Source organism: Hyla sarda, chromosome 3 (assembly GCF_029499605.1).
Source record: "Hyla sarda isolate aHylSar1 chromosome 3, aHylSar1.hap1, whole genome shotgun sequence".
Lineage (NCBI taxonomy): Eukaryota > Metazoa > Chordata > Amphibia > Anura > Hylidae > Hyla > Hyla sarda.
The window spans coordinates 409,261,603-409,326,314 of record NC_079191.1 but is presented as its reverse complement, the minus strand read 5'-3'; the positions used below and the strand labels follow the sequence as shown (position 1 = coordinate 409,326,314).

The following is a 64,712-nucleotide window of genomic DNA, read 5'->3' as shown; positions in this document are numbered from 1 at the left end:
AAGGAAATATGCGTTGCCATCTATGTGACGGCGCATTTCCAAGCAGTTCTTTGTGCCTTTAGTCAAAAGTTATGAAATGTCTACATTTGTTTTCCGTGCAAGCATTCCGCACATTTTCAGACCATCTGACCATAGCCATAGAGTCACATAAGCCGAGATTTTTCCACAGAGGGTCACAAAGTCTGTGGTTTAATTAAACCTAGTCCATGGTCTCACACATAGAGTCATATAGTCTGAGGTTTTTTACATAGTCACAAAGTCCATGATTTCTCAAAAAGGAGGAGATTTATCAAAGCCTGTGTAGAGCAAAAGTTAACCAGTTGCCCATAGCAACCAATCAGATTGCTGCTTTCATTTTTGAGAGGACCTTTTAAAAATGAAAGAAGCAATCTGATTGGTTACTATTGGCAACTGCACCATTTTTCCTTTACACAGGTTTTGATAAATGTCCGTGGTTCCTTATAATTATGATGTGATGTGAAACCATGGATATCATATAATACTATAACAAATATAGGATATAGTCCTATAGGTATCAGCTTATATAACGTACTACATCTAAAAGGAAGCTACGAATATGAAACAGTCCTGTGGATAACCATGAATGTGATATGGTCCCTTGGGAAATATAGAAACAGAAACATAGAATGTGTCGGCAGATAAGAACCATTCGGCACATCTAGTCTGCCCAATAATCTGAATCAATAGTCCCTGGTCCTATTTTATATGAAGGATAGCCTTATGCTTATCCCATGCATATTTAAACTCCTTCACTGTATTTGCAGCGACCACTTCTGCAGGAAGGCTATTCCATGCTTCCACTACTCTCTCAGTAAAGTAATACTTCCTCATATTACTTTTAAAACTTTGCTCCTCTAATTTAAAACTATGTCCTCTTGTGGTAGTTTTTCTTCTTTTAAATATACTCTCCTCCTTTACCATGTTGATTCCCTTTATGTATATAAAAGTCTCTATAATATCCCCTCTGTCTCTTCTTTCTTCTATACATGTTAAGGTCCTTTAACCTTTCCTGGTAAGTTTTATCCTGCAATCCATGTACTAGTTTAGTATCTTCTCTGAACTCTCTCTAGAGTATCTATATCCTTCTGGAGATACGGCCTCCAGTACTGCGCACAATACTCCAAGTGAGGTCTCACCAGTGTTCTGTACAGCGGCATGAGCACTTCCCTCTCTACAGCTTATACCTCTCCCCATACATCCAAGCATTCTGCTAGCGTTTCCTGCTGCTCTATTACATTGTCTTCCTACCTTTAAGTCTTCTGAAATAATTACTCCTAAATCCCTCTCCTCAGATACTGAGGTTAGGACTGTGTTAAATATTCTATATTCTGCTCGAGGGTTTTTACGCCCCAGGTGCATTATTTTGCACTTGTCCACATTATATTTCAGTAAATCAAAAAGGCGCGAAGGAGTCATTTAATTTGAAATATAAAATATACATGATTTTATTGGTACATATTAAAAACATACAATTCATAAAACATGAAAAAGGAGGAGAAAAACTACAACCACTGGGGGAGATTAGACAAAAAGGGGCGACACAACCTGCTTGTGCATCAATTCATAACAATAGATAATGTGTATAACTGGTGAGCAAATTTAAGGTGCATAATAGGGGCTTGTAACAGCTTCCATAAAGTGCATTAACATAAGCAGACACCAGCATACATACCAAAGTGCAAATGTAGAGATATAATGGCAGAACCAAGCAGGAGTGACGCCACTGGAGTGACGCTGCTGGTCACGTTTATACTATTTATACTTTTATACTATTATATTTCAGTTGCCAGAGTTCTGACCATCCTTCTAGTTTTCCTAAATCCTTTTCCATTTGGCATATCCCTATAGGAACATCAACCCTGTTACATATCTTTGTGTCATCAGCAAAAAGACCAATACCTTACCATTGAGACCTTTTGCGATATCACTAATGAAGATATTGAACAAAATTGGTTCCAGTACAGATCCCTGTGGTCCCCACTGGTGACAAGACCTTGCTCTGAATATTCTCCATTGACTACAAACCTCTGTTGTCAGTCCCTCAGCCACTGCCTAATCCACTCAACAATATTGGAGTCCAAGCTCAATATATGTGTCACGATGCCGGCTGGCAGGAGGTGGATCCTCTGTGCCAGAGAGGGATTGGCGTGGACCGTGCTAGTGGACCGGTTCTAAGTCACTACTGGTATTCACCAGAGCCCGCCGCAAAGCGGGATGGTCTTGCTGCGGCGGTAGTGACCAGGTCGTATCCACTAGCAACGGCTCAACCTCTCTGACGGCTGAAGATAGGCGCGGTACAAGGGAGTAGACAGAAGCAAGGTCGGACGTAGCAGAAGGTCGGGGCAGGCAGCAAGGATCGTAGTCAGGGGCAACGGCAGGAGGTCTGGAACACAGGCTAGGAACACACAAGGAAACGCTTTCACTAGGCACAAGGGCAACAAGATCCGGCGACGGAGTGCAGGGGAAGTGAGGTATACATAGGGAGTGCACAGGTGAACACACTGATTAGAACCACTTGCGGCAATCAGCTGCGCAGTGGCCCTTTAAATCGCAGAGACCCGGCGCGCGCGCGCCCTAGGGAGCGGGGCCGCGCGCCGGGACAGGACCGACGGAGAGCGAGTCAGGTACGGGAGCCGGGGTGCGCATCGCGAGCGGGCGCCACCCGCAACGCGAATCGCATCCCGGCTGGAGGCGGTACCGCAGCGCACCCGGTCAGTGGATCTGACCGGGGCGCTGCAGCAACGAGGATGAGGCGAGTGCTCCGGGGAGGAACGGGGACCCGGAGCGCTCGGCGTAACAGTACCCCCCCCCCTTGGGTCTCCCCCTCTTCTTGGGGCCAAAGAACCTGAGGACCAAAAACTCAATTTTTTCGTGATGAGGTCCGATGCACATTAGGAGGGGTTCCGTGCGGTAACGCACGGCACAGTCCAATCTTTCATTGTTAACACAATTGATGTAGAGGGGTCTGGCGAGACTGGTCACAGGGACGTTGAACCTGTTGATAAGAGAGGCCAAAAAAAAATTTCCTGCAGATCCGGAATCCAAGAAGGCCATAGTAGAGAAGGAGAAGGTAGAGGAAGATATCCGCACAGGCACAGTAAGAGGTGGAGAAGCAGAGTTGACATCAAGAACTGCGTCACCTTTGTGCGGAGTCAGCGTACGTCTTTCCAGGCGGGGAGGACGGATAGGACAATCCTTCAGGAAGTGTTCGGTACCGGCATAGTACAGGCAAAGATTCTCCATGCGGCGTTGTGTCCTCTCTTGAGGTGTCAAGCGAGACCGGTCAACTTGCATAGCCTCCACGGCGGGAGGCACAGGAACGGATTGCAGAGGACCAGAGGAGAGAGGAGCCGGGGGGAAAAAACGCCTCGTGCGAACAAAGTCCATATCCAGGCGGAGCCCCAGACGCCATCCGGAAGAACGCATGTCAATGCGAGTGGCAAGATGAATGAGTTCATGTAGGTTAGCAGGAGTTTCTCGTGCGGCCAGAACATCTTTAATGTTGCTGGATAGGCCTTTTTTAAAGGTCGCGCAGAGGACCTCACTATTCCAGGACAACTCGGAAGCAAGAGCACGGAACTGAATGGCGTACTCGCCAACGGAAGAAACACCCTGGGCCAGGTTCAGCAGGGCAGTCTCGGCAGAAGAAGCTCGGGCAGGCTCCTCGAAGACACCACGGACCTCAGCGAAGAAGGACTGGACTGTGGCTGTGGCAGGATCATTGCGGTCCCAGAGCGGTGTGGCCCAAGACAAGGCCTTTCCAGAAAGGAGACCACGGCAGAGTCTAGAGTCCCCATCAAATTTGTCCGGCAGGGACAAGCAGGGGTTAGGAGCGGACGGACGCTGGGGAGGAGTTGCAGGAGCCGGCGGAGGAGATGGTTGTTCCAGTTGCAGCTGCTGTGTCTGTGACAGCAGCTGCTGTATCTGTGACTTCAGTTGCTGTGTCACGGTGGTCAAGTATGCCAGCTGGTGATTTCGTTGGGTGATCATCGTGGAAATGTCGGCAAGACTTGACAGCGGCACCTCAGCGGAATCCATGGCCGGATCTACTGTCACGATGCCGGCTGGCAGGAGGTGGATCCTCTGTGCCAGAGAGGGATTGGCGTGGACCGTGCTAGTGGACCGGTTCTAAGTCACTACTGGTATTCACCAGAGCCCGCCGCAAAGCGGGATGGTCTTGCTGCGGCGGTAGTGACCAGGTCGTATCCACTAGCAACGGCTCAACCTCTCTGACTGCTGAAGATAGGCGCGGTACAAGGGAGTAGACAGAAGCAAGGTCGGACGTAGCAGAAGGTCGGGGCAGGCAGCAAGGATCGTAGTCAGGGGCAACGGCAGGAAATCTGGAACACAGGCTAGGAACACACAAGGAAACGCTTTCACTAGGCACAAGGGCAACAAGATCCGGCGACGGAGTGCAGGGGAAGTGAGGTATACATAGGGAGTGCACAGGTGAACACACTGATTAGAACCACTTGCGCCAATCAGCGGCGCAGTGGCCCTTTAAATCGCAGAGACCCGGCGCGCGCGCGCCCTAGGGAGCGGGGCCGCGCGCCGGGACAGGACCGACGGAGAGCGAGTCAGGTACGGGAGCCGGGGTGCGCATCGCGAGCGGGCGCCACCCGCAACGCGAATCGCATCCCGGCTGGAGGCGGTACCGCAGCGCACCCGGTCAGTGGATCTGACCGGGGCGCTGCAGCAACGAGGATGAGGCGAGCGCTCCGGGGAGGAACGGGGACCCGGAGCGCTCGGCGTAACAATATGCAGTTTATTGATAAGTCTTCTATGTGGGACAGTGTCAAAATCCTTACTAAAATCTAGATATGCAATGTCTACTGCCCCTCCGCCATCTATTATTTTAGTCACCCAGTCAAAAAAATCTTGATTTTGTTTGACATGATCTCCCTGAAGTAAACCCATGTTGTTTTTCATCTTGCAATCCATGGGATTTTAGATGTTCCACAATCCTATACTTTAGTAGGGTTTCCATAAATTTCCCCACTACTGATGTCAGACTTACTGGCCTATAGTTGCTTGATTCCTCCCAACTACTCTTCTTGTGAATGGGCACGATATTTGCTCATTTCCAATCTTCCGGGACGACTCCTGTTACCAGTGATTGATTAAATAAATCTGTTAACGGTTTTGCTAGCTCCCCACTAAGCTCTTTTAATACTTTTGGGTGTATCCCATCTGGCCCCTGTGACTTATTTGTCTTCACTTTAGACAGCAAATGAAGAACCTCTTTCTCTGTAAAGACACATGCATCAAACGATTTAGGGCTGTATCACATCGATTTAGGGCTGTATCACAAGAAATATGATATAATACTATGGGAAACCATAGATGTGATACAGCTCTAAAGGAAGCTATAAACTTGATGCTGTCCTACTTGTATGGAAAACAATAAATATGGTATACCTTAAAGAGGCATTCCGACTTTTTACATCTTATCCAAAGGATAGGGCATAAGATGTATGATCACAGGGGTCCCACTGCGATCTCGGTGCAGCCCCCGGCATTTTGTGCTGGGGGCTGCCTCCTAGATGGGGATGTGATGTCACGGCCACGCCCCCTAGTGACGTGTGATGGCCACCACGCCCCCTCCCATAAACATGAATGGAGGGGGCGTGGCGTGATGTCACTAGGGGGTGGGACCGTTATGTCATGTCCCCATGTTGGAGGCAGTGCCCGGCACAGAATGCCGGGGGCTGCACCGAGATCATGGAGGTCCCCAGCAGTGGGACTCCTGTGATCATATTTTCATGTTTCACATTGAAAATCTCTGGTTGGAAAAATTCCAGCCAGAGATTCTGAGTGCAGCCAGCACCGACTGAAATCATTCAGGGCTAGGACCACACGAATATTGACCATTCTTTTGGCGGTGGATTTTTAGTAGCAAAGTATCTTCTGCAAAAATTCTGTAGTGTGCACTGTGCAGCAGAATCCCATTGCCAGCACCGGAATTTCCATGTGGAATTTCAAAACGGAATTCAGCTTTGAAATTCCCTAGTTTTAACCTGGCCTAAACCACTGACGTATTATAGTCTTAAAATTGTCAGAAGTTTCCGTGCTTAATTTTGGGCGTCCTGCAGCAAAATGCAGAAAAAAACAGGTCAGACCAGGTAGTTCTTGTAAACCAAAACTGGACAGATTTATTAAAGCAAAGATATACAGGATAACGTGTTTCGGGGGTCGCCGCCTCTTTCTTCAGATCAGTGATCACTCTCTTCCACTCTGGAAGCTGGCAGCGCCGTCGGACTAAAGAGTTTTTTCTGCATCCACTTCTACTCATCTCTTCCAGGTTGGGCTTGTCCCCTCCTTCCCACCCTTGGCTCAGCAGCTGTTTCCACACATTGAGAAACCCACTTTAGGGTTGATACGCAAGTTTTTGATTTGCTCCGGGTGAGCACCCACCTACGGGCATCTTATCTTTCCCATCTAATTCCAATACCCTTGGATTACTTCGGTAATGCACTAGGCGCCTCATGCCGGTCTTTTTCTTTCTCTTATACCTACACATTGACAAGAGTGGCGCTGTTCCTGGAAAAAAAAAACATTAGATATTAAAACTCTAATTTATTTGCTTTAGACTTTGATGGTCTGCATTTACCATATAGATGTGATATTTCTGGGGTTCACATGCTTTGGCTGATGTAACATATATGCAATATTTAGATCCTTCTCTTGTCATTGCTGTCTTCTTAGACTCAGTGCTCAGTGACATAACATGCACTCTGTATTTTAAGGACATTATTGAACTCATCTTGTGGACATGAGCCCAAGGCAGTGTCATTTATAGAGCAGCGGCATCGTGATGCTACTTGGTGGGCAGCTTGGTCTGTCAGACGGAAGCCTTCAGACAAGTATCTGACCTGACTGATGAGAACTTCCTTCACCTGATCTGTCAGGACTTCTTCCATCATTTGTAATATTTGCGGTAAATGTTCTTGTTTATCCTCTTTTATGTAGCTTGTTTATTAGTTATGTGGTTTGCACAAGGAGTTTTATTTTGTATTTGGGCCAATATTTAGTTCTATGTTATAATATGCCATTGTTTTTCTATACTGATATCATAACAATAGTTGGACTTTACATGTGTACTGCCATATACCCCCTAAGACACAATTCCTTTTCAGTTTTGCATTTTCATTTTTTACTCGTTTATCAGACGGGATCATAAAAATTATATTTTAACATTTTAATTTAATTATTTTCGGACAATTATGCACTGGGTGATAACAAATATGTTTATTATTTTTATGTTTTTTTTTTGGGGGGGGGGGTAAAATGGGAAAAGAAGTGTGATTTTCTTTTTATTAGAGGATGGGTTTTTATACATTTTTTGAAAACAATTTTTATTATTTATTTTACACTTTTTATGTCCCCATAGATGACTTTTATATGTAATAAATAGACTGCATTCACTTTACAATGCTATTCCTACTGCATAGCAATGTGCAGTGTGATCTGTGCTCCACTAAGACACGTATCAAAAATAGAAACTTGGGCGGCACCACTAGATAGCTGGACCATCAGCATACACAGGCGCTATGGACTCAGCTCAGGCTCAGCAGCAGCAGTCTTAGGGTTAATCCACATACAGAGTAGTCCGGATTTGCTAGGAATAACATAGACCATAGACTCAACGAAAGCAGATGCTGAATACCAACATGGATCCTGCACTACCTGCTTAGACCGCAACTCAAAACTCCAAGTGCAGAGAACCCGGAGGAAAGGGCTGTCAAATATGCGTGCTCCTCATTTCTACAGTCATCCCCAGCCTCTATAACTACACAAATCCTTTCATAACACAGTCCTACTACTGCTACCAACTGTCCCAGATGCCCACAATAATGAATGAATACTGTCCGATGCCCCAAATATGATCTTATAGAAATAATAGTGCCTGAGGATGGGAAAACCGAACCATAGCTAAAACACACTGCACCCCAGACCACACCCATTAAATAATTCAGACCACAAACAAGACTCCTAAAATAATTCAGACACCACAACCAAAATGAATCAGACCTTAGACCAGAACCCTAAATGAATCTAGGCCCCAGACTGGAGCCACACATTAGGTTAGACTCCAGACTAGATCCCAACCAAACCCCTAGATGAATCAGTTCCCAGACCTCAACATTAATTAAAACCCAGGACCCCTAAATTATGACAGACCATAGATAAGTCCCCTAAATGAATCCAGGCCTCACACAAGACCCAAACATTAATTCAGACTAGACCAGACTTCAACATTAAAGGGGTACTCAGGTGAAAAACTTTTTTTTTTTTAAATCAACTGGTGCCAGAAAGTTAAACAGATTAGTAAATTACTTCTATTACAAAATCTTAATCCTTCCAGTACTTATCAGCTGCTGAATACTACAGTGGAAATTCTTTTCCGTTTGAAACACAGAGCTCTCTGCTGACATCTCTGTCCATTTTAGGAAGTGTCCAGAGTAAAAGGAAATCCCCATAGCAAATATATGCTGTTCTGGACAGTTCCTAAAATGGACAGAGATGTCAGCAGAGAGCACTGTGCTCGTGATGTCAGCAGAGAGCTCTGTGTTTCAAAAATAAAATAATTTCCGCTGTAGTATTCAGCAGCTAATAAGTACAGGAAGGATTAAGATTTTTTAATAGAAGTAATTTACAAATCTGTTTAACTTTCTGGCACCAGTTGATTTAAAAAAAAAAAGTTTTAACCGGAGTACCCCTTTAAATAAGACTCCAGACTCCTCAATTGACAGACACAGATCAGTCCCCTATATGAATCTAGGCCAGACCAGAACCGAACATTAAATTAGGCCAGAATTGTTTAGGTCTAAGCTTGAAGAAAAACTGTAAAAAGAAACCTTAGATCGCATATAAAGTAGAGCTTGTTATCCTCCGTTAAAGGTGGCTTCCCTGCAAGTCAATGATCAGCCACAATTAAAGTCATTAACAAAAATTTTTATAATGTAAATAATACCATTATATGTATATTTGTAATATCTCGCTGCAGCGCCGTAATGTATGGCTCTGCAGCGAGATACTTAGCACACAGGGCTGTGCATCTACGGCACGGCTGTGAAGCGAGTGCAGGTGCTGCGGGTCCCGGTGGCTGTCAGCAGCTGCAGACCCGCCGGTAACAATCGCGCTGATGTCCGCCATTAACCCCTCAAATGCCGTGATCAATACAGATCACGGCATCTGTGGCAGTGCGGCACTTAAAATGGCTGATCTGATCGCCCGTGGCACTGTCAAGGGTTCAGTCAAGATGGAGGCCGGAGGTTCCCTCACCTGCCTCCGTCCATCTCCCAGAGTCTTCTCTTCTGATCTGCCTTCTAGCAGACTAGAGCAGAAGATCATTGATAATACTGATCAGTGCTATGCCTATGCATAGCACTGAACAGTATTAGCAATCTAATGATATTTTATAAATAGTTCCCTATGGGGACTAAAATAGTGTAAAATAAGTGTAAAAGAAAAGTAAAAAAAGTGAAAAAAGCCCCTCCCTCAATAAGTTTTAAATCTCCCCTTTTCCACATTTTAATAATAAAAAGGCGTAAAAAAATTAATTTATAATAAACATATTTGGTATCGCGTAAATGTCCAGACTATCAAAATATAATGTTAATGATTCCCTACAGTCAACGGTGTAAACATGAAAAAAAGATAATCCAAAAATTTCTGCTTTTTGGTCATATCACATTGCAAAAAATTTTTATAAAAAGCGATCAAAAAGTCACATATACGCAAAAGTGGTAAAAATACAAACATCCCTATATACGGAAAATTTTTAAAGTTAGAGGCGGTCAAAATAGGGCATTTTTAAACTGATTTTGTAAAAAAAAAGTTTGAGATTTTTTAAAAGCAGTACAATAATAGAAATGTATGTAACCATGGGTATCATTTTATTCGTATTGACCCAGAGAATGAAGAAAACATGTCATTTTTACCGTTAAGTGTATAGCGTGATAACGTAACCCCTCCAAATGAGCAAAATTGTGATTTTCATTTAAATTTCCTTACACAAAAAATGGGTTTACCATGCATTTTAGGGTAAAATGAGTGATGTCATTACAAAGTACAACTAGTCACGCAAAAAACACGGTCTCATATGGGTCTGTGAACTGAAATATAAAAGAGTTATGGATTTTAGAAGGTAAGGAGGAAAAAACAAAAACACCAAAATGGGCTGTGTCCTTATGGGGTTAATAATTATTATTATTATGGAAGAGAGCTTGCTCTCTGGTGCCATCTTCTGGAAGTAGCATCCCTGGAAGTCAATGCTTGGACACTCAGACCAGATCCCCGGCTCCTAAAATAGGCTGAAGATATGTTATTACTACAGCACAAGAGATCATTTACCATAACGTCTTCTACTTTCCAGTGATATGGCGGTCGGGTTACTTTGCTGTGTTATATATTTCCTCGGTCAATGTTCATGGTGGTGAAAGTGGTATAACGTAGCATTGACAAGTGGGTGAACCATTTTTCTCAGGACTATACAGTAAATACAGAATGACTTCTGATGCTTCTTAGGTCTCGCGGGGCGGGTGGGTCTTCGAGAACGCTGAGTTATGATGATACGGAGATGACAATACGGAGGCGCAGACTTCACAAGCGATAAACATCACACTGCTACCTGCAGAGGCACGGACATTGTACACGTTCTAGTACATTTCACCAATAATGGTGGAAAAAAACATACAACAAACAAGCAAAAAAGTACTAGTACATATTTTGAAGGAAATTTTTCTGGTTGGTATACACCCCCAAGAAGCACCAACACAGCCAGAGGCGGCTCTAGACTTTTTGAGGCCTTAGGTGAAACTCGATCATGAGGCCCCGGCCCCCCATCCAGTCAATATAAGAGAATGGTGGTGAATACAGTGTATGCATCAACGCTAATATGGGGAGTCCAAATAAGAGAGAAAAGGCGGGGATGGGCACTACAACACGTGTACAGCTGCCTTAAAGGGGTACTCCGTCCCTAGACATCTTATCCCCTATCCAAAGGATAGGGGATAAGATGTCAGATCGCCGGGGTCCCACTGCGGGGATCGCTGCTGCAGCACCCCGCTATCATTACTGCGCAGAGCGAGATCGCTCTGCACATAATGACGGGCAATACAGGGGCCGGAGCATCATTAGGTCACGGCTCTGCCCCTCGTGACGTCACGGCCCGCCCCCGTCAATACAAGTCTATGGGAAGGGGGCGTGGCGGTTGTCACGCTCCCTGCCATAGACTTGCATTAAGGGCACGGGCCGTGATGTCATGAGGGGCGGAGCCATGACATCACGCTGCTCCGGCCCCTGTATCGCCCGTCATTACGCACAGAGCGAACTCGCTCTGTGCAGTAATGATGGCAGGGTGCCGCAGTGGCGATCTCCAGGGTCCCCAGCAGCGGGACCGCGCCGATCTAACATCTTATCCCTAATCCTTTGGATAGGGGATAAGATGTCTAGGGGTGGAGTACCCCTTTAAAGGTCTAATCGCGGGGGTCCCGCCACAGTGATCTTGCATGCAGCACCCCAGTTAAAATCAGTCACCGGAGCATGTTCGCTCCGGGACTGATTACCGGCGACCACGGAGCTGTCACACCCCCTCCCATAGGCTTGCTTGGAGGGGCGGAGCGTGACGTCACACGGGGGCGGAGGCTTGACGTCACACGCCACCTCCCCCATGGTCGCCGGGGACTGATTTTAACTGGGGTGCTGCGTGCAAGATCACGGGGGTCCCCAGTGGCGGGACCCCCGCGATCAGGCATCTTATCCCCTACCCTTTGGATAGGGGTTAAGATGTCTTAGCGCCGGAGTACCCCTTTCATTCAGCACAGGTAATGGGAGACCCGGTGAACAAACTTAAAACATGGGGTGCTAGACCATGGCAGAATCAGCAATTCCACAAAAATATCCATTATAGGGAAAAAGTGTGTTTGCATTCACCATGTTAGACGTATAAAATTCAGACTTTATTATAGCAATGTCCATATACAGAGCCAATTCGGACTTATCAATGCAATATCCAGATACAAAACAAGTTCACCCGGGTGCAGGGAGGGAAGGCAGCTACCAGTCGGTAGCCGGAGCGTATCAGTAGAACGACAGCGCGGTTTCACGTCAATGACGCATCATCCGGTTCCTGATCCATTGGATTACTAACCAGGCATATATGGAGAAAGGGGGAGGAGTGACCCTTCACTAACAGGAATACATAGCATATAGAATATTATATACATACATAGTAAAACCAAGAGGGACCATAACAATTATCCTGCTATTTCATACAAAAGAGCTCAAATCATTTCTTTCATTCAGACCTAAGGGGCCCAGCACTTTTAGTTTCATAATCCACTTTGCTTCACATTGTAACAATTTCGTATGCCTGTCCACACCTTGCGGTTGTTGTGGAATGTGTTGCAGACCTGCATATGGAATCCCTTCAATTTTTCCGTTATGATGGTCGTCTTATGATGTTCGTAAAGATGGTTCGTAAAGAATACAGGTGCCCTCGAAATCTAACATTCAGATTTCTTTTTGTTTTGCCCACATAATATTGACCACAGGTGCAAGTCAGACGGTAAACTACAAAGTTGGATCTACAGGAGCTAAATTGATTGACTTTAACTGTACAACTGCCTAATTGAATGTATCTTTTTTTGAGAATATACCGTATTTTTCGCCGTATTCCCCCCCCCCCCCAACTTCCCCCCCCCCCAAAAAAAAAAGTGTGCCTTATACGGCGAAAAATACGGTATATTCTCATACGGCAAATACACATTAAAACCTGTCCTATCGCAGTGGTCCCTGCGGCCATCAACGGCCGGAACCCGCGGCTAATACAGGACATCACCGATCGCGGTGATGCCCTGTATTAACCCTTCAGACGCGGCGATCAAAGCTGACTGCCGCATCTGAAGCGAAAGTCACACTAACCCGGCTGCTCCGTCGGGCTGTTCAGGACCGCCGCGGTGAAATCGCGGCATCCCGAACAGCTTACAGGACAACGAGAGGGACCTTACCTGCCACCTCGGTGTCTGCTCTGTGCTGGGATCCCCTGCATGGCTGGCGCTCTCCTTCGCCGTCATCACGTCGTCGCGCACGGCGGCGTGCGTAGCGGCGTGATGACGGCGACGGAGAGCGAGGATACCCGGCAGCAGAGACATTCTGGATGGACGGGGACACCCCGGGGACGCAGCGACTGCGATGGAGGGCGACATCCAGGGCAACGGTGACGGGTCCGAAGCGGCAGGGACAGGTGAGAACGGGACAACGGCTGTCCGGGCATGCTGGGAGTTGTAGTTTTGCAACATCTGGAGGTCTGCAGGTTGAAGGTTCAGAATCTTCTTTTTCTAGATTTTCATGCTTTCAAATTGGGTGCGTCTTATATGCCGGAGCGTCTTATATGGCGGAAAATACAGTATTTGAAGTAGTTGCAATGCCCACATGGAAAATTGCCAAGGAGAGTATTTTTTGTGAGCCAGTTAGAATCAGTATTAACATTTGATGTTTTTTTAATTTTAATATAGTCATGAATAGTTTTATTTTTCCAAAACGTTACTATAGGTTTATTTTTCGCTATATCATTGATTAGCCGATCCTGTTCCGACATAAACCACTTAGAAAGGATTGCATTTTTCATTATTCTGTTCATGGGATTATTGTAAAAAATTTCTTTTAAACCTATTTGGAATCAAAAGGTCTTTTCTTTCTCTTTTTTCTGCTCTCAAAAACACTTTTTTAATAAGAGAATCTGGATACCTTCTCTCTTTTAATCGATGCTTTAATTCTTCTGCTTGTATATAGTATTGAGCATTATCACTATTGATTCTTTTTAATCTAATAAATTGTGAATAGGGAATATTGTTCTTTATATAGAAAGGAGGAGAACTTTGTTAGTGTAACAACAATTTTTTAGCTATGTTTTTTCTATAGCCAGTATTTTTTAGATTTAGCTTTTAGATTTAGAAAAAAGTTTTTAGATTTAGTTCATCAATACTAAGTGGGACATCCAAGAAATTTAGAGATTTTCCACCATGTTCATGCGTGAACAGCATGTTCAGTGGCATAGCTATAGAGGTTGCAGAGGTCGCCATTGCGACCGGGCCCCATAGCACGGGGGGCCCCCTACCACTACAACATACTACCTCAGCAGGTCAGGCCCTCAGGCACAGCCCGAGATCCCGGGCCTGAATGGGAGGGGGGCGGAGGCGGCATGTGTATGTATGATGTGTGTGTATGTACTGTATGTATGAATAATGTGTGTATGTACTGTATGTAACAGTATTATATTCAGGTGGAACAGTAGGAGGCAGTATTATATTCAGGGGGTACAGTGAGTGGCAGTATTATAATCAGGGGGTACAGCCGGAGGCAGTATTATATTCAGGGGTACAATCGGTGGCAGTATTATATTCAGGGGGTACAGTAGGAGGCAGTATTATATTCAGAGGGTACAGTAGGTCACAGTATTATATTCAGCGGGTACAGCAGGTGGCAGTATTACATTCAGGGGGCACAGTGGATGGCAGTATGATATGCAGGAGGTACAGTGGATGGTAGTTTTATATCCAGGGGATACAGTATGTGGAAGTATTCTATTCAGGGGGTACAGTAGGAGGCAGTATTATATTCAGGGGGTACAGTAGGTGGCAGCATTATATTAAGGGGGTCCAGTAGGTGGCAGCATTATATTCACGGGGTACAGTAGGTGGCAGTATTGTATTCAGGGCACTATGCAGGAGGTACAGTGGATGATAGTTTTATATTCAGGGGATACAGTGTGTTGCAGTATTATATTCAGGGGGTACAGTATTTAGCAGAATAATAATGATTATTGTCTTCATACAGAGTCAGACTCTGCAGAGAAGATGGAGCTGGAAGACGTCCTGACGTCTGGACCAGATGAAGAAAAAAAGAAAAAGAAGAAAAAAAGAAAAGACAACAGAGAAGACATCACTCAGGTCACTGATATCATTGTGTATTCTCCTGACTGTCCCATCAGAGCTGTAGTCACTGATATCTTTGTGCGGCTGAGTAAGGGGTCGTCCAGAATTGGGGAATCGGGCAGAGGGGCCCAGGACAATTTTTCGCACCGAGATCCTGGGGTTTCTAGCTACGCCCCTGAGCATGTTCATATAATTGTTATTTAAAGGGAACCAATCATCAGATTTTACCCTATATAACGCTTGGCAAAGCGTTATATAGGGTAAAATCTTTATTTTCACCATTCCCGGGGGACGCTCCTGCCCCCAGGGATGGTGAAGATATGAAGTTATAAACTAGTCACCGCCGCCGCCGTAAGTAGTCACCTTGGCGGGGAGCTCTTCTCACCAACTCCCGTTCTTCGGCCGGGAGCGATGCCCCCTCCGCTTGATTGGTGGGCCGCATCATCGTTAGGCTCCGCCTGTTCAGTGAGCGGAACAATGACGCTGCCCATCAATCAAGCGGAGGGGGCGTCGCTCCCGGCCGAAGAACGGAAGTAGATGAGAAGAGCTCCCCGCCCAGGTGACTACTTACGGCGGCGGCGGTGACTAGTTTATAACTTCATATCTTCACCATCCCTGGGGGCAGGAGCGTCCCCCGGGGATGGTGAGGACAACAAATTTTACCCTATATAACGCTTTGCCAAGCATTAAGTATCTGATGAAATCTTCAAAGTAATTTTTAGTACCGTCCCAAATTATTAAAACGTTGTCCACATATCTCAGGAACCACTTCACATATCGGGTGAAGGGGATCCGGAGAGTGTGGACATACGTTAATTCAAAAATTGCAAGATACATGTTTGCTAAAGTACATGAAACAGGGGACCCCACTGGGGTCCCGTGTGTTTATACCAAGTATTGTCACAAATAATCTGGGGAGCACGCAGGAGTTTTCTTTAGGGTTTTAAAAACATAAAATATTGCCGCCACACCAGGACGACAATTTACTACTGCAGTGATGAATACAATCATAATGTTATTATATAAAAACCAGCATATACTGTAGAGACAAATATCTCCATTATACAAGGGAAAAATAATTACACCACACCATGAGCCATATAGGGACTGGATAATACCACCATACTGATATTGAATAAAGCCACTATACACAGACCAGTATCACTAATAGCACCACTATACAAGGGACAAATGATTCTAATGTACCATGACTACACATTACTACTAGAGATGAACACATTTTTTTATTTGTTTTGATCCGAATCTCTATTAAACACTGCTATTTCCGGCCTACAGAGAGCCTCAATAGGGGTGTAGAACACTTTGCCTTGTCCTAACACGCATAGGGAGTGTGCAATGTTAGTGAAATTATACTGTTATTCAGTATGACATGCAGATTACAGGCATCACTATTAGAATCACTGCCACAGAGCGTCTGGATGTGGCAGCAGGGTAACAAGACTATATGGCATCACAATTGAAGAGATTTAAGAGATATTTTATGTAATTTTTATTTTTATTTTATTTGAATTAATTTTAATTTTTTTAAATCCTTTTTTGAGGACCTATTCTGGTGAGCATCGAGCTAGCGGTCCACCACGAGGCGAGCTACAACCTGTTCCAAACCCCTGCCTCTCATCACTCCTACCTGTTTCATTGGATTCTTGTGGTAATTCCAGAGGTAATATATGACGACGACAACTAGAGAGGAGTGAATTTTTTTCAAATTTGATTTGTCCGATTTGATTAGCGCATCTCTATTGAGGCCCCAATGGAGAGCAAGTCTGGTGCCAGCAGCCATGGTAATTCCAGCTCCAAAAGTGTATAATTGCTGCAGTGTATACGCTGCTACAGTGAAAAAGCTCGTACTTGTATCTTAAAACCGAGCTGGCAGTCCGCTGCGAGGCCAGCTACCACCTGTCCCAGCCCCTGCATCTCAGCACACGCCCATGCTCTGAGTGTCCACTTGAAAAGGGAGGGACTGTAGTTCCAGCAACTTGGACATTCAGCTTCTGTGCCGTTGGATAAGTAGGCGCATAAAGCTAGAAGTGGCTGCAGTGAAAAAGCTCGTACTTGTATGTATAAAATGGAGCTGGCGGTCCTCCGACAGATGAGCTGCCACCTATTTCCGCCCCTGCCTCTCAGCGCCCTCCCCCGACCCCCCCCCCTCGATTGAAAGAGTGAATGTTTCATTTAATCAGTTATGGTTCATTGTTATCGCTCCAACCTGTTTCATTGGATTCTTGTGGTAATTCCACAGGTAATATATATGACGTTGATGACCATAGGGCCTCAGTCCTGAAAAGATTAAATCAATTTTTTTTTTAATTTAAATGAAAGATTTTGCTTAGATTCAAAAGTTTTATGTCCCGGGTGCTCAAAACGTTTACTTTGAACTAATACTGTATGACCACAAAACCCGATATAACAAGGAGTCACATGGCGGCACAATGACAGAGCCTAGAGGTGGCATCAGCCCGACCAGACCATAGGGCCTCACAATAGAAAAGATTTAAGATATTTTGTAAAGTTTTAATTGAAGATTTTAGATAGATTAAAAATGTTAAAAACAGCACGAGGAGACCATATGGTGGCACAATGACACAGCCTGGAGGTGGCAGCAGCATGAGGAGACTATGATGTGGCAGAATGACACAGCCTGGAATTGGCAGCAGCAAGAGGAGACCATATAGTGGCAGAACGACCCAGCCTAGAGGTGGCAACAGCCTGACGAGACCATAGGGCCTGACAATTAAAAAGATTAAAGATATTTTGGAAATTTTTTATTGAAGATTTAAAATACCGTATTTATTGGCGTATAACACGCATTTTTAGGCTAAAATTTTTGCCTAAAGTCTATCTGCGTGTTATATGCCGATAAGCCGCTGCAGTTCAATGATTTAAAGCGGGCGCTTTAAATCAATGAACTGCAGCGGCTTTTGCAGGTCCAGAGACCTGCCGTTGCTGCCCGCTTCTCTGCCCCTGCCTATCCTGGGGTCCAGAGACTGCCGACGCCGCTGTTCCATTACCTCCCTCAACCCCCACGGTTTTTCTGACCCCGCAGAAGCCCCCAGGAAAGGCAGGGGGATAGAGGCCGTTGCTGCCCGCTTCTCTCCTCCTGCCTTTCCTGGGGTCTAGAGCTCTGCTGCCGCCGCTTCTCTCCCCCTGGCTATCAGCGCCGCTGCCCCATTGCCTCCCCCATCCCCAGTTTTATGATTACCTGTTGCCGGGGTCGGGTCCCCACTGCTTCTGGCTCCGGTCCGCGCTGCTTCTGGCTCTGGTGTGGCGTCTATGCATCGTTGCTATGCGCTGCGCTACGCAATGACGAGTGACGTCGCGTCTCTCGTCATTGCGCCTCGCAGCGCATAGCAATGACGCATAGACGCCACACCGGAGCCAGAAGCAGTGCGGACCCGATCCCGGCAACAGGCAATCATAAAACCAGGGATGGGGGAGGCAATGGGGCAGCGGCGCCGATAGCCCAGGGGAGAGAAGCGGCGGCAGCAGGGCTCTAGATTCCAGGAAAGGCAGGGGGAGAGAAGCGGCCAGCGACGGCCTCTCTCCCCCTGCCTTTCCTGGGGGCTTCTGTGGGGTCAGAAACAGTGTATCGTGGTATTCACATGTACACACATGCACCCTCATTTTACCAAGGATATTTGGGTAAAAAACTTTTTTTACCCAAATATCCTCGGTAAAATGAGGGTGCGTGTTATATGCCGGTGGGTGGTATACCCTGATAAATACGGTAGATTAAGATTAAGTTTAATTTAATGTGCCAACAGCATGAGGAGACCACATGGCCACGGTGTGTCTGGATCCTTGTTTTCCCCATCACCCTGTAGCTCCACAGCCTGCTCCTGGCACTCCTCTCCTGACAGATGCTATAAAAACCACCCATTTCGCAAAACCTTGCCTGTGCTCCACTGTCCCCCTCCCCCTCCTCCAGTTCAGCCCCCACAGGGCTCATGTGGCCTTGAGATGTAGGCGACACGTCTCCAGCCGTCGTTTCCAACACGTGTTGTAGGACATGAAGTGACTGACTAATAATGTGGCTTCCTCAAAGGGCCTGAGCAAATGGCAGGTGTCACATATGAGCTGCTACTGGTTGACATTGAAGTTACACAGGGGAGTGCCCCTATCCGCTTGGATCATGAAGAAATCGTCATGGCTTTTCACTGTTCGTAAAGTTGGTCCAACATATGGAGGGTGGAATTCCAACATGTGGAAACATCGCAAATCAGACTATGTTGGGGGATGCCGTTCTGACGCTGCAGCTCAAGGAGGGTGTGCTTTGTGGTGTAGGAGTGGCTGAAGTGCATGCAAAGTTTCTTTCCCATTGTTAGGATGTCTTGCAGATGGGGGGAACACTTCAGGAATCGCCTGATAACCAGAGCAGGGCGCATGGCTCAGACTTCCTTGAAGCAGCGCAGACAAGATGTTCTTCCCATTGTTGGTCACCATGGTTCCCATCTCCAGTTTTTGTGGAGTGAGCCATTATTCGATTTCTTGAGGAATGACACAGCCTGAAGGAGGCGGAAGCATGAGGAAACCATATAGTTGCAGAATGACCGAGCCTGGAGGTGGAGGTGGCAGCAGCCTCACAATTAAAAAGATTAAAGTAATTTTTTTAAACTTGCATGTGGCATGTCGTCACGCCTCCTCCCATAGACTTGCATTGAGGGGCCGTGACCGTGAGTCATGAGCCTCTGTCGCTACACCCAATGCTCTAAACGAACGCCGGGAGCAGCAGGGAGAACGTGGGGCTCCTCAGCGGTGGGACCCCCGGGATCAGACATCTTATCCCCTATCCTTTGGATAGGGTATAAGATGTCTAGTACCCCTTTAAGTGGAAATTTAGGGTGAGTTCCCACATTTTTTTCCCCCAGGACTTGACCCCTGTTTATACATCCCCCAATGTCTTTTCCAAGCTAGCCCTTTAAAGGGGTACTCCGGTGAAAACCTTTTTTCTTTTAAATCAACTGGTGGCAGAAAGTTAAACATATTTGTAAATGACTTCTATTAAAAAATCTTAATCCTTCCTGTACTTATTAGCTGCTGAATACTAAAGAGGAAATTCTTTTCTTTTTGGAATGCTCTCTGATGACATCACAAGCACATTTCTCTCTGCTGACGTTATTATAATAATAACACTTTATTTATTGTTGTCCTTAGTGGGATTTGAACCCAAGTCCCCAGCACTGCAAGGCAGCAGTGCTAACCACTGAGCCACCATACTGCCCTTAGCATACATCTGCTATGCATCTGCTATGCATCTGCTATGCATGGTTGCTAACATGGACAGAGATGTCAGCAGAGAGCACTGTGCTCGTGATGTCATCAGTGTGCCAAAAAGAAAGGAATTTCCTCTGTAGCATACAGCAGCTAATAAGTACTGGAAGGATTAAGATTTTTTAATAGAAGTAATTTACAAATATGTTTAACTTTCTGCCACCAGTTGATTTAAAAGAAAAAAGGTTTTCACCGGAGTACCCCTTTAAATTCCCTTTTGAGTACAGAGCTGTAGGTTATAGGATTTATTTCTGCGGACTCCTGTCATGGTTATATTTAGTAATACTTTATTTATTCAGTAGTGTGAAAATACCATATATAATGCAAACTCTAGGATTTAGATGGCTGGAAAAAATACAAAATGTCCTGAGTTAGGGGGGCATTTACTAAGATATGTGTGATTAAGTAAAATTTTTGGTTCTTTTATTTTATTTTTTTATTGTGTGTGTGATTTTGTGGAGGATACACATTTTCTGAAATTTCACTCTACACATACACCAAAAAGCTACGGTAGGTCTGGGCTGGTGTAGAATTGCGCCTTAATGGTGGGTTTTGCGACTTTTTTGCAGCAGTCGCAGTTGACGCATTACCACTGCACAAGACTAACCCTTAACATCTGGCCTGTACGCTCTTTAAAAAGAAAAAAGGTATAAATCGAAAAGGCGCAAAAAATGGCCTGAGGCGCAGCGCTGCGACTAAATAGCGACAAATCAATGCCCCCCCCCAAAAAAAAATGCTCGAAACACAATGATAAAATGCCCCCAATTGTTCTAAATCTGAAAGCTTTTTTTTTTCTTCCCTATTCTAAGTAAGCACATTCTGGCGGAGTCTCCGTCTATTGATTTTAATTACAGATTTTGTGAAAACGCCTGGTACAGAAAATAGATTAGGTTTAGTCCCAGAATGAAGCCAAAGCTATTAAGGACTTACTTGCTAGTGTATATTCTTAAACATTGATATTCAAGGGAGGTATTTGTATGTTAAACTACATAATAGAACGGAATTTCTCAACCAGGGTGCCTCCAGCTGTTGCAAAACTACAACTCCCAGCATGCCCGGACAGCCTTTGGCTGTCCGGGCATGCGGGGAGTTGTAGTTTTGCAACAGCTGGAGGCACCCTGGTTGAGAAACACTGTAATAGAACATTGTGCGGCTATTACATCTAACAGCATATGGCCACTATTTATCCTATAGCCAAGTGTATTCCAACAAATTACCGCTAGTCCAACAAGGTCCCTGTCGGGTAGATAGACAAGACTCATAGATTTAGAAGAATGGCTTTTTCACTTTCTCCTTTCAATACTAAATTTACCCTGATTCTAGATGGTTTTACCCCCCTGAGGCAACAGATGAAGCACCAATATTTACAGTATTATCAACGTTTCACACAACAATGGTGTACCAAAACTCTATATCGTATTGATGAGATATAGGCATAGCAAGCATAAGCAGGGTCCTGTGCAGATAAAACAGACTTTGATCATATCTCAGGACAATTCTATGGAAAATCAAAATGTCCCATTTTCAGACGCGTTTTGGCAGAGTTTGGCCCCGCTTCACACTACAGGTATCATCCTGTAAAAAAAAACCTCCGTTATTACTCCCGGCTAAAAAAAAAAAAAGAAAGTCCTGAAAACCGCCCGGCAAAAATCCCATTCATGTCAATGGGATTTTTTGAACATCCTTTTGCATCAGGCATGTCCGTTATTTTTAACTAATATCAGTTATTTTTGCCGGCACAAAAGACGGTGCATGCACAAATTTTTGGTCCGGGAAAAAAATAAATAAATAAATAAACATGATGAAAAACCGGATGTTAAAATTTAGCATTGAAGTCTGTGGGAACTGGATGTTCAAAAAAAAAACATCCGTTCTCATCAGTTGTTGTCAGTTTATTTATCATCCGTTTTTTTGTACTGAGCATGCTCAGTATTGCTCTACAAAAAAGGGTTAAAAACCTGCTAAAAAAACAGATGTAACTGGTAATAACGGATGATAACGGATGAACAACATCAAAAACCCATTCAAAATAATGGGTGATGGTCATCAGTTATCATCCGTTATTACCAGTTATTGTATCAGGTTTTTTTTTTCATCCATTATTGTAAAATAACGGCGGTAAAAAAGCAGGTTGATAACTGAAATGTGAAAGGGGACCCAGATGACAAAATGGTACAATCACAAGAGCTGAAGCAGCGGTGCAAAGATGATAAGCAGGTCAGATGAGGATTGATGTCCACCTCTTGAGGTGTAAATGGCAAAACCTGGTTACACATAGTTATATAGCAAATAGTTAATCAGTGTCAGATTTAGCAAGTCATACACCTTAGTGCATTACTGTCACTTATTACAACTTTTGGCATGTCGTCTAGACATGTGAAAAGTTTAGATCACACTGGGTCTTAGTCATGAGACCCACGGAGGGGTCTTCACAGCTTGGCTCCATGTTGTTAAATACTAAGAAGACTTTGGTCAGTTGAGTTATGATATTCCATTTCAGATCGTAAGGTGGTACAGACTGGAGTGCGCAAGTCACGGGGCACTGGTCTCAACCAGAGGCCTTCAAAGAGTTCAATGGTAGCAGAAGAGCACTTGTTCAGCCTCTCTCTCTTTCTTCTGACTTGAAGTAAATCTCTTTTTTAGAGTAGAAATACAGATTTAGTAGTAGATATCCGTTCAGCATGGACTGGAGACAGATCTTGAGTGTATATTAACTCTGAGATGGAAAAGCTATTTGAACAGGTTTCTTTGGTAAAGCTTGGGTTAAATAGGCTTCTGCACAGCTTGCTTGCTGGTCGAGGGATAATTGGAGATTTTCCTAGCCTTGGTAAAGGAAAATATAGATTTTATTAAAGACAAAACGCGAGTATTATGCTTTACTTCTTTTACTTAAAACTCAGCAGCAAAAGAACTAATGAAATATTACATTGAAAAAACTTTAACGTAGAGCATGACATGGCGTAACCATACATGCTGACATGACCACAGCCAATCAGAGTGTGGTATAGCATATGTAAGTCACAGTTAATAATACATCTTCCTCTTCTTTGCAGCGAAGTTAGGTAATCCACATCAATAGAGAACAGTTAACTTGGAAGGGATCCAAACCAGAAAGTAGTCTCTTAAAACAGGAGGAAATACGAGCAGAGAATCGTAAAAACTACAACGGCAAACATCTGCAATGGTATGAAGACTTCTTTCAGAAAGGAGAAATCCATGGAGAAGTCCTCAAATGTCTGATAGTTGATTGTGTCAAACAGCTAGGAAAAAATAGAACACAAACAAATATTAAAGGGATGGGACATAGGGAGGGATAATACTCGCGTTTTGTCTTTAATAAAATCTATATTTTCCTTTACCAAGGCTAGGAAAATCTCCAATTTTATATAAATACAAAACGCTCCTATTATGCTAGTTTAAAGCTTAACAGTATACGTAGATATTAAATAAAGTAAGGAATAATAAAATTACAACAATACATTACAATAGGATCATAGATACATGTTGATCAGGCTTAAAATAGAAAGTTTTAAAAGTGGAATCTGAAGACCAATTGGCCGCTTTAATTATGTCAGAAAGAGAAGCACCAGATTGAAACAGCTTTGTCGAAACCGCTCCTCTAGTAGAGTGAGCGCCAAACTTTGAAGTATCTATACCAGCCATATCCATAGTAAATTTAACCCATCTGGCAAGAGTGGTGGAAGAAACCGGTTTATGGGGTTTACAGTAGGAAATAAGTAGTTGTGAAGAAGAAGGAGAACGTAGGGAATTAGTTTTTGATTCGTAAGATTGTAGACACTGAACCACACAAAGTTTCTGTTGGAGAGGAAAAGCTGGATAGAATACTGAATGTAAATTCGTTTTCGTCCGACGATAAACCGTAAAGAGAACCCCTTCAGGGGAATATTGTCTTCTTGATATATCCAAGGCTCTGACGTCAGAAACACGTTTAACCGATATTAAACATAGAAGAACTGTAAGTTTGAAAGAGAGTAATTTAAGAGACAAGGAATCGTTATCTTCCCAGGATAAAAAGAGATTTAAAAGGATATTAACATCCCAAGTAGAACTATATTTAGGCAAAGGTGGGCGACGGAAACGTATGCCCTTAAGGAGTTTGCAAATTAATGGATGTTTACCTACCGGTATTGAATCGATAAGAGAATGGTTAGCGGAGATAGCTGAGCGGTAGAGGTTGATAGTTCTATAAGCCTTACCTTCTTCAAAAGAAGCAGAAAGGAAGTTCAAGATATTGGTAACAGAAGTTTGTATGGGATCCAGGTCCCGTTGAGAGCACCAATGAAGCCAAATCTTCCAGGCCGATCTGTAAGCAGATCTGGTACCTGGAGCCCAAGCCTCAAAGAGCAATTCTCTAGTTGTGAGAGAAAGTGGAGAGGTTGGTCTGGAATGCCCGATATCAACCAAGCGATTAGAGTCAATTGATCTGATAGAATTAAAGGATGGAAGTTGCCAAGAGGGTCCTGGAGGAGATCCGGAATGACAGGAAGGATACGAGGATAGTCTACTAATAGATGTAGAAGTTGAGGGAACCATGGCTGAGTTGGCCACCAAGGTGTGACAAGTACCATGGTGGATTTGCGAAGAGATGTTTGAAAAAGAACCCTTGGAATAAGATTGAATGGAGGGAATGCGTAAAGAACTTCCGGAGGCCAATACTGAAGAAAGGCATCCACTCCTAGGGCTTCTGGATCTGGTCTCCAACTGAAGAACCGAGGGGTTTGACAATTCAGACGAGAAGCGAACATGTCTAATTTGACAGGGCCCCAAAGTTCGTTGATATGTTGAAAAACTACCGGATGGAGTTTCCAATCGCTGAAATCTGTCAGAAAACGAGAGTTCCAATCTGCGATTGAGTTGGAAATTCCAGGAAGGTACTCCGCTTTTAAAGTGATATGTCTTTCTAAACAAAAGTGCCAAAAATCTTTGGCAATTTCGGCAAGGGATTTCGAAGTTGTCCCACCAAGATGGTTGATATATTGGACAGCTGAGATATTGTCCATGCGTAATAAAACACAGCAGTGAGAGGAATCCTTTGCAAAGCTCTTTAATGCGAAGGACCCAGCTAAAAGCTCCAGGCAATTGATATGTAAAGAAGATTCGGAAGGAGACCATTTCCCTCCAGTAGAGAGGGAGGCGCAACGCGCTCCCCAACCACTCAGACTTGCGTCTGATTCTATAATGATATCCGGGTTTGGATTGAAGATGGCCTTTCCATTCCATGCTTGAATGTGGGATAGCCACCAAAGAAGTTCTTCTTTGGCATCTGAGGATAGACGAACCTCGTCCGAATATCCTAGACCTTCCCTGAGATGACGAATCTTCAGACGTTGGAGGGCTCGATAATGTAGGGGAGCCGGAAAAATAGCTTGAATGGATGCTGAGAGAAGGCCCACAATACGAGCAATCGTCCTCAGAGAAATAGTTTCTTTGTGGAGAACATGACAGATTTCCTTCCGTATAGTTTTCAGTCTCCTGGGTGGAAGACTCAAAGTGGTCGACGTGGTGTTGATCAAAAATCCCAAGAATTCCATCTCCTGAGATGGGAGAAGAACAGATTTCTTGTGATTGATCAGAAAACCCAAATTGGTAAGAAGCGACAGAGTCCAATCCCTGTGGGAAAGAAGAAGAGATTCTGATTGAGCCATTAGGAGAATGTCGTCGAGGTAAATAATCAGACGTACACCTCGGCTTCTGAGTAAGGCGACTATAGGTTTTAACAGTTTGGTAAAACACCAAGGGGCTGAAGAAAGGCCGAAAGGAAGGCAATTGAATTGCCATTTTTGATTGTTCCACAGGAATTGTAAGTAAGGTTGGGAAGAAGGATGAATAGGAACCGTTAGGTAAGCATCCTTCAGGTCTATTTTTATCAACCAATCGTTTTTTATCAGTATGTCTCTTAAAAGATGGATACCTTCCATCTTGAAATGCCTGTACACAACAAAATTGTTGAGTAGTCTTAGGTTGATCACAGGTCTGTGACCTCCGTCTTTCTTTTTTACAAGAAAGAGATTGCTGATATATCCCGGAGAATTCAAAGGGACAGATAAAATGGCATTTTTTGCAATAAGGTCTTCCACTTCTGAGTCGATCAAAGTTTGATCTATTGAGGATACATGAATTGGATGAGGAAGACAAGGTTGAATGGGTAGAGATACAAACTCTATTTGGAAGCCTGAAACAGTATTTAGGATCCATGAGTCGGAGGTAATCATAGTCCAATTTGTCAAAAAATGGATTAGCCTTCCGCCCAATGGAACAGTTTTGAAAGGAAGAGGTGCACTTACCTGAAGCTGAAGGTCTTGCTCTTGGCACTCCACGTTGGCCTCTAGCCCTCCAGGGTCGGGCTCGGTATGGGAAGAATGGAGAGGGGTTGGAAGTTGGTGGTCCATAGGGTGGTTGATAGGAATGCTGATAGGACTGTTGATATGAAGGGAAGGAGCCTCTTGAAGAATGTCTGAATGGTTGAGAACGGCCGGAAAAGCGGCTCCTTCCCTTTCCGGCCCTTCCAAAAACTCGATTAGAGAAAACCTTTTTTAAATTTGACTGTGCTTTATTAATGGAAGAAAATAATCCCACATATTTGTTCATTTCATGAATAAATTCTTCCCCAAATAAAAGGCCTTCTGTGGGTTTAGGGGGTTCATTTGAGGCCAAATTAGTCAATTGGGGGTCAATCCTCATAAGGATGGAGCGTTTCCGCTCAGTGGATAGGGCTACGTTGGCATTGCCAAGAAAGCATACTGCCCGTTGAGCCCATCCTTTTAAAACTTCCGTATCAACGGGTCTCTGAGTGACAGAGGATTCCTCCACCAAATCAAGAATTTTTGACAGTGGGCCAAGCATGTCAAGGAGTTTATCCTGACAGGCCCTAAAACTTCTGTCTATCCCTTTTTTAGGGTTTTTGCCAGATTTCATTAAAAATTTGTTCAAAACGGGGTCAATGTCTGGAGTAGTAGAGGAACAGTGAGGGAGAGAGGGTCTCGGACATTCAGATTTAAGTTTATAACGGGTGGACTTATCTAGTCCCTTATTAACCCGTTGAGCAAGAAACATAGCCACTACAGGTTTAGGGAGCCATTCCCCGGATCTAGGGTGATGAATAAGGGAAGGGTCAAAATAAGAGGTGTCCGGATCTAATATAATTGCTTCCTGATTATCAGGGTCTTCAATTATTTCACCGCTCTCATCTGAAATGTATTCTAAATCCTCTAAGGCATCTTCTAGAGGTGAGTCAGCGGAGTCATCAGAAGTATACTCGTTGAATGAATTTGGTTTAGACCGATGTACGGTTTTTCTAGGTTTTTTGGTTTTAACTTCCTCTTGTACAGAGGGTTGATTGAGTGCGATAATAGCACTATCAGAGTGACCTGGTATAGGTCTGTCATCATTAGATGTAACTTGGCGAACCCCTTTGGCACGTTTTTTATGGGGAACTTTGCCGTCATGAGTGTGATGCCTTTTTGAGGTGGCTTTCTTATGGGTATGAAAACCCTTAGCCAACTTGGAGACTGAAGTCTCTGGTGACCAGAATTGGTCAGATGGAGTTGAAACATTAGGTAGGGGAATATTAGGTACAGTAATATTGTGCCCAGAACTGGATAACACCAAGGACATAGATTTTGAAATACTGTCCTGGAGTATAGAAACAGCTGATTGAACAGCAGAATTTACCGACCTAGATACAGAGTCATCTACTAGGTCCTTAATATAATTATTCAGTACTGGGTCAGGAGTACCAATGTTAGAGATCATGGTCTGGGTGCGGATATCTTTAGAAATTGTTTTAGGATCTTCAATTACCTCCATAATGACAAAATCTATATCTGGCAGAATAACAATAAAATATATATATATATATTTATATATAAAATTAATAAACAAATATATAATTTATATATCAATATATAAAAAATTTTGGAAAAAGTAGTGTGGAAAATATGTCACTAGATGGCAGAGGAGATATATAGAGCTGACAGTGCTGAAATGTATGTAAAATAGTTAAAAACCTATCACCAATGGGAGAGGAGAAGGTGTATACAATGTATCTGCGACACGGAGCTCCGGCAACTGACGGGGTTTTAGTAGCTGCGCAACAGGTGATCACCACTCTGCTGCGTAACGATCGCGAGACCAGACGGCGGGCCTCGGCAAAATGGCGGCGATGGCGCAATAAGAAATGAGTCAGAGATGCCGAAGAACGGGCGCATTAGAGAGTAAAGTAATGCAGAGAAAAATCGGAAGTGACACTGAAATAGTGAAACGATATATATATACAGAATGAAAGAAAACAACGAGGGGGGCGGGGGGGGGGGGTGGGGGGGGCGGTGGGCGGCGAAAATATATATATAGATATATATACTATGTGAGATATATACGGTATAGGCAAAAACTGATATCAATACAAAATCGTGTACAACTATATATGAGATAGAAAATACATATTATATATATATACACATATATATATCCCTGAAAAAACATACACATATGAATATATGTATGGATATATGTATGGAGCACACTTTTAATACAGAATCCTATGAGAAAAAACACCAGATTCTGTATAAAAAATAGGACAAATTATACTCATCTGTTATGGCTGCTGAGCAGCAAAAGAAGAGGAAGATGTATTATTAACTGTGACTTACATATGCTATACCACACTCTGATTGGCTGTGGTCATGTCAGCATGTATGGTTACGCCATGTCATGCTCTACGTTAAAGTTTTTTCAATGTAATATTTCATTAGTTCTTTTGCTGCTGAGTTTTAAGTAAAAGAAGTAAAGCATAATAGGAGCGTTTTGTATTTATATAAAATCAGAGGAGTTCTACTTCCTTCCCTAGTCAGGTCAGAATTCTGGCTAGTGTAGACTGGTTCAAAACCTCTGAAAAGAAAAAGGGTAAGACCACAGAACTCTCTAGAAGGTTATAGCAGCGTAATGGGGATGTGTAGGTCATGTGACCTGCTTCTCATACACCTTTGAACAATATCCACAAAAGGCGGCAGCACCGGGAAAATTAACCATTGTGCAACTTTATACCTCAGTGTATGCACATGCTAAGCAGTACGGTATATGTTTAGCATGTTTTACATATTGTTAAGTCTACTGAAGTCCCTCTATGGACGAAACACCAGTGGTATACTGATGATGGGTTAAAAAAAAATCTACTGGTAAGTATATTATCACCCTAAGTCCCATAAAACTTACCGTATTTTTTGCCCTATAGGACGCACCGGCATATAAGACGCACCCAATTTTAAAGGTGCAACATCTAGAAAAAAAAAGATTCTGAACCCAACAGTGATCTTCAACCTGCGGACCTCCAGATGTTGCAAAACTACAACTCCCAGCATGCCCGGACAGCCGTTGGCTGTCCGGGCATGCTGGGAGTTGTAGTTTTGCAACATCTGGAGGTCCGCACGTTGAAGACCACTGGCATAGGAGGTAATACTCACGTGTCCCCGCCGCTCCGGACCCATCACCGCTCGTCACCGATGCCCTGGATGTCGCTCCATCGCTGTCGCCGCGTCCCCGACGCTCCGGATGTCTTCTTCCCCGGGATCCACGCTCTCCGTCGACGTCATCACGTCACCGTCATCACGTCGCTCCTATTGGATGACGGGACGCCGTGCGTGACGACGTGATGACGTCGAAGGAGAGCGCCGGCCATGCAGGGGATTCTGGCACGGAGCAGACACCGAGCAGGCAGGTAAGGGTCCCTCCCGGTGTCCTGTAAGCTGTTCGGGACGCCGCGATTTCACCGCGGCGGTCCCGAACAGCCCGACTGAACAGCCGGGTTAGTGTCACTTACGCCTCAGACGCGGCGGCCAGCTTTGATCGCCGCGTCTGAAGGGTTAATACAGGGCATTACCGCGATCGGTGATGTCCTGTATTAGCCGCGGGTCCCAGCCGTTGATGGCCGCAGGGACCGACCCGATAGGTGTGTATTCGACGTATAAGACACACCGACTTTTCTTGGGGAAGAAAAAGTGCGTCTTATACGGCGAAAAATACGGCGTATAAAAGGAGATTCTCTTGCAAGCAGAAGTAGCTCTTCAGATGAAACCTAATTTCATTAACCCCCCCAAAATAAGCAAACAAAATCCATACACAGCAATCCACATGGAGAAAATGACAACATAACTTAATTACAACTACCACCCTATTCCCAAGAAATCCCGTCAGTAATTGAATCTGCTGGAAGTTGTCATCACAGGGAAAATGTAATTATTAGATTCAGTGTGAATAGTAATAAAGATAAATGAATATTGACAATTGCACCTTATTTGTCCTTTTATTTGTAATTGTAATATATTTTGTGCTTTGATGTATTAAGTCTGGGGAATGTCTTAGTAGTGTCAATATGTTATATAATTTTTTTTAGTAATACAGTGGTCCCTCAAGTTACAATATTAATTGGTTCCAGGATGACCATTGTATGTTGAAACCATTGTATGTTGAGACCATAACTCTATGGAAACCTGGTAATTGGTTCTGAAGCCCCAAATAGGAAAAAAAGTGAGGAATAAAGAAAAATAAGTAGATAACTAATATAGATAAAGCAAATCCTTACATATAAAAGTAAGAAAGATCTGCTGGGAGCTGCAAATCACTGTCTATGTCAGTGTTTCCCAAGCAGGGAGCCTCCAGCTGTTGCAAAACTACAACTCCCAGCATGCCCGGACAGCCAAATGCTGCCCGGGCATGCTGGGAGTTGTAGTTTTGCAACAGCTGGGGGCACCCTGCTTGGGAAACACTGGTCTATGTAGAGGACAGGAGCTTCTTCAGGGTCCTGTACAGTACACAGTGTCCTAAAAAAGTAACATGGAGTCGCCCTCACCTGGTGTCCAAACGAGCAGCTAACCCTGGTACAGGTAAAGAGTACAGAACATGTAATACCTCCCTGTACTGTAGGGGGCGCTACCCAACACCAGTCAGTGCATACACTTCAGTAATACAGGGGTTTTACCAGTGAAATGTCCATTCTGATTGGTCGGTTCTTCCGGCCATTGACAAGTTTCGCAGATCTGGACTCTCTGTTGTATGTTGAGTCTGGTTTCAAGTTACAATGGTCCAGAAAAGACCATTGTATGTTGAAACTATTGTATGTTGAGGCCATTGTAAGTTGAGGGATCACTGTATCACCATTGTTCTAACTACAGCATTTTCAACTGAAACAGAAGGTAAGTGCGGACTACTGTTCTAACCTGAACTAATAGTGTAATGGCATGATAAATCTATACATGTGTATGCAGTACATGAGGAAAAAAAATGTCTATTTAAAAATCTTAATTCTTCCAATACTTATCAGCTGCAGTATGCTCCAGAGGAGGTTGTGTAGTTCTTTCCAGTCGGACCACAGTGCTCTCTGCAGCCACCTCTGTCTGTTTCAGGAACTGTCAGGAGCAGGAGAGGTTTTCTAGGGGAAATTGCTCCTCTTCTGGACAGTTTCTGACACGGACAGAGGTGGCAGCAGAGAGCACTGGGGTCAGACTGGAAAGAACTACCCAACTTCCTCTGGAGCATACAGCAGCTGATATGTACTGGAAGTATTAAGATTTTTAAATAGAGGTAATTTACAAATCTGTATAACTTTCATTCAATTGATTTGAATGTTTTTTTTCCACCTGAGTACCCCTTAAAAAGGTTGCTAATGTTGTTGTAGTGGCAGGATACAAGTTAATACTCCTGGCAGCTCTATAGCCTGCTGCTAAAGTGAGCGGGATATAGAATTGCTGGAAGTCCCAAAAGTCTATGGGACGTTTGGCAATTTTGTAGATGAATCACTTTAGCAGCAGTCTACAGAGTTAGAATGTGTCTGGGCATGCTGGGAATTGAGATTTTGCAACAGCGGGGGGCATACTGGTTGGGATACACTGCGTAAGGGTGCATTCACAGGCTAATAGCTAGCAGCGAGTTTCCCGAAACAGTTACGCTACCATTGATTTAAATGGGTCCGCAATTCTAACACAGAATTGCGGACTGTCTGTGGACCCATTCAAATCAATGGTAACTTAACTCGCAGCAGGTGAAAAATAGCGTGTGAACACACCCTTAAAGAGTTTTTCCATCCAGGTTATTCCTATTTGATTAATACAGGTCCCACCTCTGTGACCATCACTGATCTGAAGATCAAGGGCCTCCTGTCCCCCTCTGGCCTAGTCAGAAAACAGCTCCATGCGCTGTTTTATGTAGTTTACATAACTCCCATAAAGGTTCAAGGGAATCTGTCATCAGTATCACCAGCATTAACCTATTGTACAGGCTCGTAGTGCGGGTGACACTGATAACAATAGTCTTTACCACTTCCCGATCCGTGGCTCTTTATCTCTGTTATTGCTATTTCTCTGTACCATTACGGTCTCCTTTCAGCGATTTAATGCACATGCGCCACAATCTGAGATGTCACAGGATATCCAAATGCATAAGGAGGGCATTTGTTATAAGGATGTGGGCCAGACGTCAAGGTGCACTCAGGGCTTGGGAACGCCCCGAATGCACCAAGCCAGTTCATTTGTATTAAAGCAGTAACTAAGAAATGGACCGCACATCTGGAAATAGTAAAGACCATTGTCACCAGTGTCACCCGCACTACCCGCACTACGAGTCTTTATTAACAATTTCGTGTGGGTGATGCTGACGACAGATTCCCTTTAAAGGGGTACTCCAGTGAAAAAAATCTTATCCCCTATCGGAAGGATAGGGGATAAGATGTCTGATTGCAGGGGTCCTGCCGCTAGGGACCCCCGAGATCTTTGACGAGGCACCCAGGTCATCTGTGCAAGGAGCGAACTCTTCTGTGTGCAAGATGACTGGCGACTACAGTCGCCCCGCCCCCTCCCATAGACATGAAAGGAGGGGGCGTGGTGTACATCCTGAACACCGAAACACCAAGCTTCCGTGTTCTGGATGCTGCCGCTACCGGCTCGTAGATCGCTGGGGACCCCCGCGTTCAGACATCTCATCCCCTATCCTTTGGCCAGGCGATAAGATTTTTTTCGCCAGAGTACCCAAAGTGTACCTATGAATTCAGGTGACTTTTCCTGTGTGTGCATGAGAAGCAGAACTATTTCTGCCCACTCTTTAACTTGTACATGGTATTTTTAAGCAGATTTCTGCTCTGCAGGCTTCATCTATACTTTACAGTTCTCCCAGAGCTAGTGGGCGGAGCTCTCCCTCCCTCTCCTCTGTAGACTTATATTGCTTGTCTTGCAGACACAAGACAAAGCTGAGGTGATTTTCAGAGATAATTTAAACAGCAGCACAAGGGGAATGGGGGGATAGGGCAAAAGTTTGATAACAGGAGAAAGAAGCATTTTTTTTTTTTCATTTTCAAAAATGTTATTTATTTTCAAAACAGAAAATAAGGAAAGCAATATCCCAATGCAAATAACAGGCAATATGACATAAATGAGGCACTCCAATGAAATGCATAATATCAATTGGAACAGATTCGTAGCCAGAACAGAAAAGAAGGAGGCTGAAGCATTTTTGTTTAATGTCATATACTGCAAAGTTTCTTACATTCGCTTGTACTACTGACCTATGCAGAGTTTGTTTAAGTGACACATGTCCTATTTAATGAAAGTTGTGTGAAATATATTGCATCTTGAGCTGTGTGGGGTGAGAAATGGTGTATTTTATGGATGACTATTGTGCAAGGTTTCGGCTCCGTACTTTCTAATATACTTACAGAGACACGTTGATGTATGAGTCTGATAGATGGAGCATGTGTCTGTTTCGGATTTAGTACACGCCATAACAAATGACATATTGTAAGCGACCAGAACAGACTTGTCATCGGAATCTGCTCATGCTCTATTTCCACCAGCCGGTTATTTATGGCAATGATTTACATGTGTCCTCCTTGCATCCTATTTGCTTAGTAAAGTCATTTTTAAATTTTTTTAAATTTTTTTTTTTTAATTTGTTTTACTTGATCAGTTAGTTCCAGATGTGACTGCCAATTAGCTTTGCAAAACTACTTTGCAAAATCTGTTGCAAAACTACACCTCCCAGCATGCCCAAATCTGTGTGCAATATGGAGGTGCAAGCTGTGCATAACTAGCTTGCCTCCTGACTGGTGAGCAGTTAAGGGGTTAAGAAATATACAGGCAAGGTTTTTAGCCCCCTCCCCCACCTGTAAGACTTGTCGGTAACTATAGTGGTATGTCCCATGGGTGGGGGGGGGGGAGGAGTGCACCAATCAGGGGTGTAATAGTTTCCCGGGCTTTCAGGGGCCCTCCCCTGGGTATTTATAGCTGTGGTGTCTCCCTTCCCCCTCAATCTGCACAGGATCCGGAGTTTTGCCCTCCATCCCTCCCTTTTTGTATCTCTGTTTATTGTAAGTCACAGCTTGGCGGTAAGAAGACGGTGAAAGCGGGGTCAACCCGGGGTAGACCTCCACACAGGACAGTGTGGCAGCACCTCTCGGGTTGGTAAGAAGCCAATCGGTGTCTTTGTTACAGTTAAATTGTTATTTATATAAGTAATTTTATAAATAAAGCTGTGGCCGATCCCCACCCACGGAAAAGTTAAATTGTTGTCGTGTCAGTTATTATTTAAGTATTTATTGTAGTAAGGGGGAGGGGTAGTTTTAGCCGGCTAGGAGGTAATTGGGTCTCATCAGTCAGGGTGCGTTCACACGCTATTTGTTTTTGCGGGTTTTCCGCTGCATATTTGAAAGGTGGCGGGCTTCTCGGCTGTCCGTAGCAGATTTTCCGCGGCGGAATTTGCGATGCGGAAAATCCACCGCAGTCCCTACTGACTTCAATGGGACTTGCGCCGGATTTTCAGCAGCGTAAATTCCTCCGTGGAAAATCTGCTGCGGACAGCCGAGAAGAGCCCGCCACCTTTCAAATACGCAGCGGAAAACCCGCAAAAACAAATACAGTGATCCCTCAACTTACAATGGCCTCAACATACAATAGTTTCAACATACAATGGTCTTTTCTGGACCATTGTAACTTGAAACCAGACTCAACATACAATGTACAGACAATCCAGAAACATGTAAATTGCTGGAAGATCTGACCCATCAGAATGGACATTCACTGGTAAAACCCCCTGTATTACTGAAGTGCATGCACTGACAGGCTGTCTGGTATCGCCCCCTACAGTACAGGGAATAAGTACATGTTCTGTACTACTCTTTACCTGTGCCAGGGTTAGCCGCTCACTTGGACACCAGGTGAGGGCGGCTCCATGATACTTTTTTAGGACACAGTGTTTACTATACAGGACCCTGAAGAAGCTCCTGTCCTCTACATAGACCAGCGTTTCCGTACCAGGGTGCCTCCAGCTGTTGCACAAACTATAACTCCCAGCATGCCCGGACATCCAAAGGCTGTCCGGGCATGCTGGGAGTTGTAGTTTTGCTACAGCTGGAGGCACCCTGGTTGGGAAACCCTGACATGGACAGTGATTTACAGCTCCCAGTAGATCTTTCTTACTTTTATATGTAAGGATTTGCTTTATCTATATTAGTTATCTACTTATTTTTCTTTAATCCTCACTTTTTCCTATTTTTGGATGACATTTTGGTGGCTTCAGAACCAATTACCAGGTTTCCATAGAGTTATGGTCTCAACATACAATGGTTTCAACATACAATGGTTGTCCTGGAACCAATTAATATTGTAACTTGAGGGACCACTGTAGCGTGTGAACGCACCCTAAGGCTTCGTTCACACGGCGGAATTTCCAATCAGAATCTGGCAGAAAAACTTTGCTCAGAAATTCGGACACAGTGAAATTTTCACATGTCATTTCTTTCTACGGACTCCGGGCAGACATTCCGCCACGGGAACAGAGCCTTAGGGTATCTGCACACAACAGAATATCCGCCTGAGGAAATTCTAGGCGGATATTCCATGTGTAGCAGGTGCCGCTTCATTAAACCGGCGCTATGACCACACTGTCCTGCGCAGTCCCCATTGATGGCAATGCGGGTCCACACGATATTCCGACGAAAGAATGAACATGTTCATTCTTTTGGTAGAGTCTGGAATTTGAATTTCCGTAGCGAAAAGTAAGCAGTGTGCACAGCGCAGCAGAATCCCATTGAAGACAATGGAAGGCTGTTGCACAGGAATCTCAGCCTGTAGTGTGTATGGGCCCTAAGTAATTTCAGGTGGATTTCACGCAAATTTCCATGTGGATTCTGCCTCAAAATCTGGAATCCCATTGATGTCAATGAAAGGTCCTGATGAGGATCCATTTTCTCAAGAACTGACATTTGGCGCATCATTCCACTGTCTAGTCTAAGTTTATGTTAATTCTTAGATATTAGACAGTCTAGTAACTCTGTCCCACTGAGTGACCGAGTCTTAAAGGGGTACTCCGGTGAAATGATTATTATTTTTTTAAATCAACTGGTGCCAGAAAGATAAACAGATTTGTAAATTGCTTCTATTAAAAATTCTTAATCCTTCTAGTACTTCTTAGCTTCTGTATACTACAGAGGAAATTCTTTTCCTTTGGGATATCTTTTCTGCCACGACCACAGTGCTCTCTGCTGACACCTCTGTCCATTTTAGGAACTGTCCAGAGCAGCATATGTTTGCTATGGGGATTTGTTCCTGCTCTGGACAGTTCCTGACATGGACAGAGGTGTCAACAGAGAGCAGTGTGGTCAGACAGAAAGGACATCCAAAAAGAAAAGAACTTCCCCTGTAGTATACAGCCGCTTTTAAATCATGGAAGGATTAAGATTTTTTAATAATTTACAAATCTGTTTAACTTTCTGGCATAATTTGATTTAAAAATAAAAAAAAAGTTTTCCACCGCAGTACCCCTTTAAAGGAGTTGTCTGGATTATGCTCTACTAAAAAGTTCTGAGTTAATAGAGGGGTGGAAATTCTAGTTCAGGACCCATTTCTATGAACAGGAGCAGAAAGCGGCTACAGAAGACAACACCCACTCTGGAGGACCCGGTATGTATGCATAACGCAGGTAGCACATCAGTTTCAGTAGAAATTGTGTAATGCTTAATTTCGCCTGCGGAGGTGCTGCAGGGGAATTAAAATATCTTGACAAGTAGATGATTTTGACTCTCAATAGTTGGATACTCTGTAAGCAGCTTATCACTGGGGACTCTTTTAACCAAAAAGCAGTGTCCAAAGCAGACAAGCCCTTTAAAAATGAAATACTGTGCAAGGAGTTAAAGGGGTATTCCAGGATTATTTTTTTCTTTGCCCTTGGACCCATGATACCAAGTTATAACACTGTGTATTTGGCTTCCATTACCTCTGTGAGCCACTTTGTGCTATTTTCATCAATTTTACTGTTTTCCATGCAGCCAGAGACAATATGTCATAAGTCACATGGTCTCCAGGGGGTGTGGCCATGCTGCAGTGGGTGGGTGAATTTCAGGGTGGAAGGGATTTACTAAAGCAATACTATCCACCCACCCACTGCAGCATAGCCATGCACACTGGAGACCATGTGACTTATGACATACTGTCTCTGGCCACATGGACAACAGTAAAATAAAAAGACTTGCACTACAGCACTTCCAGGTGTGTGCATCAAAATGGGACAAAGTGACGTACAGAGGTAATAGAAGCGCATTACACAGTATTATACCTTGGCTTCATGGGTTCAAAGGCTGAAGAAAAGAAATGCTGGAATACTCCTTTAAGGGAAATGTCCACCTAAAATAAAAAATAATAAAAAATACTAATTAGTAATAGACCTTAAGTTGTCAGGGGGTCAGTTCCTAGAAGGCCTGATGACACTCCATATGAATGCAATAAAATTCCCTCAGAAGAGATCATCCAATTTTCCGGACAATATCCGTCATGGTGGAGCCCGGGTTATGTATGTCTGCAGAATAACCATCAAGTAGTCAGAGAACGCAGGATAAGAACTCCTGGGAGAGATGTAATGTAATCAGATCACTGGATGTCACCAAGTATTCCCAGAAGCCGATCCACTTCATAAGGGTTGTTATGTAGCATCCACAGACTCCAGGATTTACCAGTGATATTTTAAGTGAAAATACTCTTCACAGGGACGGTCTACTTAAGAAAACCCATATACCCTGTAAAGTAAATCTGATCTAAAAGGGTTATCCAACATAAAGAGACTTTAACCATTGCCAGACAGTAATGGAAATGCTAAGCAAGGATCTGTGCTTGTGTTGGTTCTAAATGGCCGTGTCCTGAGTCCCCCCCCCCACAATGCTGCTGTCTTGTTTGTTTTAACTGTCTATTTCCTGTTTGTGTTCCCTCCCTCCAACTACAATCCCCAGGATCCCTTGTTTCTAGGTGGGAGGTGACTTATCTCCCTCCCACACATCAACCACCCCACCCATTGCAGCACAGCTGAGCACCCTTCCATGCATGCTGTGCTTAAAACTACAATTCCCTGCAGCTCTGTGGAGAATAAATTATCTCCCTCCCACCCAGTGGTCGCTCCACCCATTGAAGCACACACTTGCTCTCTTTCAACATCTGACTAGTGATGTAATGTCTCAGGCAGCACTGCAACATAGGAAAAGCCAGAGAACAGTCATTTTGTATGCTGCTAAAAATGAACATTGGGGCAAAAATCTCATAAGAATTGCAATACCATCCATCAAACACATGAACAGACACTATATTAAGAACTACACTAACTTTACAGCCCCTGTAGCATAGTCAAATAAAAAACCTTTAACCCCTTAAAGGGGTACTCTGGTGGAATTTTTTTTTAAATAAACTGGTGCCAGTAAGTTAAACAGATTTGTAAATTACTTCTATTAAAAAATCTTAATCCTTCCTGTACTTATAAGCTGCTGAATACTAATGTGGAAATTCTTTTCCGTTTGAAACACAGACCTGTCTGCTGAATCACGAGCACAGTGCTCTCTGCTGACATCTCTGTCCATTTTTAGGAACTGTCTGGGGTAAAAGGAAATCCCCATAGCAAACATATGCTGTTCTGGACAGTTCATAAAATGGACAGAGATGTCAGCAGAGAGCACCTTGGTCATGATGTCAGCAGACAGTTCTGTGTTTCAAAAAGAAAACTTTCTGGCACCAGTTGATTTAAAAAAAAAAAAAGTTTTTCACAGGAGTACCCCTTTAAGGACCCGGGGTTTTTTGGTTTTTGCTATTTCGTTTTTTTCTCTCTACCTTTCAAAAATCATAACATAACAATTTTGCACCTAAAATTCCATATGATGGCTTATTTTTTGCCCCACCAAATCTACTTTGTAATGACATCAGTCATTGTACCCAAACATCTACGGCGAAACAGAAAAAAAATCATTGTGCGACAAAATTGAAGGGAAAACGCCATTTTGTAAATTTTGGGGGCTTCCATTTCTACATAGTAAATTTTTCTGTAAATATGACACCTTATTATTATTCTGTAGGTGCATACGATTAAAATGATACCCTACTTATATAGGTTTGATTTTGTCGGACTTCTGGAAAAAATCATAACTACATGCAGGAAAATTTTTACGTTTAAAATTGTCATTTTCTGACCCCTATAACTTTTTTATTTTTCCACTTATGGGGCGGTATGAGGGCTGATTTTTTTGCACACTGATCTGAAGTTTTTAGCGGTACCGTTTTTGTGTTGATCAGACTTATTGATCACTTTTTATTCATTTTTTCATGATACAAAAAGTAACCAAAAATACGCTATTTTGGACTTTTGAAATTTTTTGCACGTACACCATTGATCGTGCGGTTAAATTAATGATATATTTTTACAATTCGAACATTTCCACATGCAGTGATACCACATATGTTTAATTTTATTTACACAGTTTTTTTTTTTTTATGGGAAAAGGGGGGTGATTCTAACTTTTATTTGGGAAGGGGTTAAATTATCTTTATTCACTTTTTTTTCCACTTTTTTTTTGCAGTGTTATAGGTCCCATAGGGACCTATAACACTGCACACACTGATCTTTTACATTGATAATTTTTATCCCATAGGGGGCTATAACACTGCACACACTGATCTTTTACATTGATCATTGTTATCCCATAGGGACCTATAACACTGCACACACTGATCTTTTACATTGATCAATGGTTTCTCATAGGAAACCATTGATTGATGATTCTGCCGCTTGACTGCTCATGCCTGGATCTCAGGCACTGAGCAGTCATTCGGCGATTGGACACCAGGAGGCAGGTAAGGGGACCCTCCTCGTCTCCTACAGCTGTTTGGGATGCCGCAATTTCTCAACGGCAATCCCGAACAGCCCCCTGAGCTAACCGGCATTAGTTTTGCTTCACTTTAGAAAAGGCGATCAACTTTGAATGCCGCTTCTAAAGGGCTAATAGCGCATGGCACCCCAATCAGTGTCGCACGCTATTAGCCACGGGTCCCGGCTCTTGTTAGAGGCCAAGCCCGACCCACTATGACGTGGCCCCGCGTTATAGAAAGGGAGCAGACTCCCATGACCGGTACGTCCTTAAGAGGTTCTTAAGAGGTTAAGAGGTACGTCCTTAAGAGGGTCCTTAAAGGAGTAGTCCAGTGGTGATTCAGTGGTGAGCAACTTATCCCCTATCCTAAGGATAGGGGATAGGTTGCAGATCGCGGGGGGTCCGACCCCTGGGGCCCCCCGCGATCTCCTGTACGGAGCCCCGACAGCCCGCTGGAAGGGGGCGTGTCGATCTCCGCACGAGGCGGCGTCCGACACGCCCCCTCAATACAACTCTATGGCAGAGCCGCAGCGCTGCCTTCGGCAATCTCCGGCTCTGCCATAGAGATGTATTGAGGGGGCGTGTCGGCCGCCGCCTCGTGCGGGGGTCAACACCCGCTATCTCGGCGGAGAGCCGGGGCCCCGTACAGAGAGATCGCAGGGGGCCCCAGCGGTCGGACCCCCCGCGATCTCAAACTTATCCCCTATCCTTAGGATAGGGGATAAGTTTTTCACCACTGGACTACCCCTTTAAGAGGTTAATAGAAGAAGATCCCCAAGCTGGAACCCTTATGTATTAGCCAGATCAGAGAGCAGCTACAAAACCTATCTCTTACTCTAGAGGACCTGTCCCATCCATCCACACAGACAGTTCATTGATTTCAGTGGGCAGGGTGTAATCCCTTATTTCCCCTGTGGTGGCACTGCAGGAAAATAACACACTTTTTTGCATGATTTTCCCACTGGTCTCTGCTGATTGCTGGCTGGCAGCCAGCTTTATATGAGGAAGCCATTGGTCCATTATTGATTGTTCACAGCAGAGAGCCTCTTTATTATACATTCAGAATACTGCCCCGATTATTACCTGGATTATCGTTTTCCGTCATCGTGATTCATGAAAGTGTTAATACCTCAGCCCAGGATTCCAGTCACTGCATGAATTTCCTCATTGCTTACAATACTGCAGCTGAATGAACGCGCCCACCTTACTAGTCTTCCTGTAAATCTAACAACATTCCCATTATACTTGGAAAGAAAATTTTGCAAGGTTGATTGAACAAAAATAATAGTGTATTTACCAGCGGCTCATGTATTAATTAGAATGATGCATCTGGTTCACACAGTCTACAAACTCAGGAATTACTTTAACCAGTTCAAGTCTAGGCCATTCCCCTGTCCATGACCAGACATAGAGATATAGCCCTCACGTGGCACTGGTGCAGTATCACTACAGTATATACAATGTATAAAGAGAAGGGACTCCTGTCAAAAGCATGAGTCCCTGCTCCTGTAGCATGAGTGACGAAGCATATACTGGATGCTTCGCTACTCAGTTATGCCTGATTTAACAAATGTTAGCGTCCCTGCCATTTAAAAAAACTTTTCACATGTCACAGAGATAGGTCAAAAGTTTTGGTTGGTCGGGGTTTCAGTGTTAAAGGGGTACTCCGCTGCTCAGCGTTTGGAACAAACTGTTCAGAATGCTGGAGCCGGCGCAGGGTGCTCGTGATGTCATAGCCCCGCGCCCCTCATAATGTCACACCCCACCCCCTCAATGCAAGTCTATGGGAGGGGGCGTGACAGCCGTCACGCCCCCTCTCATAGACTTGCATTGAGGGGGCAGGGTGTGACGTCATGAGGGGGCAGGGCTATGGCGTCACGAGCTTCCGTCGCCGGCTCCAGCGCTTGGAACAGTTTGTTCCAAATGCTGAGCAGCGGAGTACACCTTTAAGACTCACACCGATCAGGAGAATGAGCCAGGAGAAGTGTATGATCTCCATCCTACGGGCCACAGAATGATAATTGTGTGGGTGTCAGCACTGAGACCATTACGGATCAAAACTCTTAACATGTCTCGGTGACCAAATATTTTTGAAATGACAGGGACACTTTAACATTTGTTGAGCCAGGCAAAACTGAGTTGTGAAGCATACAGTTTATGCTTTGTCACTCAGTGTACAGGAGCAAGGACACCTTCACGCTTTTCTCTTGACTGGTGGGGGTGTCAGCACTGAGACCCTTTTGAAATGTCTCTGTGATGTCAAAGTTTTTAACAAGGAGACTTTCAATAATCGGCAGAACATGCAATGTATGCTTCATTAGTGTACAGTAGTAGGGTCTTTTGCTTTTGACAGGTGTCCCTTCTCCTATATGTAGTTTCCTAAGCACCCTGTGCCTAGAGTATAGCGGGCCTTGGGAAAGATGGGGAGGCACCCAATGAAGCATCCAACACAGATGTGAACCAATCCTAAGAGTATATATATATATTTTTTTTTCATAGCACAAAGTGCCATTAAAATGCATTTTTCACCTTTTTTTGTTATAATAATTTCTATATTAGGGGTGTATAGTTTTGGGTCATTGGAGATGAGGAAATAGCTGCAGTTTGTGCTAGTTGTGGCACTTTTTTGATCCTTGCATTCATTTTTTTGTTATTGATTGATTTTGTATTAGTTTATGTTAAAGGGGGAATACAGCCTCCTTACTAAACTATATAACTACATTGGCTAAGACCCAGTCGCTTCTACAGCTACTTGGCAACCAGCATTCATGTAATGGCCAATACTGCAGTTTGCTGCATTATTATCTGCATACAAGGTTTTCATTGAGCAATTAGGAAGACAGGGGCACTAAATAACCGTCTCTATCTTCTATGGGGAGTCTGGTGACACTGACAGCTGGCAACTTCTCCTGCAGTTGCATAATTTCTGTGGAACTGCAGACATTGCAAAAATGTTTAGAAACATTTTTGCAAAGTTATATGTGAAAAAACGGGATGTTAGATGTTCAGTTGTTTTCAGGTAGTTTAGGGAATTCTAAATAATGGGAAAATAATGAGAATAGTGCGGCCCTGAGCTCACTCAGAACACCTTTCCCTTCCTACTTGTGCATCCGCCCTAAATAGCAGATCCACAACTGGTCAGGAAAACCAGGTCAGGACACAAAGGGTTAACAGTCAAAAATGCTAAAAGGCAAAGTACAAACAAACGTGAAATCAGAGTTAACAGGCCGGATCTTTACCAGAGAGAGAAACGCAGTACTGATACAGAAGACAAGAGAATAGTCAGGAGACACTAGACAAGGGTCAAATATACACAGTATAGCAAAGCAGACCCAAGACAAGAGCAAATACTGATAGAGACAAACATGAGCAATGAATGGCAGGCTGACTGAAAATGTATATGCACCTAAGGAGGGTGTGAACACAGAGAGCTAATGGGATAGGCTTCAAGTCCAAGCTCCATGATAGTACCAGGTATTGCCACAACTACGCATGGCGCTAGCCAAACACCAGAAAACGTAACCCTTAGGGCAGAACCAAGTCCTACTAATAACTAGGGGTGTGAATTGGCAAGAATCTGGCGATAGGATACGTATCACGATACACGTATGACGATACGATATATCACGATATATCCCGATTCTGTCTCAAAAACTATATATTGCGATTTTTACTCACGCAGTGATACCAAATATGTTCATTTTTATTATGTTTACATGTTTTTATGTAGGAATAGGGGGTGATTTGAACTTTTTATATGGAAGGGGTTAATGTGTGTCTTTTATACTTGTATTAAACATTTTTTTTATACACTTTATTAGACTTTTAAAAGGAATCATTAGATTCCTCAGACATATGAATAGAGTTCTATTGAACTCCATTGCTCTGTGATCCATTGATAGAGCCTAGTCCAGCCAGGATCTATCAATGACAGAGCCATGGGACCGCAGGGAACAGAGGTAAGCCCTCCGGCTACCTCCACAGTGGAACGCCCGCCTGCGATCGCGCTGCGGGGGTGCGATCCACCCCACTAGCCCACCAGGGAGCATTCACAGGTCCCTTTAGACGCCACTGTCAACTTTGACAGTGGTGATCTAAAGGGTTAATATCCAGCCACGGCTGGCTATTAGCGGTGGCCCCCGGCTACTGAAATCAGCTGGGGGCTGCAAAGTATGGAGGGGGCAGGAGTACGGAGCCAACTCTATACAACCAGAGCGCCGCCACACTTTTCAGGTCCGGCCCTGCTTACACGAGCCGGAAAAATTCACCTGCCCAGCGCCCAGAACTGCATGTCCCGGGCGTCGGGAGATACGAATTCCACATCCCTTAAAAGATCGATTTAAAAATATTTTGCATCAATACAGTATCGCCAAATGAAAAATCTCGATAATCGAGTGAATCAATTTTTTTCTTACACCCCTACTAATAACCCCTGCAGCTGGACATCCTATGATCACCAAGGTTCAAAAAAAGGGATTATTCAGGGCAAGAGTACAAACCTTTTGAAGCTGCCCAAACTGGTCCAGTGAAAAGAATTGACTGCAATACTCTGAAGTACACAAATGTATGAAGGTGAACATATGGCTTACGCAAAGGAGAACTTTGCTCAATGCAGTTGAAAAACTAGACACAGCTCTCTCCTCTCTCACAGCACGAAGTCTCAGAAAACCAATAAGCAGCTACATTCTATTTAGCAAGTCTTCACAATGTAACCAAAGCCTTGTTTGTTTATGTCTCTGAAGGTGAGAAAAAAAGTAACAAAGCTCTATTTATGTAACAAGTAAGTAGTGTTGGCTTCATATCCAGAGTAGACATACCAAAGGGACGGACAGGCGTCCTGCACTCACCGCGTAAGATCTGGCTATTCAGCTCCCATCTCGGGCCGCTTCTCCGGCAGGGACTTCAAAGACAAGGGGACACCTCGGCGACGCGGCGACAATGATGGACGGCGACATTCCGGGCAGCGGTCACGAGCGGTGATGGTCTGGAGCGGCGGGGACAAGTGAGTTCAACTTCCTCTAACAGTGGTCTTCAACCTGCGGACCTCCAGATGTTGCAAAACTACAACACCCAGCATGCCTGGACAGCCAACGGCTGTCCGGGCATGCTGGGTATTGTAGTTTTGCAACATCTGGAGGTCCGCAGGTTGTAGACCACTGTCCTATACTTTACATTGCACGGATCCCTCAACATACGATGGTTTCAACAAACGATGGTCCGTTTGGAACGGATTACCATCGTATGTTGAGGGACCACTGTACTAATAAACATTAGCCATACAGCTCTTTTACCATATACAGTCTTTTCTATCTTCCATACAGTTTCTGGTATGGTAATGAGAGACAATACCTCACATCGTCCAGGAGATATATTCATCGCTGTGAGATATAGGAAGATTCCTGAGAACTGCGGCGATCAACTCAGTGAGAACTGACAAGAACTGAATGAGCCTTGAAATGATTTTCTCCAAGAAAATGTTCCTTCTGCCTGACATTTTATACGTTTATATATTAGTTTTTACTATGTTGACCCACAGGTAATATGCTTTTTATTTTGTTGTCTCAATTTATTATTAATAACAAGGAAAACAGACTGTAAAGGAAGCACATATCACTTCAAAAAGGAAAAAAATCCCTATTGTTCTGGGTTAAGTGGATGATAGGGGCATCCTGATCAGTGTTTTAGGGTGAAGATCATTCAGCAGCTATTTTCTTTTTTATGCTTTATTACAGTATAGGGATAATAAAAACAGTGATGTCACAGTACAGGAATAATATACACAGTGATGTCACAGAACAGGGATAATATACACAGTGATGTCACAGAACAGGGATAATATACACAGTGATATCACAGAACAGGGATAATACACACAGTGATGTCACAGTACAGGGATAATACACACAGTGATATCACAGTACAGACATAATACACACAGTGATATCACAGTACAGACATAATACACACAGTGATGTCACAGTACAGGGATAATAAACACTGTGATGTCACAGTACAGGGATAATACACACAGTGATGTCACAGTACAGGGATAATACACACAGTGATGTCACAGTACAGGGATAATATACACAGTGATGTCACAGTACAGAGATAATACACACAGTGATGTCACAGTACAGGGATAATAAACACCGGTATGTCACAGTACAGGGATAATACACACAGTGATGTCACAGTACAGGGATAATATACACAGTGATGTCACAGTACAGAGATAATACACACAGTGATGTCACAGAACAGGGATAATATACACAGTGATGTCATAGTACAGGGATAATGCACACAGTGATGTCACAGTACAGAGATAATACACACAGTGATGTCACATAACAGAGATAATACACAGTGATGTCACAGTACAGGGATAATACACACAGTGATGTCAAAGTACAGGGATAATACACACAGTGATATCACAGTACAGGGATAATACACACAGTGATATCACAGTACAGGGATAATAAACACTGTGATGTCACAGTACAGGGATAATACACACAGTGATGTCACAGTACAGAGATAATACACAGTGATGTCACAGTACAGGGATAATACACACAGTGATATCACAGTACAGAGATAATACACAGTGATGTCACAGTACAGGGATAATAAACACTGTGATGTCACAGTACAGGGATAATACACACAGTGATGTCACAGAACAGGGATAATATACACAGTGATGTCATAGTGCAGGGATAATGCACACAGTGATGTCACAGTACAGAGATAATACACACAGTGATGTCACATAACAGAGATAATACACAGTGATGTCACAGTACAGGGATAATACACACAGTGATGTCAAAGTACAGGGATAATACACACAGTGATATCACAGTACAGGGATAATACACACAGTGATATCACAGTACAGGGATAATAAACACTGTGATGTCACAGTACAGGGATAATACACACAGTGATGTCACAGTACAGAGATAATACACAGTGATGTCACAGTACAGGGATAATACACACAGTGATATCACAGTACAGAGATAATACACAGTGATGTCACAGTACAGGGATAATAAACACCGTGATGTCACAGTACAGGGATAATACACACAGTGATGTCACAGAACAGGGATAATATACACAGTGATGTCATAGTACAGGGATAATGCACACAGTGATGTCACAGTACAGAGATAATACACACAGTGATGTCACATAACAGAGATAATACACAGTGATGTCACAGTACAGGGATAATACACACAGTGATGTCAAAGTACAGGGATAATACACACAGTGATATCACAGTACAGGGATAATACACACAGTGATATCACAGTACAGGGATAATAAACACTGTGATGTCACAGTACAGGGATAATACACACAGTGATGTCACAGTACAGAGATAATACACAGTGATGTCACAGTACAGGGATAATACACACAGTGATATCACAGTACAGAGATAATACACAGTGATGTCACAGTACAGGGATAATAAACACAGTGATGTCACAGTACAGAGATAATACACAGTGATGTCACAGTACAGGGATAATACACAGTGATGTCACAGTACAGGGATAATACACACAGTGATGTCACAGTACAGGGATAATACACACAGTGATGTCACAGTACAGGGATAATACACACAGTGATGTCACAGTACAGGGATAATACACAGTGATGTCACAGTACAGGGATAATACACAGTGATGTCACAGTACAGGGATAATACACACAGTGATGTCACAGTACAGGGATAATAAACACAGGGATGTCACAGTACAGGGATAATATACACAGTGATGTCACAGTAGAGGGATAATATACACAGTGATGTCACAGTACAAGGATAATACACACAGTGATGTCACAGTACAGGGATAATATACACAGTGATGTCACAGTACAGGGATAATGCACACAGTGAAGCCACAGTACAGGGATAGTACACAGTGATGTCACAGTACAGAGATAATACACACAGTGATGTCACAGTACAGGGATAATACACACAGTGATGTCACAGTACAGGGATAATATACACAGCAATGTCACAGTTCAGGGATAATATACACAGCGATGTCACAGTACAGAGATAATACAAACAGTGATGTCACAGTACAGGAATAATACACAGTGATGTCACAGTACAGGGATAATACACACAGTGATGTCACAGTACAGGGATAATACACACAGTGATGTCACAGTACAGGGATAATATACACAGTGATGTCACAGTACAGGGATAATACACAGTGATGTCACAGTACAGGAATAATACACACAGTGATGTCACAGTACAGGGATAATATACACAGCGATGTCACAGTACAGGGATAATACACACAGTGATGTCACAGCACAGGAATAATATACACAGCAATGTCACAGTACAGGGATAATACACACAGTGATGTCACAGTACAGGGATAATATACACAGCGATGTCACAGTATAGGGATAATAGACACAGTGATGTCAAAGTACAGGGATAATATACACAGCGATGTCACAGTACAGGGATAATACACACAGTGATGTCACAGTACAGGGATAATACACACAGTGATGTCACAGTACAGGGATAATACACACAGTGATGTCACAGTACAGGGATAATATACACAGCGATGTCACAGTACAGGAATAATACGCACAAGTTGTTACAGTACAGGGATAATAAATGGCAGTTTAGCACTTCTTTCCCTTGGTTCTAGAGAAGACAACCTCAACATCCCCTCAAGTTAGGCCCCAGGTTGGTGGGGCTATTACTTTCCAATTCATCTGTGGCACATGGAAAAGGTAATTGCCAACAGGCAAGCTGGGTGTAGAAGTCCCTTATAGATGTGTAATGTCCCACAATGGGTAGTAGTCTTGGGTGGTAGATGAACACTTATGTCTTTATTCTATGTATTTATGGATTTATTGTGTTTTGTCCAGTAAAGCTGACACTGCAAAGTGATACAAGGGTTAACCGCACTATGTACGCGTGTGTGGTAGCCTTGGGGGGGTGTAGGGTATTTTGGATGTTGTAGTAGGTAAGGGGTTAATGTTAACCCTATAGTTTGTGACGCCAGGCTGAGGGCTAGTATGCTGAGGTAATTCTCCGGCCTATTGCCGCCCTTCCCAGAAACGACAGGTGCATATAATGAAATGACTGAAGATCCACAATGTACTTGAACTTGAACTTGGGTAACTTTACTTAAGTGCTTGCGGTACATCCAATGAACAATGACAGTCTCAGGAATACAGTCTTTATATAGCTCAATGACTGACAATTGTTGCGGACCTTGAAATTAATTAAAGTCTCTGAATTTAGGGTAATTATTGCAGATCCGTCCGGATGGTGCTGCAGAGTGTCTAGGGATTGATACACTCAGAATTTAGAAGTTATCGGCCGTCGCCGCAAGGTTCAGGCCTAGACCCACAGATCTCAGCAGCGCAGATGCTTCTTGCTTGCTTGCACAGGAACAAGAAAGATCCTTACAGCTTGGCTGCACAGGAACAAGAGAGCGAGAACATGGCCGCCACTCCCTGATTGGTCCGAACATCCGTCATTCACTGTTACAATGAGTGATGGGATTCACTACGTTACAAGGACCTCCAAAGGTCCTCAAGCAGAAATACCATAGAGTTCACCTAACCACGTGACCCGCAGGTCCTGCTACGCTATGGGACAGGTAATTAACTATTTATAGAGCTTTTATATAATATTTACATGCTTCCTAAGTGAGCTATCAGTGCAATAACTATCTGGATGAGAGGTGACTAGGAGTGGATAGGACAATAGGAACCCGCGACGTCCTAGGGACTCTGACTATGGGGACCCACAATAAAAAGGTATCGGATAGGATACGGTACCGGGACACCACACATGTGATAAAGAAATCATGCTAGTGTTAGTCTCCTTCAAAGCCAATGTCACATGGCAGATATAGGTCAGGGAAGTCCATAAAAAGTCCTGATCACCTGACCTTAGCGGAGTTCAAGTTTGAGTACAAGTTGAGAACCAAAGAGAAACCAAATACTACATCTAGCCTTTCCTTTGCTGACAGGGTGTCCAGTGTTCACTACATACAAAAGGGAGCTTTCAGAAGAAAGGCAAATACTAAAGTGCCTGATAGCAAACATGGAAAACCGGGGGTCACTTGCATAATGGTCCTGGTATGGTTAGCAGTACAGATTGATGCGTCACTTGGATGCGCCATCTGTCACAGTAAAGTCAACACCATTGATGTGTGATCCTGTGCAGACGTCTACCAAGTACCTCTGTTACACACCTGGAAAGACCCTGCCTCTGTGAGTATATTGAGATTGGACTAGAGAGTACAAAAGTCTCATTCACATATCCAGAGTCAAGAAACAAGTCAAGCTATGCTCTGATCAGGGACCAACTCATGTACTAAAGTAAGTCAATCCATATTACATGCCAGGTTTATACAGTCACCGATACACTTCAACAAACACCTCATCCCTGTACACTATGTTAACCCTTACAGTACTTACAGCTTGGGACCTTGTAAAACAAAATGTTTACTGCTGTTTACATCTGAAGTTTCCCCTGTGTCTAGTTAACTGCACAAAACCACGGGCATCCCAGCCAACATCGCCAGTAAACAGTATACAAGGATGCACCCCAATGGATTTCTCCCACTGTACAAACACGTGCAGCCCTGATAGAGTTACACTGGGACTACCATACCACTCGCAGGACTGTTGACATAGCACTACTGGTCTTAGCATACAACCCCCTGGGTCGCCACACATGTAGATGGTAATGTCACTGTTACGCCGAGCGCTCCGGGTCCCCGCTCCTCCCCGGAGCGCTCGCAGCATCCTCTCATTCGCAGCGCCCCGGTCAGACCTGCTGACCGGGTGCGCTGCAATATCACTCCCAGCCGGGATGCGATTCGTGATGCGGGAGGCGCCCGCTCGCGATGCGCATCCCGGCTACCGTACCTGACCCGTTTCCCGTCTGTCTTGTCCCGGCGCGCGCGGCCCCGCTCCTTAGGGCGCGCGCGCACCGGGTCTCTGCAATTTAAAGGGCCACTGCGCCACTGATTGGCGCAGCAGGCTTAATTAGTATGTTCACCTGTGCACTCCCTACTTATACCTCACTTCCCCTGCACTCCCTCGCCGGATCTTGTTGCCATTGTGCCAGTGAAAGCGTTTCCTTGTGTGTTCCTAGCCTGTGTTCCAGACCTCCTGCCGTTGCCCCTGACTACGATCCTTGCTGCCTGCCCTGACCTTCTGCTACGTCCGACCTTGCTCTTGTCTACTCCCTTGTACCGCGCTTATCTTCAGCAGTGAGAGAGGTTGAGCCGTTGCTGGTGGATATGACCTGGTTGCTACCGCCACTGCAAGACCATCCCGCTTTGTGGCGGGCTCTGGTGAATACCAGTAGCAACTTAGAACCGGTCCACCAACACGGTCCACGCCAATCCCTCTCTGGCACAGAGGATCCACCTCCAGCCAGCCGAATCGTGACAGTAGATCCGGCCATGGATCCCGCTGAAGTCCCACTGCCAGTTGTCGCCGACCTCACCACGGTGGTCACCCAGCAGTCGCAACAGATAGCGCAACAAGGCCACCAGCTGTCTCAACTGACCGTGATGCTACAGCAGCTATTACCACAGCTTCAGCAACAATCTCCTCCGCCAGCTCCTGCACCTCCTCCGCAGCGAGTGGCCGCTTCCGGCCTACGATTATCCTTGCCGGATAAATTTTATGGGGACTCTAAGTTTTGCCGTGGCTTTCTTTAGCAATGTTCCCTGCACTTGGAGATGATGTCGGACCAGTTTCCTACTGAAAGGTCTAAGGTGGCTTTCGTAGTCAGCCTTCTGTCTGGGAAAGCTCTGTCATGGGCCACACCGCTCTGGGACCGCAATGACCCTGTCACTGCCTCTGTACACTCCTTCTTCACGGAGATTCGAAGTGTCTTTGAGGAACCTGCCCAAGCCCCTTCTGCTGAGACTGCCCTGCTGAACCTGGTCCAGGGTAATTCTTCTGTTGGCGAGTACGCCATCCAATTCCGTACTCTTGCCTCCGAATTATCCTGGAATAATGAGGCCCTCTGCGCGACCTTTAAAAAAGGCCTATCCAGCAACATTAAAGATGTGCTGGCCGCACGAGAAATTCCTGCTAACCTGCATGAACTTATTCATCTTGCCACCCACATTGACATGCGTTTTTCCGAAAGGCGTCAGGAGCTCCGCCAGAATATGGACTTTGTTCGCACGAGGCGGTTTCTCTCCCCGGCTCCTCTCTCCTCTGGTCCTCTGCAATCCGTTCCTGTGCCTCCCGCCGTGGAGGCTATGCAAGTTGACCGGTCTCGCTTGACACCTCAAGAGAGGACACGACGCCGCATGGAGAATCTTTGCCTGTACTGTGCCGGTACCGAACACTTCTTGAAGGATTGTCCTATCCGTCCTCCCGTCCTTTCCGTCCTGGAAAGACGTACGCTGACTCCGCACAAAGGTGAGACAGTTCTTGATGTGAACTCTGCTTCTCCACGCCTTACTGTGCCTGTGCGGATATCTTCTTCTACCTTCTCCTTCTCTGCTATGGCCTTCTTGGATTCCGGATCTGCAGGAAATTTTATTTTGGCCTCTCTCATCAACAGGTTCAACATCCTGGTGACCAGTCTCGCCAGACCCCTCTACATCAATTCTGTTAACAATGAAAGATTGGACTGTACCGTGCGTTACCGCACGGAACCTCTCCTAATGTGCATCGGACCCCATCACGAAAAAATTGAATTTTTGGTCCTCTCCAACTGCACTTCAGAAATTCTTCTTGGATTACCGTGGCTTCAACGCCATTCCCCAACCCTTGATTGGTCCACAGGAGAGATCAAGAACTGGGGTACTTCTTGTCCCAGGGACTGTCTTAAACTGGTTCCCAGTACTCCCTGTCGTGACCCTGTGGTTCCCCCGGTATCCGGTCTTCTTAAGGCTTATATGGACTATGCTGATGTTTTTTGCAAAAAGCAAGCAGAGACTTTACCTCCTCACAGGCCTTATGACTGTCCTATTGACCTCCTCCCGGGTACTACTCCACCCCGGGGCAGAATCTATCCTCTGTCTGCTCCAGAGACTCTAGCCATGTCGGAGTACATCCAGGAGAATTTAAAAAAGGGGTTTATCCGCAAGTCCTCTTCTCCTGCCGGAGCTGGATTTTTTTTTGTGTCCAAAAAAGATGGCTCCCTACGCCCTTGCATTGATTACCGCGGACTTAATAAAATCACGGTTAAAAACCGCTACCCCTTACCTCTTATCTCGGAACTCTTTGATCGCCTACAAGGCGCCCACATCTTTACCAAACTGGACTTAAGAGGTGCTTATAATCTCATCCGCATCGGGGAGGGGGACGAATGGAAGACTGCATTTAACACCAGAGATGGACACTTTGAGTATCTGGTCATGCCCTTTGGCCTGTGCAACGCCCCTGCCATCTTCCAAGACTTTGTTAATTAAATTTTTCGTGATCTCCTATATTCCTGTGTTGTGGTTTATCTGGACGATATTCTGATTTTTTCTGCCAACTTAGAAGAACACCGCCAGCATGTCCGCATGGTTCTTCAGAGACTTCGGGACAATCAACTTTATGCCAAAATGGAGAAATGTCTCTTTGAATGTCAATCTCTTCCTTTCCTAGGATACTTGGTCTCTGGCCAGGGACTACAAATGGACCCAGATAAACTTTCTGCCGTCTTAGATTGGCCACGCCCCTCCGGACTCCGTGCTATCCAACGTTTTTTGGGGTTCGCCAATTATTACAGACAATTCATTCCACACTTCTCCACTATTGTGGCCCCTATCGTGGCTTTAACCAAGAAAAATGCCAATCCTAAGTCCTGGTCTCCCCAAGCGGAAGACGCATTTAAACATCTCAAGTCTGCCTTTTCTTCTGCTCCCGTACTCTCCAGACCTGACCCATCTAAACCCTTTCTATTGGAGGTAGATGCCTCCTCTGTGGGAGCTGGAGCTGTCCTTCTACAAAAAAATTCTTCCGGGCATGCTGTTACTTGTGGGGTTTTTTCTAGGACCTTCTCTCCGGCGGAGAGAAACTACTCCATTGGTGATCGAGAACTACTGGCCATTAAATTGGCGCTTGAGGAATTGAGGCACCTGCTGGAGGGATCAAATTTTCCAGTTATCATATACACTGATCACAAGAATCTCTCCTATCTCCAGTCTGCCCAACGACTGAACCCTCTCCAGGCTAGGTGGTCGTTGTTCTTTGCCCGTTTTAACTTTGAAATCCATTTTCGCCCTGCTGACAAGAACATTAGGGCCGATGCCCTCTCTCGTTCTTCTGATGCCTCTGAAGTAGAGGTCTCTCCGCAACACATCATTCCTCCGGACTGTCTGATCTACACTTCTCCAGCCTTCATCAGGCAAACTCCTCCAGGGAAGACCTTCGTTTCTCCACGCCAGCGTCTCGGGATTCTCAAATGGGGACACTCCTCCCACCTCGAAGGCCATGCGGGCATCAAAAAATCCTTGCAACTCATCTCTTGATTTTATTGGTGGCCGACTCTGGAGACTGATGTTGTTGATTTTGTGCGGGCCTGTACTGTCTGTGCCCGGGATAAGACTCCTCGCCAGAAGCCTGCTGGTCTCCTTCATCCTCTGCCTGTTCCTGAACAGCCTTGGTCACAGATTGGTATGGACTTTATTACGGACTTGCCCTCATCCCGTGGCAACACAGTTGTTTGGGTGGTCGTTGATCGATTTTCCAAGATGGCACATTTTATTCCTCTTCCTGGTCTTCCTTCAGCGCCTCAGTTGGCAAAGCAATTTTTTGTACACATTTTTCGCCTTCACGGTTTGCCCGCATATCGTCTCGGATAGAGGCGTCCAATTTGTGTCTAAATTCTGGAGGGCCCTCTGTAAACAGCTCAAGATCAAATTAAACTTCTCTTCTTCTTATCATCCCCAATCCAATGGGCAAGTAGAAAGAATTAATCAGGTCCTGGGTGACTATTTACGGCATTTTGTTTCCTCCCGCCAGGATGACTGGGCAGATCTTCTACCATGGGCCGAATTTTCATACAACTTCAGAGTCTCCGAATCTTCTGCTAAATCCCCATTTTTCGTGGTGTACGGCCGTCACCCTCTTCCTCCCCTCCCTACTCCCTTGCCCTCTGGTTTGCCCGCTGTGGATGAAGTGACTCGTGATCTTTCCACCATATGGAAAGAGACCCAAAATTCTCTTTTACAGGCTTCATCCCGGATGAAAAGATTTGCTGATAAGAAAAGAAGAATTCCCCCCATTTTTGTTCCCGGAGACAAGGTATGGCTCTCCGCTAAATATGTCCGCTTTCGTGTCCCCAGTTACAAACTGGGACCACGCTATCTTGGCCCTTTCAAAGTCTTGTGCCAGATTAACCCTGTCTCTTACAAACTCCTTCTTCCTCCTTCTCTTCGTATTCCCAATGCCTTCCATGTCTCTCTCCTTAAACCACTCATCATTAACCGCTTCTCTCCCAAAGTTGTTTCTCCCACTCCTGTTTCCGGTTCATCTGACGTCTTCTCTGTGAAGGAGATTCTGGCCTCCAAGACTGTCAGAGGGAAAAGATTTTTTTTGGTGGATTGGGAAAACTGTGGCCCAGAGGAGAGATCCTGGGAACCTGAGGACAACATCCTAGACAAAAGTCTTATCCTCAGGTTCTCAGGCTCCAAGAAGAGGGGGAGACCCAAGGGGAGGGGTACTGTTACGCCGAGCGCTCCGGGTCCCCGCTCCTCCCCGGAGCGCTCGCAGCATCCTCTCATTCGCAGCGCCCCGGTCAGACCTGCTGACCGGGTGCGCTGCAATATCACTCCCAGCCGGGATGCGATTCGCGATGCGGGAGGCGCCCGCTCGCGATGCGCATCCCGGCTCCCGTACCTGACCCGTTCCCCGTCTGTCTTGTCCTGGCGCGCGCGGCCCCGCTCCTTAGAGCGCGCGCGCGCCGGGTCTCTGCAATTTAAAGGGCCACTGCGCCACTGATTGGCGCAGCAGGCTTAATCAGTATGTTTACCTGTGCACTCCCTACTTATACCTCACTTCCCCTGCACTCCCTCGCCGGATCTTGTTGCCATTGTGCCAGTGAAAGCGTTTCCTTGTGTGTTCCTAGCCTGTGTTCCAGACCTCCTGCCGTTGCCCCTGACTACGATCCTTGCTGCCTGCCCTGACCTTCTGCTACGTCCGACCTTGCTCTTGTCTACTCCCTTGTACCGCGCTTATCTTCAGCAGTCAGAGAGGTTGAGCCGTTGCTGGTGGATACGACTTGGTTGCTACCGCCGCTGCAAGACCATCCCGCTTTGCGGCGGGCTCTGGTGAATACCAGTAGCAACTTAGAACCGGTCCACCAACACGGTCCACGCCAATCCCTCTCTGGCACAGAGGATCCACCTCCAGCCAGCCTAATCGTGACAGTCACATTGCAGGATGGTATAACTTACCTGCAGGTCCCATGTGAGCCTAAATAAGATAAGATGCCCCCCTGGTGTAAAGTACAGGAATGGGAACTCCAGATATGTGGATAATGTGCAAACAACTTGAACCTTTTCTGAATATTCTCTGCAAAGCCAGTTGAAATATATATAGGTTAATAGCTTAAGCAGATAAGTTATAAGTTGGTCACTGTCTCTTTAAGAGTTGTTATACTGTCAGTTATACTGACTGGAAAGTTCCTGGTGTGCTTTTCCATGTGTATGTGGTATACTAGTGTACAGGCAGTTGCAGATAGAATACAGGAACACAACAGTCCAATTGAAGGACCTACACAGGTTGGCTTACTATAGTGCAGATAACATGACCTACTGTAGATCATGTATATCTATGGAAAAGTGATAGGTTGGTCAGTAGGTCCCCACCATTGCATAGTTAGGCCACTCCAGTAGGTAGACAGGTCCCATCAAGTTGTTTCCCTCATCATATAGGTACCCTCAGTAGGTAGGGCCCATCAGAGACAGTTGCCCCTTGTAGGTAAACCTCCATACAAGCTATGTAGGTTGTAGGTACCCCTCCATATTAGCTTGGTAGGTAATCCCCATAATAGCTTGGTAGGTAGTAGATACCCTCCCTCATATTAGCTATACAAGAAGGTAGCTAGTCCCCCATATTAGGGAGGTAGCATATGTCCACCATATTAGGTAGGTAGCAGATGTTCCTCATATTATATAGGTAGTAGATGTCCCCTATATAAGGTAGGTAGCAGATGTCACCCATATTAGGTAGGTGGTAGGTAGGAGGCATTTACAGTACAGTTAGAAGGGCACTGTAATTTATCTGTACACTGAGGACAAGCAGGGCTCTGTACACTGAGGACAAGCAGGGCTCTGTACACTGAGGACAAGCAGGGCTCTGTACACTGAGGACAAGCAGGGCTCTGTGCAGTGAGGACAAGCAGGGCTCTGTACACTGAGGACAAGCAGGGCTCTGTACACTGAGGACAAGCAGGGCTCTGTACACTGAGGACAAGCAGGGCTCTGTGCACTGAGGACAAGCGGGGCTCTGTACACTGAGGACAAGCAGGGATCTGTACACTGAGGACAAGCAGGGCTCTGTACGCTGAGGACAAGCAGGGTTCTGCACTCTGAGGACAAGCAGGGCTCTGTACACTGAGGACAAGCAGGGCTCTGTACACTGAGGACAAGCAGGGGTCTGTACACTGAGGACAAGCAGGGCTCTGTACACTGAGGACAAGCAGGGCTCTGTACACTGAGGACAAGCAGGGTTCTGTACACTGAGGACAAGCAGGGCTCTGTACACTGAGGTTCTGTGACACTTCCCCGACTCACACAGCAGGCTGATTGACAAGCCCAGAACCTGCATAGAGCCCTGCTTGTCCCACCCACATTTCCAGCATTTATTTTACTCAGAAATATACCCTTTCTTAACCAATTTATATAACAAATACAATTATTACAAATGTTATTATCTACATTATATAAAAAGTTTTTGCCCATTTAAATGTGGGACATGTGGGTGCCGTTCTGGGATGGTCGAACATCACCCCAAAAGTGTGAATACCCCACCGGATCGGGGATGGTTGGGAACTACAGAGTGGGCCATTTATATAGATACACCTGAATAAAATGGGAATGGTTGGTGATATTAACTTCCTGTTTGTGGCACATTAGTATATGTGAGGGGGGAAACTTTTCAAGATGGGTGGTGAACTGGGTGGTGATTTTGAAGTCGGCCATTTTGAATCCAACTTTTTCAATACGAAGAGGATCATGTGACACATCAAACCAATTGGGAATTTCACAAGAAAAACAATGATGTGCTTGGTTTTAATGTAACTTTATTCTTTCATGAGTTATTTTCAAGTTTCTGATCACTTATAAAATGTGTTCAATGTGCTGCCCATTGTGTTGGATTGTCAATGCAACCCTCTTCTCCCACTCTTCACACACTGATATCAACACCGGAGGAGAAATGCTAGCACAGGCTTCCAGTATCCGTATACACTGCTATATACTACTATATACACTGCAGGAGAAATGCTAGCACAGGCTTCCAGTATCCGTAGTTTCAGGTGCTGCACATCTCGTATCTTCACAGCATAGACAATTGCCTTCAGATGACCCCAAAGATAAAAGTCTAAGGGGGTCAGATCGGGAGACCTTGGGGGCCATTCAACTGGCCCACGACGACCAATCCACTTTCCAGGAAACTGTTCATCTAGGAATGCTCGGACCTGACACCCATAATGTGGTGGTCACCATCTTACTGGAAAAACTCAGGGAACGTTCAGTTTCAGTGCATAAAGAGGGAAACACATCATCATGTAGCAATTTCGCATATCCAGTGGCCTTGAGGTTTCCATTGATGAAGAATGGCCCCACTATCTTTGTACCCCATATACCATACCATACATTTTTATGTTCCAACAGTCTTGGAGGGATCTATCCAATGTGGGTTAGTGTCAGACCAATAGCGGTGGTTTTGTTTGTTAACTTCACCATTCACATAAAAGTTTCCTCATCACTGAACAAAATCTTCTGCGTAAACTGAGGGTCCTGTTCCAATTTTTGTTTTGCCCATTCTGCAGCACCTGAAACTACGGATACTGGAAGCCTGTGCTAGCATTTCTCCTGCGGTGTATATAGTAGTATATAGCAGTGTATACGGATACTGGAAGCCTGTGCTAGCATTTCTCCTGCGGTGTATATAGTAGTATATAGCAGTGTATACGGATACTGGAAACCTGTGCTAGCATTTCTCCTGCGGTGTATATAGTAGTATATAGCAGTGTATACGGATACTGGAAGCCTGTGCTAGCATTTCTCCTGCGGTGTATATAGTTGTATATAGCAGTGTATACAGATACTGGAAGCCTGTGCTAGCATTTCTCCTGCGGTGTATATAGTAGTATATAGCAGTGTATACGGATACTGGAAGCCTGTGCTAGCATTTCTCCTGCGGTGTATATAGTAGTATATAGCAGTGTATGCAGATACTGGAAGCCTGTGCTAGCATTTCTCCTGCGGTGTATATAGTAGTATATAGCAGTGTATACGGATACTGGAAGCCTGTGCTAGCATTTCTCCTGCGGTGTATATAGTAGAATATAGCAGTGTATACGGATACTGGAAGCCTGTGCTAGCATTTCTCCTGCGGTGTATATAGTAGTATATAGCAGTGTATACGGATACTGGAAGCCTGTGCTAGCATTTCTCCTGCGGCGTATATAGTAGTATATAGCAGTGCATACGGATACTGGAAACCTGTGCTAGCATTTCTCCTGCGGTGTATATAGTAGTATATAGCAGTGTATGCAGATACTGGAAGCCTGTGCTAGCATTTCTCCTGCGGTGTATATAGTAGTATATAGCAGTGTATACGGATACTGGAAGCCTGTGCTAGCATTTCTCCTGCGGTGTATATAGTAGAATATAGCAGTGTATACGGATACTGGAAGCCTGTGCTAGCATTTCTCCTGCGGTGTATATAGTAGTATATAGCAGTGTATACGGATACTGGAAGCCTGTGCTAGCATTTCTCCTGCGGCGTATATAGTAGTATATAGCAGTGCATACGGATACTGGAAACCTGTGCTAGCATTTCTCCTGCGGTGTATATAGTAGTATATAGCAGTATATAGAGAAGAGGGTTACATTGACAATCCAACACAATGGGCAGCACATTGAACACATTTTATAAGTGGTCAGAAACTTGTAAATAACTCATGAAAGAATAAAGTTACGTTAAAACCAAGCACATCATTGTTTTGCATGTGAAATTCCCAATAAGTTTGATGTGTCACATGACCCTCTTCCTATTGAAAAAACAAAAGTTGGATTCAAAATGGCCGACTTCAAAATGGCCACCATGGTCACCACCCATCTTGAAAAGTTTCCCCCCCTCACATATACTAATGTGCCACAAACAGGAAGTTAATATCACCAATCATTCCCATTTTATTATGGTGTATCCATATAAATGCCCCCCCCCCTGTATGCACAACTTAGTAGTAAAACATCTTCAATTTTTTCTTGTGCCTGCAAAATTCCATTCTATAAGATAAATATAAAACTTTTTAGCCCTGTATTACAGACAGACACAGGAACAGCTCAGTGCCAACTGCTACATCCATTGGTGTTGACACAGGATAACGAAAAGTATAGGCCTCGATATGGGGTGCCTCCAGCTGTTGCAAAACTACAACTCCTAGCATGCCCAGACAGCCTCCGGCTGTCTGGGCAAGCTGGGAGTTGTAGTTTTGAAACAGTTGGAGGCACACTGTTTGGGAAACACTGGTCTTTATTTTAATATAGGCCATGGCCCTATTTTTTCACCGTTATAAGTTTTGAAGGTTTGCTGACCATTAGGTGTCGGAATAGAGAATATTATTTTTTTTGTATTATGTCTTATCACATTTCTTCCCAAAAATAATCCATACTGAGTATAGCAGGCTGAATGTGTCATACTGGATTCTATTCTGTTCAGTTTGCAAACTATCCGATATGAATTCAGTTTTAATAATTTTCTACCGAAATATCCACTTTCCGCTATTTTAGTATTTCGCAAACTTCCCCGTTCCCACTTCCCTTTTCTTTTTTTTCTTTTTTAGTTAAAGGGGGTACTCCGGTGGAAAACATTGTTTTTTAAATGAACCGGTGCCAGAAAGTTAAACAGATTTGTAAATTACTTCAATTAAAAAATATTTGTCCTTCCAGTACTTATTAGCAGCTGTATGCTACAGAGGAAGTTCTTTTCTTTTTGAATTTCTTTTTTGTCTTGTCCACAGTGCTCTCTGCTGACACCTGATGCCAGTATCAGAAACTGTCCAGAGCAGGAGAAAACCCCCATAGCAAGCCTATGCTGCTCTGAACATTTTCGGACACGGACCAAAGTGTCAGCAGAGAGCACTGTGGTCAAGACAAAAAAGAAATTCAAAAAGCAAAGAATTTCCTCTGTAGCATACAACTGCTAATAAGTACTGGAAGGATTAAGAGTTTTTAGTAGAAGTAATTTACAAATCTGTTTAACTTTCTGGCACCAGTTCGTTTAAAAAAAAAATAAAAAAGTTTTCCACCGGAGTACCCCATTAAAGGGGTATTCCAGGCAAAACCTTTTTTTTATATCTATCAACTGGCTCCAGAAAGTTAAACAGATTTGTAAACTACTTGTATCAAAAAATCTTAATCCTTCCAATAGTTATTAGCTTCTGAAGTTTTCTGTCAAACTGCTCAATGATGATGTCACGTCCCGGGAGCTGTGCTTGATGGGAGAATATCCCCATTGGAACTGCACAGCTCCCGGGACGTGAGTCGTCAGAGAGCAGTTAGACAGAAAACAACAACTCAACTTCAGAAGCTAACAACTATTGGAAGGATTAAGATTTTTTAATAGAAGTAATTTACAAATCTGCTTAAATTTCCGGAGCCAGTTGATATATATATAAAAAAAATTGGGCCTGGAATACCCCTTTAAGCATTATTTGTTTTTCCCTGAATATGCAGATTTACCTGATTGTTTGTTTGTTTTTCTTGCTTATTTTTCTAGGTTTAATCCTCACGGCCCCTAGTCGAGCCTTTAAATACTATTAAGGAATTTCACGGCGGCTCCGGCGCCGGTCTCCGTGCAGACGGTTCATTTCCTATAATTAGCGCTGCCACCTGGGTCCCGCAGGCACGTTTGTGTGTGAATGTAAACCAACAATTAGACAGCAGCTCACCCAACTAATCCCAGGGTGGAAGGAAATGCTTAATGTCAAGTTATTCCCCTGATCGGCTGCTGCGTTCACATTTTCTGCGAAACCCGGTTGGAAGCATTTATTAGGTACAGCGCGCTATGAGCCGGCATATGGGTGTATACGTTATCTGTAATAGCCATAGATATCAGAGCTTCTAACTTCTGCTCATGCGTAACGTGAAAGTGTTGTATTGGCACCTGTATAAGTCACAGCTTCTAGGGGAGAGTATCCCCATCATTTCATGGATGTTAAAGGGGTACTCTGGTGGGGAAAAATAAATAAATATATTAACTAGTGCCAGAAAGTTAAACAGATTTGTAAATTACTTAAAAATCTTAATCCTTCCAGTACTTATCAGATGCTGTATGCTCCAGAGGAAGTTATTTTCTTTTTGAATTTCATTTTCTGTCTGACCACAGTGCTCTCTGCTGACACCTTTGTCCATATTGGGAACTTTCCAGAGCAGGATAAGTTTGCTATGGGGATTTGCTCCTGCTCTGGTCAGTTCCTGACGAAGGTGTCAGCAGAGAGCACTGTGGTCAGACAGAAAAGAAATTCCTGTGGAGCATACAGCAGCTGATAAGTACTATAAGGATTAAGATTTACAAATCTGTTTTACTTTCTGACACCAGTTGATTAAAAAACAATTGTTTTCCAGCGGAGTACCCCTTTAAAGACACCCAAGATTCCCAGTCAGTCTCCTTTGCTACTACTTGACAGGCCCTAGGCTGCCCAGCAATCTTTGATCTGTCTAGAGCAGGCACATTCAGCTTAGAACGGCTGTTGATGTAATTTCATGGCAGTAAATTACAGTACATAGTTACATATGTGGTGAACCAGGAGAGTAACGGTGACTGGGGTGTTGCAGTGGTAGTGTAGGGTCTGGTGGTATTAACCCTTGAATGTCGTGATGCCAGGGTGACGTTTCCTCAATAGTAATGTTCCTACCGCCAACTGTCCCACAAGCAGCAGGGAAAAATAATGGAATGTCCACAGCAGGAATAAACTGAAGAAACTTTACTTGCGGAATTAATGAAACAGTCTTGAACATAACAGTCTTTTCAAGAGTGAACCGGAATGCAGGTTCCTCACAGGTTTGCTGGGACTTGGAAGCAATGAGCTTTTGATGCAATGACCACTGTGCTACTAATTAATTTCTTAGCTGGTAGTAGTCACACAGGATTTGATAGATGGAGCTTTGAGTAACTCACGTTTAGTGGCTGCAGGTTCTTAGGCTTTGGGCCTAGATGAATTGAGATTTCTGCTGAGATGATTGCGCTTCTTTAGTGTCCAGGAGATAAGAGAGAGAGAATTGATTGACTACTGCCCTTTATATAATAAGGGGCTGGACTAACCTCATTGGTCAGCAAACCTGTAAGTTATGAACCCAGTGAACTCTGGGTACATCATATGACCTCTAAGGTCCTTGTACATTTTATACATCACAACCGTACATCATGTGACTGCTAAGGTCCTGTACATATAGTTTCTATACATTAAATAAATATAAACACATTTTACATGAGGCGACCAAGGGTAGACCCTGCAGGAGAGCCCTATAAGAATGAAGGGACTCTAGTTGAGGGGACTTTAGACAAGGGACAGGACAAAGTCCTGTACCGGGACACCACACATAGTTCTTAAAGGGGTTATCCACCATAAGGAGATTTTAGTACATACCTTCCAGACAGCTTAGGAAGGATCTGTGTTGTGAAATTACCATAACACTGTGGCTATCTTTTTGTGAACTGGCTATTTCCTGTTTTAGTTTCCTTCTTGAATGACAAATTCTATAGTTCCTTGTTTGTAAGTGTCAGGACACTTTCCTCCCTGCCACACATCAGCCACCCCACTCATCGAAATACAAATGCATTCCATTAAAAAAAACTGTGTTTTCTAATCAGGGTGTCTCCAGGTGTTGTCAAAAATACAATTAGTTGCAAAATGATCTCTCTCCCACCCAGTGTTCGCTCCACCCATTGAAGCAGACAGGCTCTTGCAATCTGGGAAAACCTGAGACAACAGTAATTTTGTATGCTGTTAAAAATAAATATTGGGGCAAAAATCAAAGAAGAATTGCAAGACCACC

At 44.3% G+C, this 64,712-nt stretch overlaps 1 protein-coding gene and 1 long non-coding RNA gene across 2 annotated transcripts; one reads left to right on the top strand and one right to left on the bottom strand.

The window, feature by feature from the left end:
* The first annotated feature begins 15,704 nt into the window (after positions 1–15,704).
* Positions 15,705–45,947, top strand: LOC130362970 (uncharacterized). Its single transcript, XR_008891665.1, has 4 exons — positions 15,705–16,641; positions 45,165–45,202; positions 45,320–45,424; positions 45,744–45,947. It is a non-coding gene; the product is annotated as an uncharacterized LOC130362970 (long non-coding RNA).
* On the bottom strand, positions 23,492–27,204 carry LOC130362968 (uncharacterized). Its single transcript, XM_056568159.1, has 2 exons — positions 26,555–27,204; positions 23,492–23,509 (listed from the first exon to the last, which is right to left on the bottom strand). Exons 1-2 carry the CDS (start codon positions 27,183–27,185, stop codon positions 23,502–23,504), a joined length of 639 nt encoding a protein of 212 aa, XP_056424134.1. The 5' UTR covers positions 27,186–27,204; the 3' UTR covers positions 23,492–23,501.
* Positions 45,948–64,712: the final 18,765 nt, after the last annotated feature.

Bases quoted from the DNA above. Each gene is read 5' to 3' on its own strand.
- LOC130362968 (XM_056568159.1), bottom strand. From the start codon at position 27,185: ATGAAATCTGGCAAAAACCCTAAAAAAGGGATAGACAGAAGTTTTAGG.